This window comes from Eumetopias jubatus, unplaced genomic scaffold (genome assembly GCF_037043125.1).
Source record: "Eumetopias jubatus isolate StellerSeaLion01/CBP00866 unplaced genomic scaffold, mEumJub1_p1.0 scaffold_14, whole genome shotgun sequence".
In the NCBI taxonomy this organism is placed as follows: domain Eukaryota; kingdom Metazoa; phylum Chordata; class Mammalia; order Carnivora; family Otariidae; genus Eumetopias; species Eumetopias jubatus.
This window is the reverse complement of record NW_028274820.1, coordinates 1,665-62,612: the sequence shown is the minus strand read 5'-3', so window position 1 is coordinate 62,612 and position 60,948 is coordinate 1,665. Positions and strand designations below refer to the sequence as shown.

General features: G+C 51.5%; 2 protein-coding genes across 2 annotated transcripts; both read left to right on the top strand.

The window, feature by feature from the left end:
* Nucleotides 1–3,867: 3,867 nt before the first annotated feature.
* LOC148162480 (voltage-dependent N-type calcium channel subunit alpha-1B-like) lies at nt 3,868–37,822 on the top strand. The gene is made up of 13 exons (XM_088018668.1): nt 3,868–4,032; nt 4,697–4,898; nt 16,787–16,889; nt 18,059–18,251; nt 19,210–19,337; nt 26,961–27,083; nt 27,366–27,393; nt 28,380–28,488; nt 34,407–34,514; nt 35,018–35,130; nt 36,141–36,268; nt 36,453–36,554; nt 37,624–37,822. The coding sequence occupies exons 3-13, from the start codon at nt 16,816–16,818 to the stop codon at nt 37,820–37,822; spliced, it is 1,305 nt and encodes a 434-aa protein (XP_087874794.1). The 5' UTR covers nt 3,868–4,032; nt 4,697–4,898; nt 16,787–16,815.
* Nucleotides 37,823–37,932: 110 nt separating this feature from the next.
* Nucleotides 37,933–41,185, top strand: LOC114204245 (voltage-dependent N-type calcium channel subunit alpha-1B-like). The gene is made up of 4 exons (XM_088018489.1): nt 37,933–38,045; nt 39,431–39,638; nt 39,874–40,118; nt 40,522–41,185. Exons 1-4 carry the CDS (start codon nt 37,944–37,946, stop codon nt 40,930–40,932), a joined length of 966 nt encoding a protein of 321 aa, XP_087874615.1. The 5' UTR covers nt 37,933–37,943; the 3' UTR covers nt 40,933–41,185.
* The last annotated feature ends 19,763 nt before the right edge of the window (nt 41,186–60,948 follow it).

Below are 60,948 nucleotides of genomic sequence, written 5' to 3'. Positions count from 1 at the left end.
TTGAAAGAAGTTGCTGTGGCCGATGTTGAGGAGGTTACTGCCTCTGTTCTCCTCTAGGAGTCTGATGGACTCCTGTCTCACTTTGAGGTCTTTCATCCATTTTGAGTTTATCTTTGTGAATGATGTAAGAGAATGGTCGAGTTTCAATCTTCTGCATGTGGCTGTCCACTTTTCCCAGCACCATTTATTGGAGAGACTGTCTTTTTTCCATTGGACATTCATTCCTGATCTGTCAAAGATTGGTTGACCATAGAGTTGAGGGTCCATTTCTGGGGTCTCTATTCTGTTCCATTGATCTATGTGTTTTTGTGCCAATACCATCCTGTCACAGATTTGTAATATAGATTGAAGTCAGGCATTGTGATGCCCCAAGTTTGGTTTTCTTTTGCAACATTTTCCTGGCTATGTATCCTTGGCTGCATGTTCTCATTTAGTACCATGTACTTGTCTTTCCAGCCCTTTCTGGCTTGCCAGTTCCCTGGTGTTATTCTGACAGTATTCTGATGTTCCTCCCTCCGTACGTAAGAAATCTCTTCCCCCTGGCTGCTTTCTGTATTGCTTCCTTGGTTCTAAGATTTGCAAGTTTTCCATTTTTAATTCTAATAGTGTATTTATAGACTACTTTGGATTTTCTATGTACACCATCATCTTATCTGTGAATAGTCACAATTATCTCCTCAATGGGTATTCTTTTTGTTTCTCTTGGCTTATAACACTTGGGAGATTCTCCAAAGTAATGTTGACTAGAGTAGCATTGTTTGAAGATTTTAGTATACCTTTCGCAATATCCGATAGAAAAACAGACAAAACATTGGTAAGAAATGTGACCTATTTGACATATATGGAACATTACATAGTAAGTGCAGAATACATTATTTTCAAGTGGTCCTAGAATATTTACCCAAATAGCCGATACGTTGGGCCGTGAATCAAGTCTACACATTTTAAAAGCCTGAAATTAACTAGATTATATTCTTCGACCACAGGGGAATTGAGCCATAGTCATAATGAAAAGAAAACCAGGAAGTCCCTCAACGTTTAAAACTTAAATGTAACTTTGCTACATATCCTAAGGGTCAGAGAGGGAATCACAATGGAAATTCTCGATCTTTCCTACATCAGAGCTCACAGACAACGGCATTCTATCCATGAAGAGCACTATAAATAAGGTAGACAGGAGTTGAGGCTTAAGTCCGAGTTCTGCCTGCCTCAGCCACACCTGGCAGCCTTGGTATGTGGTCGCCCCCGGCTGCCCTTTCTGGCGGCCCTGAGCTAAGGGGGACAACATGGCCATGTGGAAATGGGAAGCTCCACACTCCTAGTGATGATGGTGTCTCCCACCCAAGCTGCCCTTTCTGGTGGCCCTGAGCTAAGGGGGACAACATGGCCATGTGGAAATGGGAAGCTCCACACTCCTAGTGACGATGGTGCTATTGTATTGTCCTCACCAGTCCAACAACATGATTTCTGAGTGAAAGATGACACAATAGCAGCTTCTTGACCTTCCTTAAGGTTTGAAAATCATCTTGTGAGTCATCTATTAGAAATAGGGTTTCAACACGTGTTCATTTATCTGGAAAAGAAATAGATCCAAATAGTAATTATGGCTTCCTGAGCACCTGCCGTTGAGCGCCATCACACTGGCTCTTGTGGAATTCTCCCTCTTGAACTTCTAAACTATGAGGTAGGTATTATTAGTCACATTTTCTAGATGGTAAGTCAGGGGCTCAGAAACGATACGAGTCACAGAGGATTTGAGTGTCAGAGACCTAAGTGGGATCTCCAAACTGACTCCAAATCCTTTGTTATTCCATACACGGTACTATTTTCCTCTTTTTTTTTTTTTTTAAGGTTTTATTTATTTATTTGAGAGAGAGAGAGAACGACAGAGCGCAAGAGCGGGAGGGTCAGAGGGAGAAGCAGACCCCCCGCCGAGCAGGGAGCCTGATGTGGGACTCGATCCTGGGACTCTAGGATCATGACCTGAGCCGAGGGCAGTCGCTTAACCAACTGAGCCACCCAGGCGCCCTGCTATTTCCCTCTTATCTCTGGTCTTCTCTATCTGGAAACATATCAAGGATCAGGAATTTTATGTTGTGTGGCCAACTGGAATGAATTCAGTTGGCCTTTTAACCTCTGCCCATCGTAATTGAAGGATCTTTGAGTGAGATACTCCACGATCTCTAGGAATAGAGACATTATAATATTTTTCTAATATTACAGTTACTGAAAGAACTATCTTTTTTTAGTTGATTCAGGCTCTGGTATGATCAGAGTGTGCTGTAAGAGAGGTCTGAAATAGTATTTAAAAACACTCAGCTCAGCCTCTTCTACAAAGTGAGACCGTGCTTATAAACACAGCTGAAATAGTCTCTTAGCTACGATTATTTCCTTCCCAACCATCGTAGCGTTTATATGGTATGACTAAGACTTACATTAGTCAAAATCAGCAAGGAAAGAACTGAGACAGTGTATCCAAGCTTTAGGAGCACTTCATGTTTCCATTAGTGCTGTGAAAATGAGCTACTCTGTTTTATTCTGTAGTCTAAGGGAATGGTGCCAGACATCTCTAAGATGTCTAGCAGTTCTAAAATTCTGACTTTAAGTTATCTGTGTGCTTCAGAGATTTGGGCAGGAGAAGGGGAGGAGCCCAGCGTCTCTGAACCCCTCTGTTACCCGTGTGGACCATGGAACAGGTAAACTTCTGTAGGCATCATTTTGATTTCTTGGTACTATCGTTAAAGGTCCTTTTGTCTCAAGTTCCTCCCTTGAGTAGTAATTCTAATGATAATGGAAATTTTAATCTTTTACCATCCATGGGCCCGGATCCTGGGCTCCCAGAGAAGCTATCCTTTAACATTTTACCAAGTTCCGAATGGGCAAAACCTCAGAGCGTGGGTCCTATTTCTGTCCCAAGCACATATTGTACATCTGGTTTGAGAAGAACCCAGAATATGCCAGAAGAAGATAACCCAAAAATGCCATTGCAAACATAAAGATAAGAAAAACGGAAGAACCTCTCTGGCTCCCATAAGATTAAAGTCATACCGACTTGCACAAACGGAAAGCATAGGAAGAAGTCTATAAGTTTCTGGAACGTTCTCCCTCATGACGATGTGTAACTCTGTATGTAAAACAACACAGAACAAATATATAAACCTGCCCCAGATGTTCCTTCCCCGGAGCACTCCCTTCTTTCTGGAGATTGTGTCTCCCAGGCAGCTGTCCTGCGGTGGGTTTGAATAAAACTCTCTTCCTTTCTCTCTCAGCTGTTTAAAAGAGTTTGCTCATTTAGTGTCGACAATAACAATACGTTTTCATTTTAAGTGAAAAATAAATGTTCCTGGTTCACGACTCCAACAGCACAGAAGGGCGGCTGTTCTTCATCCTGGAGCTTCCCTGCAGAACCAAGCATATGTATATATATATTCCAGCATAAACGGGCTCATCCTACAAGGATGCTTTGAAGGTCCAAGAAGCACTATCCACTCCATGGGTGAGACCAGACAGTGAAGCTCTTCCCGCCTAGAGAATTACTTTTTGGGTTTAAAACTGCCTTGGAAATGCGTGAAACCATTGCATTTCCTAAAGCCCAAAGCCTCGGAAGGTCCGAGTGTGGCTGACCTTGCGGGGGGCCAGGAACAGCTCTGCAGGCAGGGTTGGTGCAGGAAGGGAAGGGGCAGGGCTCTGGGGGTGGTCTGAAGCCCGAGGCGTCCGCGGAATGGGCCGGGTGTGTGCCTGGGGCGGACCCCGCCCATAACCCCCGCCCATGCCTGCGCCGCCCAGCCAGGTGCTGGCTTGAGGAGGGGCCTCCTGGACCACCTGCGGTCGCGGGGAGCCGCGGGCGTGAGGGCGGGTTGGCCGGTAGAGGCAGGCGCGGCATCCAATGGGCTCGGGGCACCACCCTCCCCGACCAGTCACCGCGTGGGGGTGGAGCTACCTCTGCGGGAGGACCCGGAGCTGCCCGGGGGTTGCAGAGGTCTGGCAGCTGGGCCCGCTCCCAGAGAGTTCACCTGTGGCGTTCCCGGCTGGGTGAGAGCGCGCTGTGGGCTGGGGTGGGGGTCCCGGGGGCAGGGTGCGCCCTGGATGGGAGTTGGGGGTTCTCGAAGGCGGCGGGGAGCGAGCTAATCCCGCGAACTCAGATGAGTTTTCTTTTTCCCTTGAAAGCCCTTCAACTGGCGGTATCCCCCAGCCCCGTGAACTCCAGGGCCCCGCTCACCCGAGTTTTTGTGGGATGGGTTGCGGACATTTCAGGGTTTGCCTCGTTCCCCTGGAAGAGTGCACGTAAGGACCGCACACAGTCCCCAACTTCAGTGGGGTGCCCCCTGTCCCCTGGCACAGTGCAGGTAATGGACCTTGAGCAGCACCCCGAGTTCAGCAGGGTGTCCCCTGTTCCCCCAGGCACAGGTGCGGTGGCAACAAGCCCCAGAGTCGTCCCCCAACTTCAGCATTGTGCCCCGTGTCCCCTGGGGATGGTGGTAATGGGCTGACTGGGTGGTGCAGGAGGATCCTCCAGGTGGCGGCCTGGAGGCTGGAGTAAACCAGACTCCACTCAAGTTGCATGAGGAACAGATGAGTTGAGGTGTTCATTTGGAAGAGTAATTTCGCTTTTCCAAAAATGTCAAAGTCATTGGTCTACACTAGAATGAAGATAATGACTACTTAAAAAACAAGCATGTGTTTCCCCTTCTCCCAGAAACCGGAGCAGGTTTGCAGGCCATAGGTCGGAGGTGCCTTCTCATCCCCACCCGACAGCACTTCTCTGCTCTGGCTCCAGGAGACCTGAAGTTCTGAACATCAGCATGTGAGTCAGTGATGCAGCTTGTCACAGGACGTCAGCGTTCAGAGAAAGCAGCAGGTCCATTTGGCACAGTGTCATCATCATGTCAGGACAGGAGGTAAAACCTCTCGTGAACCCCAAACCTCCTGGGCTTTCCTCTTTTCTCTAGTTGAGCCATGAAGTAAAACTTCAGTAGCTGTCAGCATTCTCCATTTGGTGCGGGAGTTAGTTAATTTCCCTGCAGGTAGAAGATTGCAGGTGCAGGGGATCCCATTTTCTCTATTCACTTACTGCTTACAAAATAGATTCTGATTATCTGTTTCCTAGAAGTAACCTTTATTAGAAAGGGAAGGTGAAATTTACTCTTTGTGTGTTTTTAACATATCATTTGTTCCTTCATCTAACAGCGTTTATTCATTTGGGCCTAGGATATGGTTGAGTGGCCAGCATCTAGAGTTAGTTGGCTTTTTGTCGTAGGATACAGACTCGGATGATGTCTTGTCATTTGTCAAAGGTGATGTTTCATAATTGATTAGTCTTTTCATCAGAAGAGTTACAATTAGGGTCGAGGGAAAAATCAAAATTATTCAAAGCAGCCTTTTACTGTTTAAAAGTTGAGCTTGAGGGGCGCCTGGGTGGCTCGGTCATTAAGCGTCTGCCTTCGGCTCAGGTCATGATCCCGGGGTCCTGGGATCGAGCCCCGCATCGGGCTCCCTGCTCCGTGGGAAGCCTGCTTCTCCCTCTCCCACTCCCCCCGCTTGTGTTCCCTCTCTCGCTGTGTCTCTCTCTGTCAAATAAATAAATAAAATCTTTAAAAAAAAAAAAGTTGAGCTTGACTTTCTAGTTTTTCTATATGTGTCATCTAGATATTTTGACATGCTGATTTTCTCTGTAGCTTCTTTGGTGGTGGAGTCAGAAGGAGAGTCTTTGAGAATTCTGGATGCTGGTGGCATCAAGGGGCTTGGCGTCAGGAGCACTGGGTTGAGTTCTGGAACTGTTTGCCTGACCCTAGGTGAGTCAGGTTATCCCACAGAGCTTCCATTGACTCCTTATGAAATTGCTGGCATCTAATATCTATGGAAAGGCTTTTTCCACAGAAACTGTTCTGCCTGATGAAGAGCAATTAAAAATGAGGTGATTTGGGCTGTGTTATTCTGTGAATAAAGGTTTTAACCCCCCCCGTCATAGGATACGGTGTTTTATTGTACAAGGAGTCCTCAGAAGGCTGCAATGAAAGAAGCAGGTCTCATAGCATGTCCATGTCCCATTGATACGTTCCTTACAGTTTGCCCAGGTAGGAAGGTAATTGGAGAGAAATACAACAGAAGGGGAAAGTAGTGAACCATTCATTGGGTAGCCTTCCACCTTTCTCATGAAAGCCTTGGGCCAGTGTCATTTTGGAAGAAGAGGGGAGTCCTGGAGCTGTGCAGCGGATGGGGGAGTTCCAGGTCTGGGTAAAGCTGACAGGGGTCTCAGAGGAGAGCTGAGTGCATCGAGCAGAAGGGTGTCGGCAGGGCGGGCTCCAGGGGTGGCTTTGGGTCTCCCAAGTGAGAGTGGTGACAGGTGGAGGGCCGTGAGGAGGTTCCTGGCCGAGGACAGGTGAGGCCCAGGTGGAGAGCTGGCCGAGCACCTTCTTCTGTGCCACCAGCCTCACCCAACATACACGACATCATCGTCTGTCCCTGTCACTCCAGTTCAGACGTCTCAGAGGTGCCAGGCCAAGACGTTTGTTTGAGCTTCTTTCTTTGAGTGTGTGTGTGAAGTTTCAAAATTTTGATTATGGAAATGACGGGTCATCGGAACATCTGTTACTCTTTTATTTCCTGCTCTTCTTTCCATCACCAAAGTGAATCATACCTGCTAGTGGAAGGGGCTATCTGTGTGTTTTTATATCTCGATTTAATTAAACAGTGGGAAAATAATCTTCCGAAATATTATGAGAATGCTTGGTGGGTGTTCATGTTTTCCTCTTCCATGAACCACATTCCGATACTAGAAATCATGTTTTAAAGTAAAACACAGCCTCAGAGCTGTAACAAGGTGCCCTGCCCTTTGTGAGAGGGGCACATGGAGAAGGAGTGTAGGTTTTTCAGGAGCTCGTGGAGTGGTGCATCGTGCTCCCAACGGAAATCGAGCCCCCTGTTAGCCTTCCCTGAGGGGGCTGCTTACCTGGTGGCCCATCCTGGGCTCTGGAAGCTTGACCCGGTGAGTCACTTGTGACTTGAGCTGGGGAATTTGTGAAGAAAATGGAAGGAATCCTGGAGGGTGCCTGCATCCTTTGTACTCGGACAACTCCACGTAGCAAAGGAACTCATCATACTGTGAGGCATGTCGGGATCCCTGAGGGAAAGGGCTTCACTTCGTGGGCTGAGGTAGTGTCTTCATCCTTATCTGGACCAAGCCATGTTGTTTGGCTATGGAGATCCAGACCCTTATGTGACCATGTCATTATTATTATTATTATTATTATTATTATTATTTTGAGAAAACAATATAGACATTGACTTTGAGATACAAATATCGTAAAGAAAAACACAAGGTCAAATATATATATATATATATATAATGATTGAACTCGTGGCCTCTCTCATTAGTATGGGTAATGTAGGGCTGCCCGTATGAGAAAGACCAAGGAATTATATTTCGATTAGAAGTGTGCTGTGCACACATAGTGTTTTATTCTGTCATTTGCCTTATTTTTTCTGGAGGGAAAATAGAGTGGTGACTGGAGCTTGGTTTCTGATTTTAAGGAATGGGAGACAAGTGAATTGCAAGACCAGTGTTGATGCCGACATGGTGCTCAATGCCCAGTGAGCGAAGGTTTGAAGCTTGGACTTGGAAGCCTTGGTGTTCAGCGAGGATGTTGTCCGAGTTTCCAGCACATCGAGTCACTTGGCTGGTGTGCCTAATCGAGCTAGTTCCTGCCTTTCTAAGGGCAGTTTGAAAGTGGCTTGAAACCCTAGGGTACTTGTGGAGTGGTCTGGATGGGACACCTGTGTGGGCCAGTGTAGACGCCACCCAGGGAATTCCAGAGCTAATGGTGAGCACATTTGTGAGGCTGGAGTTTGCTTCTCTGTGAGAAGCATTGAGTTGCAGTGGAAAGACGTCGCTGGGTCTTATGACTCACTGTGTGAGCAGGTCTGAGCCTGGCAGGGTAGTCGGATCAGATAGCTGGGAGGTTGTGATGCCGTGGTGGTGGACCGTCGCTCATGATGGACAGGCCAGCTTGCTACAGGGACAGGGACTGGGCTGTACTCCCTGGCCAGCCCTCCTGCTGCAGATGTGATGAGAGAGTTGCTTCCTGTTTAGTGCTTGAGCCCTCGGCTCAGCAGGGTGGTTGGTGGGAAGCAGCCCACAGGCAGCATTATCGATTCTTGCCCATTGTGCCCCTGCTTCCTCAGAGGAGGCACAGCAGATGTCCTCTGCCTGGTGTGTGTGAATTCAGTCAGCAGAAGCAGTTCTTCCAGAGCCCCACCCCTGAGAAATCCTCTCCACATTCCTGTGCTGTGTGCAAGAGGTCGCTTTTCATCTGGAACTGAAATCTCAGCTCCTGCCGTTAGGTTCCGAGGCCACACAGGACACCAGTATCCGTGCAGTTCTACTTCTGCATGGGGCCTGATGTGCGAGACTGAGGCCGAGCCTGGTCGGCCTGTTGATGCCGCTGCAGGCTCCTTCCTGGAAAATGTGCAGCACAGCCTGGTTTGTGATGATATTGCAGGAAAGAGGGACAGGTGCACCACTCTGCCTGACCGCCGGAGTATTCCGGACGTCAATCCCAGGTGGTTGGTGCAGGGAGGAGAGATGTCTGTTTCCCAGGACCTTGGCCAGAGGGAGAGTTGGATCCTGGGATGGGTCTCTGCTCAGCTTTCTCAGATGAGCACCTCAGGCAAGGAGAGGAAGTGTGAGTGCTCACCTGTAATTGAGGAAGGTGTCTGGCTTCAGGTCTCATGGGCAGGTGGATTCCTCGTGTGGCTCATTTTCCTGATAGTGTTCAGGGTGCAGTCGATGGACCCCTGGTCCTTGGCATCCTGGCTGTGCCAGAGCCCTGGGGCACCTTTTCCCCCGGGGCTTTGGACCAGGAAATCGGAGGGAGTCAGTGGTGAAAGCGTCAGTGTAGGCCTTCGTTTCTGCCCTGCCGAGATGGACTGGTGACTGTGATAACTGCTACGGAAATACGGAGCAGGAGACGGGGCTGGGGTGCTGCAGGGGAGGTAAGGGTGGTGCTTGCTATTCACATAGAGCCAGGTGGGACTTCACTGGGAAGGTGATCCTTGAGTCAAGATCTAAAGAAGGTGAGTGATATCACATCAAGAGCATTCTAAACGGAAGGAAAGCATGTGTATAAGTCCCGGGGCAGGAGCGTACCAGGTATGTCCAGAAGTAGCAAGAAGGCCCTGTGGCCACGGGAGACAGCTTAGGACATCACCTCAGGGAGGTGACAGAGGGAGACAGAAAGCCATTGCAGTGCTGTGACCCCATGGGACCCTGTTTCACTGGGCCATCCTGGCTACAGTGTTGAGAACAGATGACAGAGGATTGAGGATGGGCAGGGGAGGTCCATGATGAAGCTTTTCCAGGAACTCAGGCAAGAGATGGCCTCTAGTGTGGACCAGATAGGTGGCCTTGGAAGGAGTGGTCAGTCCTATTCTGGGTACGTTTAAGAAGGAGCTCACCGGATTTGCTGATGGGTTAGATACTGGGAATGGGAGAAAGAGGAATTGGGGTAACTCCCAGCTGTGGCTGGTTGTCCTGAGCGAGGAGAAGGAGGAGGTTTCTGGGGGTAGGAGGTCGTCCGTGTTCCGCATGCTCAGGAAGGTGCCTTTCACGGTGGATCTGCTGATGTGCGTGTCCAGGAGAACAGTTAACATCTACTCCCTCAGCGACTTTCAAGTACAATATCCCCCACTTTTTAAAAGTTCACGGTACACATGGCTTTTTTTTTTTTTTTTTTTAAAGGTCTGTTTCATTACCCAGCTTCAATAACAGGAGGAATCCTGAAGAGGATTTTGCTCTTATGAAAAAAGTCGAAAAGTGAGCATTGCGTTCATCATCTGTTTTGCGGGGAGCCGCTGCAGGGGCAGCGTGCACCTCAACCAGGTCTTTCCTGGGAACCGCTCTCCACGTCCAGCCCCCAGCACTTTGAATTGTGTCTGTGAGCATCTGCTGTGCTTCATCTCCATTTATTTTGGGCATCTGTTAGGAAGTCGTGTCCCGAGGCCTAGGAAAAGCCAAAGAGAAGTCATTTTTGGAGCCTGAGCACGCTATTTTTTTCTGTAGAAATGAATGGTAATTCCTCCTTTGGTCTACACCATTCTTGCTGTGAGAGGTTTCCTTCCTAGGAAGGAAGGAAACTACTTTCAAATAGCGGGGGAACCTGTACGCCATCCTGCAGGGTTAGCTTTAGTCTCCATGCTGCACAGAACGTTCCATGACTTATGCATTTTATCACTCAAACATTTTGCCTTTTTTTTTAAGATTTTATTTATTTATTAGAGAGAGAGAATGAGAGATAGTACGGGAGGGAAGAGGGTCAGAGGGAGAAGCAGACTCTCTGCTGAGCCGGGAGCCTGATGTGGGTCTCGATCCCGGGACTCCTGAGCCAACAAAGGCAGTCGCTTAACCAACTGAGCCACCCAGGCGCCCAAACATTGTGCCTTTGACCACCTTCCCCCATTCCTCCCCCATCCCTGGATCTGGCAACCAGCAATCTGTTCTCAGTATCTGTGCATTCAGTATTTTTTTTTCCATGTGGAACGTCCATGAACATCTGGTATTTGTCTTTCTGTGTCTGAGTTACTTAGCATAATGCTCCCAAGGTCTCTGTTTCCATGTCTGGCTACTGTGAAGAATGCTGCAGTGAACATGGGAGTGCATCTATCTTTTTGAGGTAGTGTTTTTGTGTTCTCCAAATAAATCCACCCAGAGCAATCACTGGGTCATGTGGTAGTTGTATTCATTTTTCCAGGAACCTCCATACTCTTTGTCACAGGTGCTGTACCAATGTACATTCCCACCAACAGTGCACAGGGTCCCCTTTTCTGCACACCCTTGACCACACCTGGTGTCTGTCTCTGGGACAAATGCCATCCCGACAGGTGTGGGGAGATAGCGGATTACGGGTTTGACTTAGGTTTCCCTGACGACGATTAGTGATGTTGAACAACTTTTTCTGTGTCTTTTGACCACCTGGGTGCCATCTTTGGAAAGTATTCACATATTCTCCCCATTTTTTATACAGGTTTTTTTGTCTGTTTTGATTTGTATGAGTGTTTTGTATATTTTGGATATTAGCCTCTTCTCATACATATGATTTGCAGATTTTTTTTTCTCATTGGGTAGGTTGCCTTTTAAGTTTTGATGGTTTCTTTTGCCATGTAGAAATTTCAGTTTGATGTCGTTCCCCTTGTTTATTTTTGCATTTGTTGCCTTTGCCTTTGGTGTCCGATCTAAAAGACTCTTTGCCAAAACCAGTGTCGAGAAACTCACTACCTGTGTTTTGTTCTCGGAGGTTTATGGATTCCGGTCTTATATTCAAGTCATTCATCCATTTAAAATTTTTGTGTGTGCTGTCAGAAAGCGATCCAGCTCCATTCTTCTGCATGTAGTGTGCGGTTTTCTGGGACCGTTCACTGAAGAGGCAGTCCTTTCCCCGTTGTATATTTTCTGCTCCTGTGTCGTAAGTTAAGGCCATACATGTGTGGGTTAGTTTCTCAGGTTTCTTCTTCTTCTTCTTCTCCTCCTCTTCCTCTTCCTTCTCCTCCTCCTTCATTTTTTTGTTTTACAGTTTATTTTTTGGGAAAGTATTTTTTCCTGTTGGAATATATGCAGTGTGGACTTTATTGATTACATGTTCATACTATTTGTTAGGACATTTCTCTCGTGTGTTTTTGTAAATGACTTGCCGGATTTATAGCTTTCAACAGGTTTAACATTTGGGCAGAACTACTCAAAATGTTATATTCTTCCATCAGATCAGAGATTGTGTCTGATTGTCTTTTGTGATGCTGTCAGTTGTGATGATTGATATCTCTGTTTCTTTTCCCTGATAGGTTTATTAAAGTGATTTTAATATTTCTTAAAAACGTGGATTCTAAATCACTCTTATTTAATAATATGTGTTTATATAAAACAAGTTTAAAGAAATGCATTTATTGGAATCAGCTGTTGAAACAGGAGATAAATATTAATTCTCGTTCAGAGTTAATAATAATTATATCAGAGCTAAGTCTAAATATACCTTTAATGTACTGACTCTAATGAGTACACTTTGCCCAAAGTGCTGTGATTATCATTTCCTGAGCTTTCTATTCGGTTCCATTGACCTGTGTGTCTGTTTCTATGTCAGCACCATACAGTTTTGATGAGCACAGCTTTGTAATCTAGCTTGAAATCCGGGCGTGTGGTGACTCCTGCTCTCTTCTTTCTCCAGGTTGCTCTGGGTATTTGGTGTCTTCTGTGATTCCATATGAATTTTAGGACTGTCTTCTATTTCTTTGAATAATGGCACTGGAATTCAGATCGGGATTTCATCACATCTGTAGATTGCTTTGGTTGCTGTGGACGTGTGAACATGATTAACTCTTCCGGTTAATGAGCAGGACGAATGCTTCCGTTTATTTGTGTCGTCCTGTTTCTTTGACCCATACACGCCCCCTCAACATGCATGTGTTTTTCCTTCCTTTTGCAACATGTGTTCAGTGTACCAGGTCTTTCTCATTCTTGGTTACTTTTCTCCTAGGTTTTTTTTTTTCTTGATGCAATTGTAAATGGCATTGCTTTCTTATTTTCTCTCTGTGAAGGTTTGTCATCAGTACACAGAAATGCAACAAGTTGGGACACCTGTGTGGCTCGGTCGGTTAAGCGTCTGTCTTTGGCTCAGGTCACCATCCCGGGGTGCTGTCATCGAGACCCTCAGTGGACTTCCTGCTCAGTGGGGAGTCGGCATCTCCCTCTCCCTCTGCTGCTCACCCTGCTTGTCCTGTCTCTCTCTGTCAAATAAAGTCTTTAAAAAAAGAAATGCAACAGGTCTCTGTATATTGCCTTTGTATCCTGCAGCTTTACTGATTTTGTTGATTCTAACAGTTTTGTTGGAATCTCTATGGAATTCTATATATAGTATGTCCTTTGCAAACAGTGACAGTTTTCCTATTTGGATTTCGTCTTTTCTTTCTTTCTTTCTTTTCTTTTTGTCTGAATGCTTTGGCTAGGTCTTTCAATACTGTGTTGAATGAAAGTGATGAGAGTGGGCATCTTTGTCTTGTTTTTTTGTCTTTTATATAATATGTTTTATATTTATTCATGAGAGTCAGAGAGAGAGAGGCAGAGGCAGAGAGAGAAGCAGGCTCCCCGTCTAGCAGGAAGCCCGATGCAGGACTCGATCCCAGGACCCTGGGATTGTGACCCAAGCCAAAGGCAGACGGTTAACCATCTGAGCCACACGGGCGCCCTCTTTGTCTTGTTTTTGATCTTAGTGGAAATGTTTTCAGCTTTTCACCCTTGGGTATGATGTCAGCTGTGAGTTTTTCATATATGGACTTTGTTATTTTGAGGTGTGTTCCCTCTATACCCAGATGGTTTAGAGTTTTTATCATAAATGCATATTGAACTGTCAAGTGTTCTTGTTGAGGTACAGCGGAATGTGGGGGTTCGCCGGGATAGGCGTGCAGATTTCTCCAGGACAGACACCTTTCCGTAGTTCCAAATGACGCAGGATCCTTCTCGGTGGCAGCCTGAGTTCTCTCCTATTATTGAGGTGTCCCCAGTGCCCGGAGCTTTGTAGCCGGGACTCTGGGGAAAAACCCATCAGAACCCAAGCCAGGGTTAGGGCTCGGGACTACGGGCATGACAGGCCCGATCTGCTAGCACTGTGGCAGGCTTTCCAGGGGATGGATTTGAGGGTGTGGATCAGGATGAATGTCATGCCAGGGATTTTGGCCAGGGGGCCGCTGAAAGTGGGGGTTTGCTAGGATGGGCCTCCGGAGTTCCCAATGGCGAGATTTCCTTCTGTGTGTCAGTCGGAGTCCTCTGGTATTGCTCAGTTGTCCCCAATCCCTGGAGTTTAGAGGAAGGCCTCTGGGGACAGACCCTTCACAAGCCAAAATAGGGTTAAGGTTAGGGCTTATGTGCGTGGCAGGCCCGATCTACCAACAGTGTGGTGAGCTTCTCAGGGAGCCGAATTGTGGGCATGGGTCAGGGTGAGTGCCATGCCCAGGATTTTAGGCCCGACCCCTGAATGTGGGAGATGGATGGGGTGGAATTGCAGGTTTCTCTTGCCCTGAATGCTTTCTGGAGTCCAAACGGTGAGGTTTCCTTCTGGGTGTAGGCTGAGTCTTCTGGTCCTTCTCAGGTGGTCCCAATTCCTGGGGCTTTGGAAACAGGCCTCTGAGAACCGACTCCTGAGAAGCAAACCTAGGTTATGGTAGGGCCTTAGGGGCTTGGCAGGCTGAATCTACGGGCACTATGGCTAGCTTCCCGGGGGTCTGAGTTGAGGCCGTGTGTCGGTGTGAGTGTGAAGCTCATGGTTTGCGGCAAGGGGGCCAATGAAAGTGCAGGTGTGCTTTAATGTGCGTGCAGTGCACTCCTGCTCTGAACGCTTCCCGCAGTCCAAATGGTGCGGTTTCCTTCTGGGTGACAGCCTGAGTCCCCTGGTATTGCTCAGGTGTCCCATTTCTTGGGACTTTGGAGCCAGGCCTCTGGGGACGGATCCCTCAGAAGCCAACCTAGGGTTAGGATAATGGCGTAGGGTTATTTCAGCCACATCTGCCAACACTGTGTCATGCTTCCCAGGGCTCTCAGTTGGGGGATGGGTCAGAGTGAGTGTCAGGCTCAGGGTATGCCGCCAGGGGACCCCTGCACGTGGGGTTTCGCTGGGATGGGCAAGTAGGGTTCTCCTGCTCTGAATGCTTTCCAGGTTTCCAAATGGCAGAGTTTCCTTCTGGGTGGCAGGCTGAGTTCTTTGGTATTTCCCATGTGTCATCAATCCCTGGGGCTTTATTGCCAGGCCTCTGGAGACAGAGCCCACAGAAGCAAACCCTGAGTAAGGGTTAGGGCCTATGGGTGTGGCAGGTCCAATCGGCTTGTGCCGTGGAATGCTTCCCAGGGGCATGAGTTGACCACGTGGGTCACAGTGAGATTAAGGTCAGGGTTTGCAGCCACTGAAAGTAGGGGTACGCTGGGATGGGCATGCAGAGTTTTCCTACTCTGAATGCTTTCTTGAGTTCCAAATAGTGTGTTATCCATCTGGGTGGCAGGTTGAGTCCTCTCGTATTGCACTGCTGTCCCGAATCCCTGAGGCTTTGGAGCCAGGTCTCTGGGGAAAGAAACCTCAGAAGCCTACCTAGGATTAGGGTTAGGCTGTAGGGGCATGGCAGTCGATGTGCCAGCACTGTGGCGAGCTGGGGTCTGAGTTGAAGGCATGAATCAGGGTGAGTGTCAAGCTCAGGGTTGGTGGCCGGGTGTCCTCTGAATGTTGAGGTTCGCTGGAATTGGCATGCAAACATCTCCTGCTGTGAATGCTTTCTGGGGTTCCAATTGGCGTGGTTTCCTCCAGGGTGGCCGGCTGTGTCCTCTTGTATTGCTCAGATGTCCCCATCTATAGTGCTTAGGAGCCAGGTCTCTGGAGACACAACCCTAGGAAACCAACCTGTGTTTATAAGGCCTAGGGTCAGGGCGAACTGTACGTGTCCACACTGGGGAGAGCTTCCCAGAGGTCTGTGTTGATGGCATTGTTCAGGGTGAGTGGCAGGGTCAGGGTGTGCTGCCAGGGGGCCAATAGATGTGGGTTATGACTGGGTTGAGCATGCTGAGGTCTCCTGCTCTGAATCCTTTCCATAGTTCCAAATGGCGCATTTTTCTTCTGGGTGGCAGCCTGACTCCATTGAAATGGCTCAGGTGTTCTGAATCCTTGGGGCTTTGGATACAGGCTCTGGGGACAGAGCACTCAGAAGCCAACCTAGGGTTAGGCTTAGGGGCATGACAGGCCTGATGTGCTGGCGCTGTGATGACCTTCCCGGGGTCTGAGTTGAGGCCGTGGGTTAGGTTGAGTGTCAGGCTCAGGGTCGGCTGCCAGAGGGCGCCAGATTTGTGAATTGGCTGGGATGGGCATTCAGAGTTGTATTCTGAACGCTCTCCGGAGTTGCAAGTAGTGTTTTTGAATTCTTTTTGGGAAGCTGAGTCCTCTGGTGTTGCTCAGTTATTGCCATCCCTGGGGCTTTGGAGCCAGGCTTCTGGGGACAGAAGCTGAGAAGCCAACCTAGGGATAGGCTAACGGTCTAGGGTCGTTTCAGCCCTCATCTGCCCCCGCTGGGGCAAGCTTTGGGGGACGGGGGATCTGAGTGGGGGGCATGGGTCAGGGTGAGAGTGAGGCTCAGGGTTTGCGGGCAGGGGGCCATTGAAAGTGGCATTTCGCCGGGATGGGCACGCAGAGTGCTCCTACTCGGAAAGCTTTGCCCTGAGTTCCCAGCGGTGCGGCTTCCTCCTGTGGGACAGGCTGCATCCTCTGGTATTGCTCAGGTGCCCCCAACCCCTGTGGCTTTAGAGCCAGGCCTCTGGGGCCAGAGCCCTCAGAAGCCAGCGAGGGATAGGGTTAGGGCCTAGGGGCACGGCAGGCCCGACGTACCAGCACTGTGGCCTGCTTCCCCGGGGTTTGTCTGGAGGGCCTGGGTGAGGTTGATTGTGAGGCTCAGGGTTTGCCGCTAGAGGGCGCAAAATTTGTGCATTCCTTGGGATGGGCATTCAGAGTCCTCCTGCTCTGATTGCTTTCAGGAGAGCAAATGGTGCGTTTACTTTCTGGGTGGCAGCCTGAGTCCCCGATACTGCTCGGGTGTCCCGAATCTTTGGGGCTTTGTAGCCAGGTTCTGGGGACTGACCCCTCAGAAGCCAACCTCGACTGAGTGTTAGGACATAGGGACACGGGAGGCCTGATGTGCCAGCGCTGCGTCGAGGTTCCCGGCGGTGGGGGTTAAGGGCGTGGGTCAGCGTGAGTGTCTTGCTCTTCTTTTTGGCCAGGGAACCGCTGAAAGTGTGAGTTCGCTGGGATGGGCATGCCGCGTTCTCCTGCTGTGAATCCTTTCCGGAGTTCCAAACGGCGGGCTTTCTTTCTGGGTGGAAGGTGAGTCCTCTGGTATTGCTCTGGAGCGAGCCCGAGGGAACAAAGCACTCAGGAGCTAACCTAGGGTTGGGGTTAGGGCCTAGGGGTTAGAGTGTAGGGATTAGGGCATAGGGGTTAGGGCCTACGGGTTAGCGCGTAGCAGTTAGGGCATAGGGGTTAGGGTGTAGGGCCTAGGGTTAAGGTTAGGGTTAGGGCCTAGGGTAGGGCCAGGGTTAGTGTTAGGGCCTAGGGTTAGGGTGTAGGGTTTGGGTTTAGGGGTTAGGGGTAAGGGTATGGGTTAGGGTATGGGTTAGGGTACGGGTTAAGGTATGGGTTAGGGTTCGGGTACGGGTGCTCTGGGTTCTGCTGACACTGTTCACAGTGTCCACAGGAGAAGGGTGGCCCATGTGAGTGCTCACTGGCTCATTGTAGCAGATCATGCTATAGCAGAGGGGCAGCTTGGGCAGGGAGTCCCAAACTCTGCCTCTGTTTGTGTTCTAGTCTTCCAGCAAATACACCATAGTCTCTTGCACCTACCAGGTAAGACATGGCTCTGCCTTCTGGCGGGCAACCTGGAAAGAGGATGAGATTAAGACAAAGTACACAGCATAGTGATCTCCTGAAAATCGTTTTTGAGTGGCTGAAGGCCAGAGGGAGGATGGGTCTATTTGGTGTCTCCCTGTGCTACCCTTCTGGCCTCAGTTAAGGGTAGACAGAGGGATGTATGTATTCAGTGCCACACTGGATGACTGGGGACTTCCTTTGGGGCTGGGAGGACCACCGCTCAGAAGGTAGGCTCAATGCTGTGCCAGGAGCCCAGGGCTTTCTAAAGGCAGGTGAAGCTGGGTATGAACTGGTGAGCTGGGCCTGAGCAGGTGTGAGCCAGGAGGAAGCAGGCAGGGCAGAACTCCTGGGCCTCCACCTGTCCTGGGGTTAGGACCTCCGGTCCCTGGAGACCTCCCGTTGATGGCCCTCCAACAGCCCTGAGAACAAGCCCTATAGGGAGGGTAGTCTACCTCAGGAGACTGCGGTCCTGGGGAGCGGCCTGGGGCCCGCAGTGTTGAGCATCCCCTTCCTCTTGCCATCTCTGGGCTCAGATATGCAAGCCTCACCTGTGATACAGGTCTTGACTTTCCCATGGCCCTTTCCTCAGGGGTCCCCCTGACACTTGGTGTTTGCCCTTGGTGCAGGGTCCTGAAACACTCTGTGGCCGCCACCTATGAGGAGCAGGGCCCAGGCCCTGGGTACCGCATGGAGCTGTCCATCTTCTATGTGGTCTACTTCATGGTCTTCCCCTTCTTCTTTGTCAACATCTTTGTGGCCTTGATCATCATCACCTTCGAGGAGCAGGTGATGTCTGAATGCAGCCTGGAGAAGAACGAGGTGAGTGGCTCCCTCTACTGCCTGAGTGGCTCAGTCGTCAAGCGTCTGCCTTCGGCTCAGGTCACGATCCCAGGTCCTGGGATCGCGTCCCACATCGGGCTCCCTGCTCCGTGGGAAGCCTGCAACTCCCTCTCCCACTCCCCCTGCTTGTGTTCCCTCTCTCGCTGTGTCTCTCTCTGTCAAATAAATAAATAAAATCTTAAAAAAAAAAAATTTGGGGGGCGCCTGGGTGGCTCAGTCGGTTAAGCGGCTGCCTTCGGCTCAGGTCATGATCCTGGGGTCCTGGGATCAAGCCCCGTGTCAGGCTCCCTGCTCGGCGGAGAGCCTGCTTCTCCCTCTCTGCCTGCCTCTCTGCTTACTTGTGCTCTCTATCTCTCTGTCAAATAAAATAAAATCTTTAAAAAAAAATAAAAAAAAATAAAAAAAAAAAGAATTTTTGAAACTAGAGAGGTGGTTGCATAATATTGTGAATACACTAAAGCCACCGAGTTGTACTCTTCAAAATGATTAAATGTATGTTATGTGAATTTCAACTCAATTAAACAAAAAGGAAGGTGAGCTTTTGGCCTCTGGAGTCCAAACTACTAACTCCAAAGTCACTGTTTTCCTTGAAGGCTGGCTAGGTGGGGAAGAGGGTGGTGATGGGAGGTGGGGCGGGAGGGGTGCCAACATGAATTAGGGTAGGGCAGCAGAAGCAGGGAGTGGGAGGGACCTGGGTTAGTTTGCGGGACCAGAACCCCGGGGTAGGAGGCTGGCTGCTGCGGGGGCTGGTGGTGGTGGTGGTGGTGCAGGGGAGGCCCAGAGGCTGGGGGGAGCAGGGCTGGACGGGCTCTGGCTGAGTCAGAGTGGCCTCCGCTGCCATGATGGTTTCGCACAGACTTTGGCTGGAGGGTAAGGGCTAGGGTAGAGGGCGGGCTGAGGTCTCTCTACGTCACCCCTTCTCCTTCCTGTCCTGCAGATGTTGAGCCCCTTTGTGGCCGTGATCATGGACAATTTTGAGTACCTTACACGGGACTCTTCCATCCTAGGGCCTCACCCCCTGGACGAGTTCATCCGGGTCTGGGCTGAGTACGACCCGGCCGCGTGGTGAGTGGCCCCCGTGTTCCGTGGTCCTCAGGGTGGTCCGTGCCACGGATCTCGGGACAGGGCTGGGTGGCTTCAGACCTGTGTCATGTGGCACAGGTTTTGTCAAACCCCTTCAGGTTTTGGCGGGGTCCGCAGAGGGTGGTGCCAGGTCCCCTTCTAGGTGGCACGCTCCTTCTCATGCCCACAGTGCTCTTACACAGCTCCCTGGGCGGAGAAATGCTCTGTGAGACCCTTAGTCCAGGCTTAGGAGGTTCCAAGGGGTCTGTGAGGCTCGGGTCTCTTGCCAAATGGGAGTGTACTGTCTCACAGGTCTGTCACATGAGGGGCGTGGAGGGCTCAAGGGAGAGGGTGTGGACACAGCAGGAGGGCCTTCCCTTGGGGCCTCACCATCCTCATGAAACTTGGAGGCCTTCATGGCAGAAATGACATTCTTCCCGCCCATGGGCTCAGGCCTCTCCCTCTCTGCCATCTCTTGGGAACAGGAGCCAACATGCACCTGTGTCCCCAGCCCAGGCTGCAAATAGCGGGCGCTTGGTGAACTGTCACTGAAATTAAAGGAGCTACCAGGAAGGGTCTAGTATGTTGAAGACCCTTTGGTCATGGTGGGAAAGGGTTACTGTGTTGCATTAAGTGAGGGGTAGTTTGTTTCCAGACAGAGCAAGTATGTCATGAGGGGACTGGCTTGCATTAGAAGGGTGTTCCGTGATCCATGGGAGAGTCCTGCACACCCAGGACACATACTCTTATCCTCGGGACTAGCAAAGCAGCATGGACTCACCATCTGCCCATTTGTTCCTTCATCACTCGCTTCTTCATTTGCTTATTCATTCATTCATTCTCTCAAGCGGATACTTGAGTAGTTATTCAGGGCATGCTCTCTGCAAGGCCAACACAGGACATGGAAGGGCCAAGACACCTGGCTGCTGGGGAAGGCACAGGCCGGCTCATCGCCTCGCTCATGGTGAGCGCTCAGCAGACATGAATGTGAATGAACCAAGTGCATCAGTAAATGGATGGGCATCCGTCCCTTCCCACGCTCGAAGGGAATGAGAAGACTGTGAAGATGGGGTGTAGCCACTTCCCACCTCCTCTCTCCGAGGCTCCCAGCCTGCCCGTGTCCCCCTCGCACAGCTCTGTGTTTGGTCACCCCTTGCGTGGTAGAGGCCTGGAGGAGATGGTCAGTGTCGTCGTGGTGAGGACCCTACTGCCCACAGTTTTTCCCTAAATTGGAGCTCAGCAAGGGGATTGCTCCAGAGCTCTCTGACCCTCAAGCCCCTGGGAGCTTGGCTGGGCTCCCCCACCCTCCTCTCATCCAGCCTTCCCGGAGCCCCTACCCCATCATGTGAGGATCCAGAAGATGCTGTATGAGACCCTTCCCAGGCTGGGCAAGTCCTGAAACCACTGGTAGCACCAGCAACCCTAGGGCATTTCCATTCCTGTAGTGTCTCCGGGTGTTTTCCATTGTAGTGAAAACTGAATAATTTTCACGCAGTGCAGAACAAGCATGGATTTATTTATGTTTCATGGTGTAGGTGACCGTTTTTGTGGCCTCGGAGAGTCCTGTCATTTTGCTGATGCGTCAGCACATCGGCCCTGCAGTGCCCAGTGTCGTTCTGGCTCAGGGGTAGGTGTGGGTTCTCTGGTCAGGAGGGCCCAGTCAGGTCAGAGAGCAGGAGAGACTCCAAGTGAGGCAGGCTTGAGGCTCATTCTAGGAGGGTCATCTGCACTGTGGTCTCAAGAGATGCTGCTGTTTCTGGGCACATTGTTTCCAGTATATGTGCTGCCAAAGGGAGGACCGGGCACGTTGTTTCTAAAGGGTGTGTTGCAGGGAAGCAGAGATGCTGTATGGGCAGTATGTTCATAAGTGCACGACAAAGGCAAGTCAGTGCAGGCCTGTGAGAGGGGAGGACTTCCCCCCAATCTTTATGAACTGTAGACCCAGGGCTTCCCCTAGTCCAGCCACAGGTGGAGCAGAATTTGGACATACAGGGAATGGACTTGGGCCAGACTGTGGTTTTGTGATGGTGCACAGGGGGCTCAGACTGTTTCCCAAATCCAGAGTTCTGAAAATGGGGCCTCTGGAAGTCAGGGGCCATTGGGAGTGGGGTAAAGAAAGTGCTGTGGAAGAGTAGACAGCAAATATAAGCGTCACCCCAGAGGTGGCATCTGTGAAATAGCACCCAAGACCATGGTCCAAAAGTAGCATAAATGTGACCCGCAACTAACACTCAGACTTGCTGCTCCCAAGTGGCCTGGGCTGAAAACATAGCCTGCCTCCAGATGGCAGGGGATAGGGGAAGGCCCAGCAGAGGCAGCTGAGGAGACTGAGTCCTGGGCACAGGACCGAGGGTGCTTTGAGCCCTTCCTAGCCTCCGTGGCAGATGTAGGGATGTGGTCCGCTTTATATCCCAGGTGGCCACTCTGCTGTCTCCTCGTTCTTGGAGAGACTTAAAGAACAACAAAACTTTGTGAAATTTCCCAAGCTTTCATATGTGTGTATGGCTCTGTGGGTGCGTGTTGCATATGTGCACGGGTGTGTTTGTGTGCACATGTGGCATGCGTACATGCATGTGTGCAGCAGACATACATGTGTGCATGTGCGCACACGCACATGGTTTGTGTGTACACGTACGAGTGTGCACACGTGATTGTGCAAATGTGTGAGTGCGGTGCATGTGTGCACGCGTGTGTGCATGGGTGTACGTGCACATGGTTTGTGTGTACGCGTATGAGCGTGCACGCGTGTGTGCAAATGTGAGTGCGGTGCATATGTGCACGTGTGTGTGCTTGTGTGCACGTGTGTGAATATGCAGCAGACATACATGTGTACATGTGCGCACACGCACATGGTTTGTATATATGCGTACGCGCGTGCACACGTGATTGTGTGCAGGTGTGTGCAGTGCATGTGTGCACGTGTGTGAATGCGCGTGTGCACGGGTATACACGGGCGTGCATGCTTGTGTGTGCACATGTGTGTGAGCGCAGGTGTGCATGGGTATGTATGTGCACATGTGCGTGCACACATGCCTGCTGTGGGGAGATGAAGAAGGCGTGGGGTTGTTGCTTTATGGTGCCGCCTTCTCCCATCTTCCCCGTTGCTTCACTTGGTGAAGGGTAGAGAGTCGAGAGGAGAATCACAATCACACCTGTAAGCGATCTGTCTACTCATCTTTGTGTTCATCCATCTGCCCAGTCAACATTCCTGAGCATCCGCCGTGTGCTGGGGACCAGGGGTGTGTAGGTGAAGCAAGCACGTGCTCTCGGGATGCTGAGTCCAACGGGACTGTGGGAGAACAGAGGAGCCATAGTGTGAGCCTGGGGTGTTTGAGGAGGGAGAAACCCCATCTGGCCGGTGAGTCAGAGGAGGTGGCATTTGAGCCAAACCGAAGAGGGCAGGATGGATTGAGCTCTAGAGAAGAGGTTGGGGCCGGGGCTGAAGGGAAGGGGCTGTGATTGTGTCTGATGCAGAAGAGAACGCATTGCAAAGGGGCTGGAAGGGCGGCTGGGACAGGTTGAGAAGGTCTTGAAATTTGGGATAAACAAGGAGCTTTGACTTTGCTTTACAGACAGCGAGGACAGTTTTTTGCATTGCAGTGACAGTATGGTGCCCCCACTTTCCATCTGGTGCCGTGTGAGGGATTCGATGGTGGAAGAGAGAAGATGAGCCAGAGAACAGGCTGTGAATTGGGTTGGGTGATTATTGGGGCTGGGGGCTTCACCATGCTTCCAGACCCTTCGTCATGATCCTTTAGGTCCAGTGAGGTAGCAAGCACCTTGGGTGAGGCCAAAGTGGGGCTTCCTCTTTCTTCCCTCTTTTGCAGAAATGACTTGGAGCTGACTGGACAGGAAAGAGAAACGTCGGTGTGGGCCAGGGTGCCCACCCTGGGATTAGGGGGTCCTTAGCCGGGCCAGCAGACTCCAGGAGATGCAGGAGGTAGAGACGGTCAGGAGAGCCAGGCGTGGGGTCTCCAGAACTCAGGGAGCGAGAGCAGGGGCTGCCAGAGAGGGTGGGCGAACAAGACCCGGGGGGAAGCGGACCAGTGGTTGCAGTGCGTGCACAGTGGGGGCTTGCGACAGGGGCCAGCACTGGTTCTGTATGGTGTGCCTCCTGCCCGCGTCAGGCTCTGGAAATGGTCTTGGGATTGCCCTGCCTCCCGGGGCTTTCTGAGCCCCAGGATTCCCTGCAGGGAGCTGCCTGTCCAGCCGCCCGGCTCCTCTTCCTGTCGCAGGCTGGGTGGGCGGGCGGGACGGGCTCATCGTGCCCTGGTTGCCATAACCTGTGACATTTCCTTTCCACTTGCCCGGTTCATTGTGAGGATACGTACAGTTTGTTGCGTTGTATTGCGCCACCCGTCGGCTTAGGGAAGAACTGCCCTCATAGGTTGGCCTATAAGGTTTGCAACTCAGAGCCTCCATGGGACATACCCTTCCCTGCCCGAAATGCAAACACAGCGCACACTCCCTGCCTGGTTTGGGAATGAGGACACCTCACCTCTCTTTCCTCCTGCCCTGCCCCGCGCCGCACTCCAACCTCCTGGACGCTCTGGTGCCCCATCTGATCTCCCGACCCCTCCCGCTGGCTGGGGAGAGGCAGCCTTCTGAGGCGGTGCACACGAAGCTTGCTGGCTGGGCCTGGAGGGCAGGGGTCGGCTGCTGGGTGGGAGCTGGGGGCCAGGCCCTGCCTGTGCCCGAGGAAGCAGCTGTCTTTCCCGGCTTTGCCTCCAGGCTCTGCAGGGTGGGCTAATGGTCAGACAGGCTGGAGGCCAAGGGCCCCAGAGGAGGAGCGCATGGGCACAAGCAGGCCAGGAGGAGCGGCCCCTCCCAGTCTGAAGAGCCTGACAACCGAGGGGCTTCTGGTCCCCGAGGGAGGCGAGGACAGAGGCAGTGGAGGCCCAAAGACGGGCCCTCCTGCTTCACCTCTGGATCGATCCACTCAGCCAAGGCTGGGAACCCTGGGAGGAGGGCCAGGCCCTGGGGCAGCTGTGCCTGCCAGGAAAAAGCTGTTGCCTTTCTCTCCTGGGTGGCCTGAACCCGACCTCGTCTCTGGGACCCCAAGCAGGTCCCATAGGCAGGTGTCCCCAGGGGTGGAGGTGAGGCTGCAGGCCTGGTGGCCTGTCTACCTCGGAAGACACAGTCATCGGCCCCCAGACACCTCCCTGGATCCGCAGCCTTGTCCCGTATGTTGGGGCCAGCCCTGCCCCTGGTGTGGACAGGAGGGTGCAAGAGTGGCTCCAAGCCACACCCCACCCCAGCTGCCCACCACGCCCCTGCCCCCTCCACCCCCCCCCCCATCTCCCATTTCCTGCCTAGCCCTGACTCCCAGCAGCAGCCCCGCCCTGGGCGGCCTAGGGTGTCTCTGGGCTTGGAGCAGGACTCACCGGTCAAGTTTGTCTCTAGAGCCTCGGGGCTCCCCCAGCTCTAGTTTTCTGGCTTGTTGTAGAGTTTTCTCCACTTCTTTAGCCTCTAGGCTAACTTGGAAGCAAATTGAGCGTGACGGAAAGCTATGTTTCTGCCGTGGTTCTCAGGCCGGCCTCATCAGTCACGTAATTCTGTCTGCCGGCTCTCCCGGCATGGTGAAGCAGCTCTTCTGATTTGGCATTATCTGTGGTTTCTAAAAGTGTAAAATCAGAAGTTGACAACCCAAAGCCGCCCCGATGCAGCCCTTCCTCATCCCTCCATGTTCATTAGCTCAGATGTCACCCCTGCCCGCTGCCCTGCGTGGGGCTGGAGTGTGGAGGTGAGGCTGGGAGGGGCAAGGAGGGGATCGTGTCAAGCAGAGAAGTCCCTCATTTTACGTATTTTGACTTTTGGCGTGTAATCGGACGCTGGTTAACTGGATCTGTTTTCTTGTCTGCTTCCTCCCCCCGGCCCCCTCCCGCCGCACCCCTTCCTGTGGACCCCACCCTGCCTCTGCCTCCCTGGGCCGGGTGTCCAGTGGGCGCATCAGGTACAATGACATGTTTGAGATGCTGAAACACATGTCCCCACCCCTGGGGCCGGGGGAGAAATGCCATGCTCGAGTTGCATACAAGGTAGACCCCGACCCTGCACCCCGAGGCTGGCTGTGCTGGGGCTGGTCTCCCGTCTCCTCTCGGGGCTTGTCCATCTGTCTGTCTGCCGCTCTGCTGTCTCACTGTTTCTTCCTTTTCTCTGCTCCAGCCATGTCCTCTACCTTCCCAGACAGAGGGACACAGATACCATGATGGTGTCTGCACCTGCCCCTTGTGCTCGCAGGTGTGCCCCCTTGAGAGCCCCTGAGAGGCTCAGGAAGACGGAGCCGGAGCCCTCCACCTGCCTTTTTTCCTTTCCTTCTCTTTCCCAGAAATGAGGGGACAGACCACCTTTCAGACAGAAGCTGTTTTTGTTCCGGGCTCAGGACCGCACTCAGCTTCTCTGTCCCATAAGCACCTGATGAGGGTGGAGGTATCCAGCCCTTTGGGTCTGAGCCTGGGGTAATAGGGGCCTGCAGGGCCTCTGGCACTTCTGAGGAACCCCCACTCAGCTCCGCACATGCAGAACTTCCCCAGGTCTGGGCTCCTGTCAGCCTGGGGAGGCAGCATCCCCAGGGCTTTGTAAGTTCCACAGCGGGAAGGAGGCGCTGTGGCATTAAGAAGGAAAGGATGCCAGGGAGAGGCGTTCTGCTGTCATTCCTGGGGCTTCAGAGACTGCTGCAGGGTAAGGACAGGTAGTCCCACGCCCCCTCCCTCCATCGCTGAGGAGCCCAGGAGGCTGAGCGGCAAGGAGGTGGTAAACTGAAGGACATCTCCAGGCCTCCCTCCTTGGGGGGTGGGCAGGTCACATGGCCCAGCCCCAAGCCTGCTCCCACCTGCCCCATGTGCCCTGTGGTGTGTAGGCACCTCCCATCCCTCCAGCCCCACCCCCCACCCGTCGCGCCACACCGAGAGCCCTGCTACAGCTCCCATTGCTCCCAGAAAACAGAGCCAGCCCGAGTCGTGCGGCTCCACCAGCATGTGTCTGGAGCCTCTCTGCCACTGCCCTCTCTCTGAGCGAGCTTCCCAGCAGAGCTTTCCTCTCTCTGGTTCTGTCCGTGCTGTCTGTCTCTGTGCTCTCAATCTGGGCCTCCCTCTGTCACCTGGCTCAGCACAGCCTTTGGAAGCTAAGTGGCTCCTTCAGGCCATCGGCAGATGCCTCTGCTGTCCTCCTCAGCCCTCCCCTGCCTGGCATGCATGTTGCGCCTGCCTGAGGCCTGCATGCAAGACTGTAGCTTTGTTCCCAAGGAGGAGAGTTCTGTCCACACTGATACCTGGGGCCAGGCTGGGCATGCAGGGCTCTGATGGGCTAGCCTTTAGGGCCCCTCCCCAGCTGTGCTGGCCAGTTCCAAGGTTCTGGTCATGAATAGACCGGGGGAGGCCTCAGGGTGGGTAGGAATGGATGGGCTTGGGGAGCTGGGGAGGGTCCAGGAGATGCTCAGGGTGCTATGACCAGGAGGTCCTAGGCCCAGGGCAGAGATGCCTGTCTGTTTACCCTGGCCTTGTCCTTCTGCTGCTTCCTGAGATCCCTGCCCTTCTAGGGCCTGGACAGGCAGAGGAGAGCCTCTGGTGAAGGTGCCCTGGACAGAGCTCTCTTCTTTTGGAAATCACCTGCTTGCTCCCCCTTCAGGCTGGGACCCGACTCCCTGACTTCCCTAGAGAGGAATCCCTCTGCCTCTCCTCCTGCCATCGGTGCTGGTCTACAGGGACCCTGTGCTCTGGAAAGCAGATTTTCCTGGTGTGCATCACAAAGGTGATGTGTGAGGTCCTGGGACCACGATTGGATGTGCCAGGTGGGGCTTCACCAGCATTCAGGGGGGCAGAGTCTGGGCTCGTGTCTCTAGCCACCCGGTCTCTACTAGGCCGAGGATTGGATCTAGGGCCCAGACACTGGGGGCAGGGCTGGGGGCCGGGCTGGGGGCCCCCCCTAGAGGGGAAGAGAGGCTGCTCTGTCATGGGATGTGGGCTTGGCAGAGGACAGGCACAACCCGGGGAGGGGCCCTGTGCCCCCTTCTCTAGCTCTGTCTTATGGTAGACGACAAGAGAACGGTGAGAGAAGACAGGTAGGTCACGGTGCCCCTAGGGCTCTACCTGGTCAGCTAGGTGACCTCCCAGGCTGAGACCATGCCAGACACACCAAGGGTACTTTTCTTCCTGGACACCACCTAAGTTCTCAGAGCCTCAGGCTCTGGGCAGCTGCTGGCTCTACCCGGAGGTCTGTGGTACAGACACACATCTGTCTCCCGCTCTTCTGTCCTTGAAAAATGAGGAGAGAAAAGGGGCTGTTCACCTGATGCGGAAACAGGGAGCAAAGCAGCAGGGCACTGCTCCCAGTCTGGTCCGAAGTACTTTTACTCCTGTGCAATGGCCCTGAGCCTCTCCCTACCAGCCTCCACGCTGGCCCTGTGCAGTACCATCTGTTCTGGGTCCTTCTGACTGGAAGGTGCTGGCTGCCTCTTCCAGGCCCCCTGGCTGGGTGGTGAGAGGCAGAAGCCTTCCTGGGGTGAAGGGATGCCTCACTGGGAGTGGGAGCTCAGAGCTGTGCTCTTGGCTAACCCGCCCCTTGTCCAGTGCTCCAGGCTGCCGGTGGAGGAGATGACGTTGGGCAGAGCTGTAAGGACAGGGGTCTTCCCTCCTGTCTGTGGGCCATCCCAGGGTGCCTCGCCTCTGTTCTGCAGCCCAGATCCCTCCCTCTTCAGCCCAGGCCCCGCGCCCCTTATTCCAGCCTTGGGCAGGGGTCCTTCTGGCTAAGCATGTGCCTGTTCTTTCAGAGGGATCCAGGCTTCTGGCTTGGTGCTATGCTACAGTCTTTACCTGGACTTCTATTTTTCCGTAGCTAGGAGAAGGAGGGACTGCTCCAATGGGGGGGGTGTGGTCCAAGGGTGAGTGTGAATGCTGGCAAAACTCCTAGCCACCCAACTTTGCCTGGGCGCCTGCAGAAGCACCCCTAGGAGGCGAAGCCCAGCCTCTAGGGGCCTCCAGCCCCTTGTAGTCCTGTGGTGGAGGGACCCTGGTAGGCCTGGCCCTGACCTGCTCCCCTTGTCTCTAGCTCCTGGTTCGCATGAACATGCCCATCTCCAATGAGGACATGACCGTCCACTTCACGTCCACGCTGATGGCCCTCATTCGGACTGCACTGGAGATCGAGCTGGCTCCAGGTGAGCAAGGCAGCATCTGGGGAGGGCACCAAGCCAGGACCGGGCGGTCCTCAGTCCAGAGCCACCCCCAGGTGGGTGTGCAGGGAAGGGGGGTGAGGAGGCTTGTCTGGAGACGACCAAGGACAGCTGCTCATGGCGCCTCTGTTGGGCACTGACCTCATCCCCTGATAACCGCCCTGCCTTTGAGCCTTGTAATGATCCCATTTTCATGTGCGGGAGCTGAGGTGCAGGTTAAATGACCTGTCCAGGTTACCCAGAGCATGTGACGGCAGAGCATAGGTTCACGTGAGGTAGCACCCTTCCAGGGTGCAGCGTCTGTGTGCCTTCTGTCCGCTCCCCGTAGTGGCCCCGGGCCCTGTCAGGTCCTCTCCTGAGCTGACTGATAGGACTGCATAGCCTGTGCCAAATCTAGGAGAGAATAAACCTCCAGTGTATCCTGTCCACCTTCACCCTCCTGTGAAAATTAGAAAAATTAGAGCCACCAGAGGGGATCTGCACTGTCTCTGCCCCCACACCACCCTCCTGGCCGCACTCGAGCCCTTGAGCTCAGCCATTTCGTTTGTAGCGGATGAGTCGAGGCCAGTCCCGTACCCTGCCCCCCTTGCCCTCTAGGTCCCCTTCTCATCATCTACCCACAGATGTCATGCCAGAAATTCTGCACCCTGCTTCTTGCCTGTCAGTTTTTCCTCCCTATTGGATTCTTTGTATCAACATATAAACAAGCTATGATCTCTCCCATCTTTAAAAGGTTTTCTGCTCCCTCCATTGGCTTCCCTATGTTTATTCTTCCCCTCCTCGCGACCAACTCCTCGAGAGACTGGTCTGTATTGTCTGTCTGGTCTCTCTTGTCGGGTCTGCAGGTGGGTTTCCACTGCAATGCTGCTGGAGCCACTCTTGCTGAGCTGTTCGGCGACCTCCGTGTGCTCGGTCCTCATTTTACCTAATCCACAGCTCAGCCTTTCCTCCGTGGTCGCGTCCGCCGGCGGCTCGGCCCTTCCTCCGTGGCCGCGCCCGCCCGCGGCTTGGCCCTTCCTCCGTGGCCGCGCCCGCCCGCGGCTCGGCCCTTCCTCCGTGGTCGTGTAGTTCTTCTTGAATCCCTTTGATGTTTCCTGTTCTGTTTTCTCATGTCTCCCATCCTCTGAATGTCACGGTGCCCCTCAGACTGTTCCCTTTGCCACGTTCGTCATTCCACCTATTTTCATGGTTCTAAATACTGGGAATTCCAACTTTGTGTTTTTAGTGCAGGCCTCCTCCTGAACTCCAGACCTGCATTCTGCATTCTCATGTGAATTTTTACTGTCTCCACTGGGAGGCCCAGGAAGCATTCCAGAGTTCACTTGCCCAAACTTGATCGCCACGTGTTCCCCATGATCTTTCCCGTCTCCATCAGGGGAAACTCTGTTCTTCCAGTTAGTCACTCAAGGCAAAAACCTCTGGAGTCATTCTTACCTCCTCTTTCTTTCTTTCTTTTTTTTAAAATCCTTTTCCCAGTTTTGATCCATATATGATCTCCTGTCATATCTCTTGACTCCACCTTCATAATATACCAGAATATGATCACTTCTATGTCCTCTCCCACTGCTAGCTCCTGGTCCAAGCCCCTCTCTCGGGTCTTGACTCGATTCTTAGAGTAGCTTCAGACTGGTCTGCCTCTGTTCTTATCTGCCTGCAACAGAACAGCTAGAATGATCATGTTAAAAACCAAAGCAATAAAATTAATAAACCTCTGGCTAGACCAATCAAGAAAAAGAGATAGAAATAACCAATATAAGGAATGAAAGAGAGAACACCACTACAGGTCCTGCTGCCATTAAATGGATAACAAGGAAATTTTATGAACAACTTTCTGTCAATAACTTCAACAACTTAAATGAAATGGAAAAATTCCTTGACACCAAATATCAAGCTCATTCAAGAATGGATAACCTGAGTGGGTTAAAAAAGGAAGAGAGAATCTGAGTAGCACTATAGTTATTAAAGAAATTAAATTATAGTTAAAAGCCTTCCAACAAAGAAAATCCCCGGCCCAGTTAGCTCCATAGGTGAGGTCCACCAAACATTTAAGGGGGAGATAATACCAGCTCTGTATAAACTCTTCCAGAAAATAGAGAAAAAGAGGACATTTCTCAACTTACCATATTGTGCTGACATTGCTCCTACACCAAGATGAGACAAAGACATTATAGGAAAAGAAAGTGACAGATCAGTATCCCTCATGACTGTAGACACAAAAATATTCCACCCAGTTTTCTCAAACTGAGTCTGGCTGTATATATATCTATTTGCTTGATGACAAAAGTAGGGTTTATCCCAGGAATGCAAGTTGAGTTCAAGTATAAAAAATCAATCAATATAATTTAATATATCAAAGAAGTAGAACTATATGATCATCTCAATAGATGCAGAAAAAGCATTTCACAAGAATTCAGTATCCATGATTTTAAAAATTCTGCATAGAGTAGAAACTGAAGGAAGCCCCCTCAATCTGATCAAGGATATCTATGAAAAACCTTCAGCGAATGACACACTTAACAAAGAAAGACTAACCCCTTTTTCCCTAAGATCAAGAACAAAGGAAGGATGTCTGCTGTCACCATTCTTGTTCAATACCATACGTTAGGTCCTAGCCATTGTAATGAGTTAAGAAAAAGAAATAGGCATACCAATTGGAAAGGAAGAAATAAAACTGCCTGTATTCACAACTGACATGATTATCTATGGAGAAAATCTGAAAGACTCTAAGAAAAAGTGAATAAAATGGAGGCATCTACGGGCCAAGGAATGCCAAGGATGGCTGGGAGCCACCAACATCTAGAAACGGGCAAGGAAGAATTCTTCACTAGAACATTTGGAGGAGGCACGGTCATGCTGGACACCTTGATTTTGAGCTTCTGGCCTCCAGAACTGAGATAATAAATTTCTGTTGTTTTAAGCCATTAAAAAAAGTAACTAAAACCATCCCCAAGTATAGAGCAAGGTCACAGGATACAAGGTCAGTGTGCAAGAAGCAAATGTATTTCTGTATATTAGCAATTAACAATTGAAATGGGAAAAAGTTCCATTAAAATCACACCAAAAACATGAAGTACTTCTTTGTTGTTGGATAACTCTAAAAAGTATATATGTGAGATCTCTATGTTGCAAATTTCAAAACATTGAAAGAAGCAAAGAAGATCTAAAAATTAAGCACTGCATCATCTTCATGCATTGGAAGATTCCATATTGTCATGATGTCAATTCTTCCCACATTCATCAATAGAATAAATGTTCACCCAATCAAAATCCCAACAGGTTTTTAGGTAGAAATGTACAAACAAATTCTAAAATGTATCTAGAAAAGCAAAAGAACTTGAATAACAAACAATTTTGAAAAGAGAACAAAGAAAACTTACTCTACCTGAATCAAAGACTTTCTATAAAGCACGTCAATTGAGGCGTATCGTGTTGGTGACAGGACAGAGACATGGGTCAGTGGAACACAATAGAGACTCGTACTTACATTGCCAATGGATTTTTGATGAAGTTGTAAAGGCAATTAATGAAGAAAAGATAATTTTTTCAACAAATGGTACTTGAAAAATTTAGACAACTACCCAGAAAAGGGAAAAATCTTGACATTTAGTGTCTTAGTCGGCTAGGGCTGCCAATAACAAAGAACCACAACTGAGTGGCTTAAACACAGAAATTTATTTCTCACAGTCTGGAGGCTGAAAGTCCAAATCAAGGTGCCAGGAAGGTAAGTTTCGTTCCTGGGCCTGTTCTCTTGGTTTGTAGGGTGGTCACCTTCTCACTGTGTGCTCACATGGTCTTTCCCTGAGTGCATACAGAGAGTGAATGAATTTTCTGGTGTCTCTTCTCATAAGGACACTAACTCTCTGGGTCAGGGTCCCACCCTTCTGACCTCATTTCACCTCATTGCCTCCTTCTCGGCCTTATACAGTCACAATGAGGGTTCCGGCTTCAGCATGTGAACGGGGGCAGCACACAATTCAGTCCATAGCACATACCTTTTACCTCCTACAAAAATTAACTTGAAATTGATCATAGACATAAATGTAAAATGTAAAATTATAAAACCTCTAGAAGGAAACACAGGAGAGAGATTTTGGCAATTTTGAGTTTGGCAAAGATTTTTGAAGACACCAAAAGCATGAGCCATAAAAGAAAAATTGAACTTTATCAACATTAAAAACTTTTGCTCTTCAGAAAGACATTTAAGAAAATGAGAAGACAAAGCTAAAGCATTGGTGAAGATATTTTTGAACCATGTATCTGATATAGGATCAGTTTCCAGAATAGATAAAGGTCCATCACAACTCAGTAATAAGAAAATAAACAACCTAATAAAAATGGGTAAAGGATTCGAATAGACATGTCACCAAAAAATATATATGGAAGGCAAATAAACACCTATAAAGATGCTCAATATCATTAATCATTAGAGAAATCCAAAATGAAGTCTACGGCCATACCACCCTGAACGCGCCCGATCTCGTCTGATCTCGGAAGCTAAGCAGGGTCGGGCCTGGTTCATACTTGGATGGGAGAAATCCAAAATGAAGCCATAGTAAGATAACACTACATGGTTATTAATACAACTAAAGTACTTTTCTAAATGACAATATTAAGTCCTGGTGAGAATGCATAATATGGAATTCTTGTGATCCTAGTTTGGCAGTTCCTTACCGTACGGCCCAGCCAGCCCACTCCCAAGTGGGAAGAAAAGAAAACATACATCTGCACAAAAACCTATATGCAAATGTTCACAGCTTTATTTCATAATCTCCTCAAAATGTAAGCAACTCAAATGCTCACAACTGGTGAATGGATAAACAAATTGGGGTCTATCCATACCACAAGGTAGTACTCCGCAATCAAAAGAGACAGGCTACTTATACACTCAACAACGTGGACTGAATCTCAAAGGCACCACGCTGAGTGGAGAAGTCCTACTCAAAAGCCAATACACCCGATGACGTTGTTTGTGTGGCATTCTGGAGAAGGCAAAACAGACCGAGACAGAAAACACACTAGGGATGGGACGGGGTGAGAGGAGGCCAAGGGGTCAGCTACAAAGGGAGCACAGAGGGACTTTGGCAGTGGGGCCATATACCATGACTCGATTGTGGGGGTGGATGTGTGGCTTTATGGATTTACCAAAGTTCATAGAATGGGATAACTGAAAAGGGCGGATTTCGTTGTATGTACATTATACCATAGTAAACCTGATGCTAAAAAAAGGTCAGAGTATTTTATCCCTCTGCTTATCACGCTCTGCTGCTTCCTATCTCAACATCTGCTCCCTGCAGCCCGTCACCCCCACCCCCCGCTCAGTGAGCCTTGCCTTCCTGGCTGGTTGTGTGACACACCGAGGCCTTTGCACCCCCTGGTCCTTTTCTGCCTTCGGGGTCTTACACACACACCACCTTCTCATGAGACCTTTCCTGACTACCCTGTCCAAAATTTCAGCCCTCCTAATGTTTCTCATCCTTCCCTACTTAAGCTTTTTCTGCACCCAACACACTAGGTTTTGAACTTACTGCCACTTTATTGTTGGGTCAAGCCACATGGTGCCACAAAGGCGGCTCCTTTGCTTTTGTTCCATCACCTAGAATAGTCCCTGGCACGGGAGGGTGCTCTCTTGATAGTTTTGAATGGCTGGACGAACAGCTGGACCGCCACCATATCCCTTCTCCACTCCCAGGGCCCACGCACACAGGCCTCTGTCTCTGCACGTGCCCATCAGGGATGCTCCGACAGCCGCCGTGGCCATGCTTCTCCCTGCTCTGCCCTTTCTCCTGGCACTGTCCTTGCCCCATTTCCCCTCACACCATACCTCTCCCTGCCGGCTCCCCCAGGGGGCCTGTGAGACAGCTCCTAACATTTCTCTTCCCCTCCACACCCTTGTCCTGCCCCAGCCGGCACCAAGCAGCATCAGTGTGATGCAGAGTTGAGGAAGGAGATTTCCTCTGTGTGGGCCAATCTGCCCCAGAAGACCCTGGATTTACTGGTGCCACCCCATAAACGTAAGTGAGGGCAAGAAATTCTCCTTGTTCACCCCCCTTTTGTGTCCCACCCAGAGGCAGAGCCAGGAGGCCTGGGCCAGGGTGACCTCGTCAATAGTCTAGACTTAGTTTCCACCTGCAGGGAGAACGGTCTTACCAGTGGGTGCATAGGGACTGTGGGAAGGGATTCCCTCGGCTTTATTCTGTTGACCACAGTCACCCACGTTCCTGGTAGGGGTGTATACTTAAAAAAATCCAGAGAACATCAGGGAGACTCCTACAGTTAGAGATGAGGTGCTTAAAGATTAAACCCCACATCCACTTCACTGGGAGGAGATGGAGGGCCCTGTGGAGAGTCAGTACAGCTCCAGAGGACACGTGCTCAGTGCCCAAAGATGCCACTTCGGCCAAGCGCTGTGCCCTTCCCTGAGCATGTCCAGGAGTCCCTGTGGTGGAGGCTGTTCCCTTGTCCCCCACCTCCCCTTCCTCCTCCACACCCCACCCTCTGTTTTCTCTCCCTCCAGCCGATGAGATGACCGTAGGAAAGGTGTACGCAGCTCTGATGATATTTGACTTCTACAAACAGAAAAAGACCCCCAGAGACCAGATTCACCAGGCCACGGGAGGCCTGTCCCAGGTACCGAGTTCCAGGATTTCCAAGAAGTAAACCTCAGACTCTGGCACCCGTCAGTTGTTTTGATGGCAGAGGAAACCCACATCCTTCCTGGGGATTGCATGGCGGGAAAAGGAAGATGAGAGGTTCCTACTGTAGCCTCACTCTCCGGCCCCAAAGTCAGAAACCCCATACAGCCTGCGTGCTTTCCAACGGCTGGTCTCTTGCTGGTACTGGGGGCCCCCTGACATGGAGACCTAGTGTTCAGGAGCAGTAGACAAGGGGCTGAGGACATGTTCCCTGGAGATCCCACTGTTTTAAGTGGTAGAAGAAAGAAGTTTGAAGAATATTTGAGGAGGTTGTTTGGGGAGGTTCGAGGAGAACCTGATTACCGTGCACATTGGCAGGGACCGGAGAGATTCAAACTGATGGGTCCAGGGTCATGATTTCTTCCACTCATGACTCTGACTGGGCTGGTTTGGGGCCCCATCTTCCTGACGTCATCCTTCAAAGATAACAACTTTCCCACGCAGCCAAACCATCAGTGACCATACGTAGACTCTGTCTAGAAAGTTGCCTGGTGTTCGGAGCTTACAGGGACATTCACCCATCATGGGATGGGAAGTATCTGATGCCCACACCACATCCCCCGTTCCCCTGTCTGTTGCAGACACCCATCAGTGACCCCCCCGCCGCCCCCCAAGCCCTGAAATGTCCTTAGAATTCTGCTCAGTCCAGGGCTCATGCAGCCTCTACCCATCAATCCAAGTTGATGATGAGATGAAACCTTTTACCATTTTTAATTGGATGAGGTCCCCAGATTTTGTAGGTAGGGATACTGAAGCTCCAAGAAGTGAAATGACTTTCCTGATGTCACTCACAGGCCAGGTTGGGAGTAAGCCCCCGCCTACCTCCTGTGTAGGGCTGGGGCAGGGCAGAAGGAGCACCAACCCATGCTGTGGGGTCAGGCCAGCTTTCTGGCACACCTGTCTGTGCCCTTAGAGCTCTTCGTCTTCCCTGCGTCCCTTCTACAGATGGGCCCTGTGTCCCTGTTCCACCCTCTGAAGGCCACGCTGGAGCAGACACAGCCGGCTGTGCTCCGAGGAGCCCGGGTTTTCCTTCGGCAGAAGAGCTCTGCGTCCCTCAGCAACGGCGGGGCCGTGTGAGTACCTGGCCAGGGTGCGAGGTGCACGGAGGAGGCAGGACTCCTGGTTTCTCCCCCTCCCAGAGGGGCTCCCTGTAGGCTGTGCTGCAGGACATGGAGCCCTCAGGTCCCATCACCACTTTGGGAGACTGGCCTCTCTGTTCCACCCCGTGCCCACCTCCCCCCAAATGGTTCCCCGCAGATGCTGCCTGAAAGCTAGTCCAGGCGGGCTGCTGGAGCGGTCCATGGTGGACTCCAAAGCTAATTCCCAAAACGTTACATGGGTGCCTCTGATGGCACTGAGGTCAGTGGATTTAGACAGTCGGTGGTTCCCACTGTCACCTCCCATTGTGCGTGCCCATTTCCCTTTCCAGTGAGGGGCCTCTGCCTCTGCTTCCTCACTGCCTGTTGAAAATGATTTGTTTTGACCCCATTCTGTTGACGGCCTGTGTGTGTCTAGTCTTCCTAACTCCTCTAAGACATTTTTCCTCAGATCTCCACTCCAGTAGTGATTTCTGAAGCAATTGTATTTTGTAGACAAATTGGTAACGTCCTTGTTACCTAACCCCTAACTCTTGCCACAATAATTCTTGGTAATGAACCACCCAAAACCAAGTGTTGCGAACTAACAGTCACCTACCTGTCTTGCACCGTGTGTCGCTGGGGGGTGGTAGCAGGCAGGCTCCTCTCAGCCACCCCCTCAGGGCCAGCAGGGTCCCAGGTCTGCTAACACCCTTATTGGCTAAAGGAAATCATTGGCTGAGCCCAAAGAGGGGGGCCTGTGCTCTGCCTCATCCAGCAAGGGCTAAGGTGTGGGGCCTGGTACCAGGCTGGGCACAGCATGCATGTTTAGGGCTCCTGATTTCCTCCTCATCTGTACATGTTTGGACGTTCTTTTCTGCAGCCTAGTTGTGGGTCTTGGACTGTTAATCAGGTAGGTTTTCCTGAGTACTACACTGCCCCTAACGTAGTGGTCAGGGCCTGCTGTGCACCAGCGTAGACAGGATGTCCGCCCTCTGCGTCATGCATGCTGTGCACATGTGGCCTCCCACTACTCCTGGGAGGCCCTGTCTAGGGCCAAGGAACCTGCCGGGTGTCCCTAGACCAGCAAGCGGTGGGCCCAGACCTCCCTCGGACTCATGTCCGGGGGCCCTCTCTGCCCATCTGCTCTGAGCCCTGGTACTGGGTCCACATCCCTTGCTCTGTGGCCACTTGAGAGCCTGTACTTGAAGGGCCTCACGCGTCTGGGCTGCTTCTAACCCAGAGTAGAAGGGGCCAGTATAGGTTCCTGGCAGGTTGGAGCCAGGTCCTTGGTGGGCCTTCCAAGGCCCACAGACCTCTGAGCCAACAGCACAATCCTCTCTTCTCTACAGACAACCCCAGGAGAGTGGCATCAAGGAGTCTGTTTCCTGGGGCACTCAGAGGACCCAGGAGGTACCCTATGAGGCAAGGACACCCCTGGAGCGTGGCCACTCTACAGAGATCCCAGTGGTGCAGCCAGGAAACCCGGAGAGGGCTCCCAGGGCTGGGGAGCCAGGCTGGGGATGGGGGATGAGACAAGGATTGGGGTGAGACAGGGATGGTGGGGGATGGCAGGAGTGTGGCGGGGAGCCCAGGATGGGGGGGAAGGTGAGAGTGGGGTGGGGGCCGGTGTGACTGCGGGCTGCTGTGTGCCCAGGCTGTGGACGTCCAGATGCAGAGCATGGCCCTGAGAGGTCCTGACGGGGAGCCCCAACCCGGACTGGAGAGCCAGGGACGCGCGGCCTCCATGCCTCGCCCGGCTGCAGAGACTCAGGTGGGTGGTCTGGGAGGGCCAGGGTCATGGGAGGGTGGGGGCGTGGGGGATGAGGAGCCCTGGCTTGGGGAGGGCTTGTGTCCGCGTGAGGGCTCCCTACCTGCACGGCGGCCTGGACACTGTCAGCCCCGTTGGGAGCTCCCAGGATGATGGTCTCAAGAGGTGCAGCCAGAGTCCTCGGAGGCCTGCCAGGAATCCCCACCACCCACCGGTGCTCAGCCTCCTGCGGTGGCCCTGGGGCTTCCATCTCCCAGCCCAGTGTCCCTGACCCAGACTCTCCCTCTCTCTAGGACACCCCTCTCCCACGCCAGCCTGCATTGCCCCCCCCGGCCCCCCCGCCATGCACACGGTGCCTCACAGCTTGGTCCTCCCTTTCCCCATGGATGCTCTGGGGAGGACCTGCCCTGTTCTTTTTTTCTTTTAAAGATTTTATTTATTTTATTTGAGAGAGAGAGCACATGAGAGGGGGGAGGGTCAGAGGGAGAAGCAGACTCCCTGCTGAGCCCAATGCGGGACTCGATCCTGGAACTCCAGGGTCATGACCTGAGCCGAAGGCAGTCGCTTAACCAACTGAGCCACCCAGGCGCCCGACCTGCCCTGTTCTTTCTCTGGACTCTGGAGGCGGCACCACCTCCATCCCCTGCTCCTTCGGGGATGCTTTGAGTACCGAGCAGGAAGCTCCAGGGCAAGGGGGCTGTGGGCCCATTCACAAGGACTCAGAGAGGGGCCTGCAGACCTGAGGCTGTTGTCAGGGGGCCCTGCTTTCACTTCCTGGGATGGTGAGGGGCTTTAGAGGGGCATGTCCTCCAGCCGGGGACCTTCAGTGTTTGCCTGGGGCTGGCCCTGTCCCTGCCTCCTTTTGTGGTTCCTGGTTCTGCACATTCCAAATGACTTCATTCTCTAAACTTGTCTCTGCCTCCCATTGGTGGTGGCTCCCGCCCTCTTCCCCTTCCCGACCCTGGCCCGCTGGGCGGCCAGCTTGAGGACGTCGAGTGGAGGCTGTGGGTCAGCTCCTCTTGGAGAGCCCCTTTCCGCAGGTCCCGATTTCAGTCCAGGGCAGGAGCCCCATGGCCCTGGCCCAGCAGAGCCATCACACGCAGCCAGCCCTCAGGGTTCTCCCAGCCAGGCCCGCAGGCTCCCTCTTCCTGGCATCGTCCCTGTCCCCCAGGGACACTGAGGCCAACAGCTCTCTGGGCCCCGCTGGCAGAGACGGACAGCACCTTGTGCAGCGTGCTCTGGGAGAAAGGGTGGGCCTGGGTGGGGAAGAGCTTTCTGGGGAGAGGGAGGGGCCTGGTGGTTCCTGAACCCCAGGCCTGCAGTGCCACCCTGGAGCCTGCCCCAGGCCCCTCTCTCAGACTGTGTGCCAACCCACATCCCACCCACAGCCGGCCCCCAACGCCAGCCCCATGAAGTGCTCCATCTCCACACTGGCGCCCCAGCGTCCCCACGTGGCTCATCTCTGCAGCGCTGCCCTGGACCGTGCCCCAGACAGCCAGGCTGCGCCCCATCACCACCACCGCTGCCATCGCCGCAGGGACAGGAAGCAGAAGTCCTTGGAGAAGGGGCCCAGCCTGTCCGCAGACACAGATGGCGGTGCGTGCGGGGGTCCCTCCTATGGCCAGGGCCTGAGGCATTCCTTTCTGTGCCTCCACCATCCAAACGGCCCTGAGTAGGGGGCTGTGAGGCCCAGGTCTGGGGACCAGGCAGGATCACGCACGCACCTCAGCTCTCCCCCTGGGTCCCCCTGCTGGCCCTGGGGACTGGGTCTGGGCTGGGGGTCTGTCTCCCCACCTGGCTCGCTGTGCTGACTTCCCCTCTTCCTGGCCAGCACCCAGCAGTGCTGCAGGGCCAGGCCCACCCCCGCGAGAGGGGCCCACAGGCTGCCGGACGGAGCGCAGACAGGAGCGGGGCCGGTCCCAAGAGCGGAGGCAGCCCTCTTCCTCTTCCTCGGAGAAGCAGCGTTTCTACTCCTGTGACCGCTTTGGGGGCCGGGAGCCCTCGCAGCCCAAACCCTCCCTCAGCAGCCACCCCACGTCACCAACAGCTGGGCAGGAGCCAGGACCCCCGAGACCGGTAAGACAGGACCCCCCTCACTGCCCCTCCTCACGAGCCCCCCCCCACCGTGCTCCGAATCCTCCTTCATGTCCTGGTTCCCAGGCCCGAGTCTGTGCTCCCCCCCTCCTTGCTCCATTCCTCCCGCACCAGCCCGATCCTCCCCTCCCAACTGCCCTGGACTGGCCTCTGGTCTTCCTTCTCCCTGAGCTGTGCCTGTCCCTTTGTTCCCCACTGGTCCCCAACCACCTCCCCAGGCCTACCGGCACCAGCGGCTTTCCCCCCTCCACCACACACCCTATGGGTCCCCTCCCAGGGTGCCTGCCTCTCTCCATGCCTCACCCCCCACCTCCATGGTTCTCACCTGCATTGGCCTCTGGTCTGGGACTTTGATTTTTTTTTTCTCTGTTCTATTTTCTTGTAGGGTGGTGGTTCAGTGAATGGGAGCCCCTTGTTGCCAACATCCGGTGCTAGCACCCCTGGCCGTGGTGGGCGGAGGCAGCTCCCCCAGACTTCGCTGACCCCCCTTCCCAGTGTCACCTACAAGATGGCCAATCTTCGCTTGTCCACTTTGCTGGGGCACAGACCAGCCTCCCCACCTTTTCCCCGGGCCGGCTTAGCCGTGGCCTTTCCGAACACAACGCTCTGCTCCAGAGAGACCCCCTCAGCCAGCCCCTGGCCGCCGGCTCTAGGATCGGCTCTGACCCTTACTTGGGGCAGCGTCTGGACAGTGAGGACACTGCCCACACCCAGCCTGAGGACACGCTTACCTTCAAGGAGGCTGTGGCCACCAACTCAGGCCGCTCCTCCCGGACTTCCTATGTGTCCTCCCTGACCTCCCAGTCGCACCCCCTCCGCTGCGTGCCCAACGGCTACCACTGCACTCTGGGGCTCAGCTCGGGCGGCCGGGTTCAGCATAGCTACCACCACCCCGATCAAGACCACTGGTGCTAGCCGCACCTCCGCTTCACGCCTGCTCAGTGGGCGCGTTCCAGCCGATGAGTTTTATCATCCACGCTGGGCTCCCAGGGACGCGCAGGGGCACCGAGGCAGGGGCAGCAGCCCCTGGTTGGAGCGACCCCGCCTTTGGGGCCAGCTGAGGGGAGGCCCCGTGGCTCCCCCCCACCCCCCCGCCCCCACCTTCTCTTTTACGCTGGACCAATTCCTAAAGCCCTTTCGGAGAGGGACGTGGCTCTCTCTGTCCCCTTGTATGCTGCCTGCCTGGGTCTCGTGCCACAGACCCTACACGGGAAGTCACTGCATGTGCTGAGTGGGACCCTGTCAGTCTAAATCCTGTGTGATGGCTCCCAGCGTCTGGGGGGTGTGCCCGGGCCACTTTTAGGAGGTCTGGATCTGGTAGAGACCATCCTTTATCCACGTGTGTGGTACGGAGCCCGGCATGTTTACATGCCTGGCCAGATAAGACAGAGTGGTTGGTCAACAGCAGTAACCTCAGGAGCCCGGCCTGTGGCTCCGTGCATTCTTGTCAGTGCCCACAAACACAAACACATCCAGCGTGGCTCTTTGTACTGAAACAGCAGGTGGACACCAGAAATACACTCACACACACTCTGTCCTCTCCCAGATGCTGTCAACCTTGACAGGGACCAAATCTGGAAAACATTCTTGCTGTTGGTTTTGGTTTTTAATCGAAACACCCTTCCCTCTTTTGTCAATTCCATATACTTGATCTAGAAAGAAGAGAAAAACAGAAAAATGGGGAAGGAAATAGTAACAGAACTTAAAAAAAATCCAACCTGTAGGAAGCTCTCAGCTCTTTGGGGGGGGGGTGCCTCTCTCTCTCTCTCTCTCTCTCTCTCTCTCTCTCTCTCTCTCTCTCTCTCTCTCTCTCTCTCTCTCTCTCTCTCTCTCTCTCTCTCTCGTGCAAGGAGATGCTCTTGCGTCCAGCCTGGGTGGCCCCCCAGCTCCCCTGGCTTCTGCTGCTCTCGACCAAGTGCCTGACTTCCGAGCCCTCTCGTGCCAGGCTCCTGGGGGCGGTGATGTGAAGCCTGTGTGAAGCGTGGGTGAATCCTTGGAACTGTTTCCAGTTCCAAATATCAACCAAGTAGAAAGCTGGTGTCCATGGAGAACACTCATATAACATCCAGTGGGACGGTTGTAGTTGGAAACGAAGCGACCATTTCCCTGTTTTCCTCCCACAAGTGGAAGGGTTTCCTGGGAAGCCACAGAGCAGTGTAGAGCGTGTCCTTGTATGGGGTGTTTTCAGTCTGTTCTACGTCTGAATCTCAGGGACGGGATGCCTGCCAAAGAGGGCGTGGTATCTGTTGTGAAAGTTTCTTTTCAGATAAGGCCAGAGAGAGGGAGAGGTCGTGGGAAGAGGGAGAGGTGGGGGAGTGGAGATGGACCCGGCGGGCAGGAGGGAGGGCCTGTGTCTGTGCAGGTGCGGGCACTTGGGACGGCCCGACTGAAATGAGGCCAAAACTCGGAGGAAGCGATGGGGCAAGGAGAAGCTTGGCGACTGAGGCTCAGGTAGGAGCCATCTGAAGCCCAGCACTGTGGCACAAGACACGGGAAAGCAGGAAGCGAAAGGGAAATCCAACCTCATGGCCACTGTCAAAAGGGAAACACCGTAGGTAGGAGGCTGTGCATAAAATGCCGGGAGACCCTTTGTTTTGTGAACAAAAGGAATATTTAGATGATTAGATTTTGGTGCATCCTCCGTGTTTGGAAATGTCAGATGATCTCTTCGCTGGATCATTTGAGTGTTCCCATTGGCTGTTGCCCCATGACTCACCTTAAACCTGGCCTGTGACGTGTGTGTGCGTTTCTCTGTGTGGAGGTGTGTCCCAGTGAGTGGATGTCGTTAACCCACAGGGCTATGCAACAAAGGACACACATTCAATAGAAATAAATCACGTAAGACCACCACCTGTTCTAGGGTTTCAGCATGATTGTGACCAAACCATTTTATAGAACCTCCTTACTGGAAGGCACAATACTCTGAAACTTTAAGATTACAGAGTATTTTACATGCAATAGGAAATAATAACTGGAATGGTATCTCAGACTCTGCATGAGATAGCTCTGTTCCTGTTGCAAAGCAGAAGGATGTGTATTTTGATGCTGATGTTTCATCTCTGGCCCACGTTATTGTGAATGTATCCATTCTGTGCAGAACCGCAGCTGCTTCCCAGGCCATGTTGGGTGGAGAATCACTGTTCTAGCCCCACACGGCCTCACCAGTCTGTCTGGATTCTTCTAGACACTGGAATTGGTGAAAACTACAGGGAGTGGGGGAAGAGATACTGTGTCTTGTTTTCCTGACTTTGGGTTTTGTTTCTGTATCGTCTCTTCTCAGCTATCATATGTTTCCACTGAGATCTCATAGTGAGTTGCCAAATTTGAAATGCATTAACCAGTTGTCTGCATCTGGACCAGTCAAGCAGTGGCTGTAGTTTGATGAAGTTATGTGTGCATGTAAAATATATACATATATACATATATACAAGTATGTGCATGAAATGTATATCTTCGTACTTTTTGATACAATGTACTCATTTGTTAATTTTTAATTATATTTGACATAAGTCAAAGGTTTGTTGCAAAGCTTTATATTTAAGAACAGTGTTAAAAAAAAAAACCCAAAAAGAAGTCCCAACCATGCAACACAACTGGGACCTGCTTTAAAACAATTCTGTGATTGACGAGTTTGCTGCCTGAGTAATACTGATCACCCAGACTTTGGATTCTGCTATTGTTTCTACAATGACATTTGGTATGAATCAAAGTCCTTGGATTAAAATAAAACTTAGCAAAAAATCAAAACAAACCCCACCATGCTGCTGGGTGATGTATGCAAGAGGTGTGGGAGTCAGCAACCTGTGCGTCCTCAGGAGGCAGGGCCACCTCCATGGGCGTGTGGGCAGGAGTGCAGAGCTGAGCAGCTCTCTGGAGAAAATAACCCCCTAAAACTGATTTGGGCCTGTTCGTGATGCAAGTGTGGATCAGCCTGAGAATCTGGGTGGGGTTGGGGTGAGGGTCATGGGTTGGGGTCAGGGCCAGGGTCTGGATCGGGGTTAGGTTTAAGCATAATTGGCTTTCTTCCCCCTCCTCCAACTCCCTGGGCCTCCAGGGTAGACAGGACTCACCCAGGGTCACACACGAGTCAGAGGTGAGCTGGAGCATTGGTTTTCAGCCCTTCACTCCTGGGCTCAGACAGAAGAAAAGGGAAATGTCCACCTGATTCCTGACAGTTTGAGATCCAACTCATCCCCAGTCAGGGGTTATAGGGGGACTCAGAGGTTATAAAGGGTTCTTCTGCCTTCCCACCTGGGAAGGGTGCTGCTGGCCCCACTCTGCCTGGGCAGCCGCAAGTTCCAGCATGGCCCCACCCCACGAGGGCACTCTGTAGACATGAATGGATTCATATAGGACTGACTGCCATGGCCTGCCCGCCCCCATGTACAGCCTTCTTCGGGCTGTTGGGGACCCCCCCCCCTGGCGCTGGCTAGATCCTTCATCCCATCTGAGTGATCGGCAGGAAACAGGCAGTAGACAGGACAGCCCTTGGCCTCTGACCATCCAGGGAGCCATCTGTGGCCCTCCAGCTCAGGCCAGAAAGGGTCCTGACAACCCCCACAGCCATTACTGAGCTGACTGTGCTCCTGGCAGTGTAACAGGCCCATGGGCAGTGTAGACAGCCCCACAGGATGTTTCCATTCCCAACGTCTGTGTGGTTGAGACAAGGGCTTCCTCCTTCACAGTCTCTTAACCCTCCAAGTGTTGGATGTGGCCCTGTCCACAGCAGCCATACAGCCATACAGCAGACTGACCCTGCAGTCCTTTGGCCTCCCGATTGTGATGTAAACCTTTGACATACGTATTTGTTAAGAATTAAGGTTATGGGAGTAACTGTGCCTCCCAGCAGGCAGTTTCTCAGTGAGGCTGCCTGGTTTCAGAGAGTCACATGCATGATTCAGGGACTGTGGCCTCCAGAAAGTCTGCCATGTGTGGATTTGTGGTGTGGAATAATCCTTGAGCCTCCCACTGTTTCAATGAGCGATACTTTCCTTATCATCCTTACATTTGCTCTCTGTTCTTCATAAAGGAGAGAGAAGAGACTGGAGAATGAGCCAGTTTGTTCTTTGGGGAGGAGCGATTAATGTGGGGGGCAGGTGTGACTCCGGGGCTCCTTCCTCCCAGGGAGAAGAGTGAGGTCTGTGGGCCTTCCAGTCTCTGAGATGTGAGGACCCAATATCCAAGGCAGGAGCCTTGAGTTTCCTACCAACAGCAAAGTTGCTTTTTCAGCAAGTAGGAGAGCGCCTTGCCGTCATGGGAAAATAGCAAGAGCACTGGATGGGCGGCTGCAGCCCGTGACCCTAACGAAGTGACCCCTTCCTTCCTTGGGCTTCAGATTCCAAAGCCGTGCAGTCAGTCACCAGTGATGCGGAGTCTGCTGCTTTCCCAGCCTGGCATCTCTTCTCACGTCCAAGTCCAGCATCTCAGCTTGCCTTTGGGAACCCCATGTCACCTGCCTACCATCCAGACAGTTCCAGAGGGCAGACCCCACTTTCCACCCACTTCAGAGATGCGTGTATGATCCAAGTCTACCCAACCCCTTGCTCTATTTTCTGGGTGCTCTGATGGCTTCAAGGATGAGAGTGTGACCCAAGCCGGGCCAAAGACAGTTAAAGCCATGACTTTTCATGGAACCCAAGGGAAAGAGAAACCCTTCCCAGTAGAATGGATGGTGAGTGGGTGTCAGCCTGGAGTTGTGGGAGGCCCCAGATGCAGTGAGAGAGACTGTGCCTATGAATGGGGCCACCCCAGAGCGCTTAGCAGGATGGAGTGTTGGAGTGTGTCTAGGTCACACTGTGAGAGTGTGAGCCTTTGGGCCTGCCAGGTCCAAACCCACTCTTGTCTCTTGCAAGTATTAAGGTATTTCTACCATTAAAAAATATTAACTTCTTTTACTTTAGTAAGTGTGTCCAGTCCCTTGCCATCCAAAAAAGAACTGGGTGACACATCAGGATCCACAATCCCTGAGACTCCCCGTGCATAGTGTCCTCGCTGAGCAGGGTATGGCTGGGGGAGAGGAAGACAGTGAGTGGGGTCGGGTCTAAGGGCAGCTCCAGAACACTTCTGTCCCTGTTCCTTTTCTGTCCTAGGAGAGGAAAACCCCAGAACAGTGAGAGGAGAACCAGCAGTAAGATGAGGCCCTGGATGGCTCATTGGTCTGCCTGTTTTTTCCTTATTTTAGCGTCCATTTTATTATTGTGCATTTTAATTAGGAAATCACCCATTTCCTCTAGACTTCCAGTCCGATGCAATAGGTTTCCCTTATTTGACCTTTAATGTCTGTTTTTTTTTATAAAGATCTTATTTATTTATTTGACTGCGAGCGAGCGAGAGAGAGAGCACAAGCAGGGTGAGCAGCAAGGGAGAGGGAGAAGCAGGCTCCCGCGGAGCAGGGGGCCCGACGTGGGGCTCGATCCCAGGACCCCGGGATCATGACCTGAGCCGAAGGCGGACGCTTAACTGACTGAGCCACCCAGGTGCCCCTAATTTCTCCTCTTTTTCTAGTTTTCTACAAAATTGTCACAATTAGTGAACAAATATTGATATGTTGTTTTTAGCGGGAGTCCGTATTTTATTCAGGTTCCCTCTGTTCTACCTTTTCTCGCTCCAGGATCCCATGCAGGGCACCACGTGACATGTGCTCACCATGTGTCTTTAGGCTCTCCTTGGCTGTGACACTTTCTCAGTCTTGCTTTGTTTCAGTGACCTTGGCAGTGTTGAGGAGGACCGGTCAGGCATTTTGTAGAAAGTCCCCCATTGGGATTTACTTGTTTTCCTCCTGATTAGACTGGGGTTATGGGTTTTGAGGAAGCAGATCAGGGAGGTAAAGTGCTTTGTCGTTACTTTACAACAAGGGAACACTTGTCACTGTCCATGTTAACGCTGGTCACCTGGCTGAGGCAGCATGGGTCAGGCTTCCCCACCAGGAAGTTACTCTTTCCCACGTGCAGGAAGACAACTGCCCTGAGTCCCCACTTTAGGAGAGGAGAGTTAGCTCCATTTACTTGATGAATGGTTATCTACATCTATTAGTTGGAATTCTTATAGGAGAGGTCTATGCAATCCCGCTTATAAAAAGCTATGTAATTTGTTAATAAAAAGGCAACAAAGTAATTTAAAAGATCCCCCAGTCCCATTGGCTTTATTGAACAATTCATGAAACAGGCAGCATCCCATTTAGCAAAAAGAAAGGGGCTCCTTTGAGCTGCAGGGAGGGGAAGGATTTTAAAGGCAGAGAGGGCATTGAAAAAAAGAAATTACTAGAAAAGGATGCACTATTTTAGGCAATGTCCCCCTCCTAAGGGGAACAGAAGGGGCCATTCAGTTCATTTTCCAGGTTGACCGGTTAAAGTTTACGTGGAGGTGAGGGTGTGTGGAACTGCAGTTAGGTCAGGTAGTAAGTCTTGGTTTGCTGGCTTGGGTCTCCTGACGTAAGTGACTCCATTTTGGCCCTGTGGTTTCTTTTTAAAAATCGTCTATTTGGGGGCACCTGGGTGTCTCAGTCAGTTAAGTGTCTACCTTCAGCTCAGGTCATGATCTCAGAGTCCTGGGATCGAGCCCCACGTCGGGCTCCCCGCTCAGTGGGGGGTCTTCTTCTCCCTCTCCCTCTGTCTCTCCCCTCTGCTTATGCACTCTCTCTCCCTCTCAAATAAATAAGTAAAATCTTAAAAAGAATCATTTATTTTTACCAGCACGGACACCAGGGTAGGTTATGTTCCAGCACCTCAGTGTTTGGTCGCTTGCTCATTCCTCCTTTGGTGACGGAGAGCACTTTCCATTGGCTCCTGCTTTCCACTGACATCATTCCATCTCTGTGGCTCTTTTCTTGGTACTTCCTTACTTTCTGATACGTCAAGATTATCCTGGCTCCTATACTTACTGTCCAAGTTCTAGCATCAGCAAGTTCTTTAAGGAGCTCTGGGTAGTAGAGAACGGTATTAAAGTCTTACACGGGGGAGCTAAATGTCCATGCTCAGCGGACAATGCAAGGCAACATATGCCTGTATTCCCACCTATGTCGACACACCTAATGATAAAGATTTCTGTGTGGATCCGTCTGCGTCCATATTAAGCTAAGGATGAGTTTATACTGATGTCTCCAACCTGGTCCGCCACCACATGGAGATTGTGATCTACTCCCTTTGCTGATCTGTAACTTCCTACTCCAACAGTGGCAAACCTGGCTCTCACCACCGGCCCTTTATTTAATTCATTGCTCCATTCCAGATTACAGACGTGGTGTTTTCAGAACTGTTAGCTACCACTCTGATGGCAGAGAACTTTATCAAATAGAGTCCGCTGTGTACGTACAGTACATTTTTTCTTTATTCTACAGATTCCATTCATTTCCAAAGTTACTTAGGTCAGCACCTTTTGTCATACAACCTACAGTGAGGGTGTTTTCCCCCCATATGTTTCTAATACAGTTAGATTATGTGTCACGTTCTGTATTCCATTGAAGGGGAGGAAGAAATTTTCCTTGGTCCAAGGTTCTTACTGCGGGATGAAGAAAGAAATTGACATGAAACAGATAAATGGGAGAAAAAAACCTAAAGTGCAATAATGTGCACATGGAGACCCAATAATGATCCTGAGGTCTAAAGGAATGACCAAGGAAGCCAGGTTTTATACTTTTTGGACAAAGAGTAACTACACCTGTGAAGAAATCACAGGACAAAGAAAACTTAACCTTGGGAGCTTCGATTAGTAAGGAATTCTAAACAAAATTTGGGCTGGGGTTGTAAATTAGTAAAAAGTAACAAGGGTTGTTTATACAGCCTTATGGGCTCCAAATCTCCCATCTCTGGTGATGTCAAAATCTCTTTACCTCCTGGTATAGGGACACCTTCACATGGGAGATTGATTTCCTTTCCAGGGGGACAGAGGAGGGTCTAAGTGTCCTCATTGCATAGGCTGTCTCTTAAGTAACTTTTATTTAAAATGATCTGTATGTCAAAGTGGCAGATTTGGGGCAGCCTGCCCTTGGCCCCCACACCATCCTGTGACACTCCCACATCCTAAACAACTTACTTTCTGTAGATTATTATTTACTCTTTGGGATGTAGAAATGTTTGTATTTTTTAAAGATTTTATTTTTAAGTAATCTCCACACCCAACATGGGGCCCGAATTCACAACCCCAAGATCAAGAGTTGCACGCTCCACCAAATGAGCCAGCCAGATGCCCCAAAAGGTTTGGGTTTTGTCAAATGCTTAATGGCAGGTATAAATCATGAAAATATCATGGAATTCACTCCCAGATCCTTATATCATCTCTAGTTTTGCCTTTTCCAGAATCTCCTACAAATCGGGTCACTCAGTGTGCAGCCTTTTCAGACTGGATTCTTTCACTTAGAAAAATACATGTAAAGTTCATCCATGTGATTGTATGGGGTTATGGTTCATTTCTTTTTATTGCTGAATAGATTACCAGGAGAAAACCAAGTCAAAGTTTAATATCATGCATATGTCCTGTATTCATGGGAGATACCCAGGAAAATGGTGTAATTCCTTGAAGTGGCCCAGCCCTCACCCTAAATGCTATCTTCAGCTAAAGACCAAAAGATTTTGGGTGGTGGGAAGGCCAGTTAAGGGATGTTCTCAGGTGAGCACAGTAAACGAGGGTATGGTTGTTACACAGCTTTAAGTCTGTGCCTTCTCTTTTGGTAAGAGTTTCTTGAGATTTAGTAATTCTGTTCCTGATACAGAGGGAGACAGGCTTACAAATGGGGTGTTCCTTTATAAGTGTACATTTCACTCACCAAATGGCAACTTTTACCCAGTTTTCAGAGATTCTCCCATGTCTGGCGTTTCTTAAAATTAATCAGCGCAAATATCCCTTGTGCAAAAGAGGTATATTTTGCATGGCATATTCTGCTTCCTTCACATGGATGCACTTAGTTTGCTTATGGATTCACTAATGGAAGGACATCCTGGTTTCTTTAAGTTTGTAACCATTATGAATGGAGCTACCGTGCATAACTGCATGTGAGTTTTTGTTCGGAAATAGTTTTTCAAAGCAGTTGCTAAATACTAGAAGTGCAATTGTTGGATCTTAACATGAGACTAACTTAGGTTTGGAAAAAATGGCCAAAATGTCTTCTGAAGGGACAGTTGCTGCCATTCCTCACCTTCCAGCAATTGGTGTTCTTGTTTTTGGAGTTTAGTATTTGTGATAGGTGTGCAGTGCTGGCTGTCTCACTGTTGTTTAAATTTGTACTTTCCTAATGATGATGTGAAACATAATTTTGTATGCTTATTTTGTATCTGAATATCTTCTTTGTCCAGGCATCTGTTCAGATCCTTACCCATTATCAATTAGGATGTTTGTTTCCTTATCATTGAGTTCTGATAGTCTTTTGTATTTTTTGAATACAAATCTTTTACCAGATTTGCGCTTTGCAAATATTTCCTCCCAGTTCGTGGCTTGTCTTTTAGTTTTCTGAGCAAGGTCTTTCACAGAGCAAAAGTTTTTTTTTTTTTAAGATTTTATTTATTTATTTGACAGAGAGAGACACAGCGAGAGAGGGAACACAAGCAGGGGGAGTGGGAGAGGGAACACAAGCAGGGGGAGTGGGAGAGGGAGAAGCGGGCTCCCCGCTGAGCAGGGAGCCCCATGTAGGGCTCGATCCCAGGACCCTGAGATCATGACCTGAGCCGGAGGCAGACGCTTAACGACTGAACCACCCAGGCGCCCCGCAAAAGTTTTAATTTTAGGAAGTTCATGTTATCAATTTTTTTCATTTGTGGATTGGCTTTTGGTGTTGTGTGTTAAAGCTCATCACTGAACCCAAGACCATGTGGATTTTCTTTTTTTTACTTTTTGTTTTTTGAAAGATTTTATTTATTTATTTGACAGAGAGAGAGAGAGAGAGCAAGCACAAGCAGGGGGAACAGCAGGCAGGGGAGAAGCAGGCTCCCTGCTGAGCAAGGAGCCCGACGCGGGGCTCGATCCCAGGACCCTGGGATCACGACCTGAGCCGCAGGCAGCCGCTTCACCGACTGAGCCACCCAGGCGCCCCCTTTATTTTGATAGTTTTACATTTTAAATTTATCTACAATTTTAAATGAATTTTGGTGTAAGTTGTAAAGCCTGTGTCTGCATTTCACTTAATTCCGTACGGTTTCTAATTAATAGTTTCTATTTCTGGAGAAGTCAGGGGATAATTGGACTCCATTTCAGTTCGAATTTCCCTAATGTAATGGATTCATCTGGACCCCAGAAGGGACAGGTGCCTCCACGGAACTGAGTGCACCGCATCCTGCACTGCACCCACCTCCCGCAGGGGGCGCCCGAGTCCCGCCCCGCGACCCGTGCGGGGCATGCGCGCTCAGCCCTCCCCCTCCGGGCGAGGACAGGTGTTCCAAGGCCTCAGGACCGACCCGGCAGCCACATTCTACTGTGTGTCTCGGGACACTTCCTGTAAGTGGGACCACAGGGCGTCTGTCCTTCTGTGACTGGCTGATGTCGCTCAGCGTGATGACTTCCCGCTTCATGCGTGGTGTCGCCTGTGTCGGAGCCCCCTTCGTTTTTAAGGCTGAATCGTGCTCCGTGGTGTGTACACCACGTTTCGTTTATCCATTCGGCTGTCAGTGGACACTTGGGTTGCTTCCCCCTTTTGGCTGCGGTGAAAAATGCTGCGCTGAATAAGGGTACTTCTCCTTTCGATTTTGGGGTATGTATCTGGGAGTATAATTGTTGAACCATACGGTCATTCTCCTTTGATCTATTTGCCTAAATGCCAAAATATTTTATACGTAGACTGCACCATTTGTCACAAGCAAGGTGTAAGGGTTTCCGTTTCTCAACATCCTTTCCAAAATTTGTTATTTTACTTTTCTTGATTATAGAGATTCTCTTGTGTGTAAAAGGACATCTAACTGGTTTAAACCTTCATTTCCATAAACACTAAGGATGTTTAACATCTACTCATGTGCTCTTCACCATTTGTATGATTTCTTTGGAGAAAGGTCTATCCAAGTCTTTTGTCTATTTTAAGAAATGGGTCGTCTTTTTGCTGAGGAGTTGTAAACGCTCTTTACATGTTCTGGGCAACAGACTCTTATTAGATACATAATGTACAAATATTTTCTTCCATTCGGCGGGCTATCTGTTCACTTTCCAGATAGTATCTTACGATGTACAAAGATTTTTAATTTTTTTTTTTTTACATTTCTTTTTTAAGAGTGAGTGAGTGTGCGAGTGGTCAGGGGCAGAGGGAGAAGGAGAGAGAACCTTAAGCAGGCCCCACCCTCAGTGTGGAGCCTGACGTGGGCTCTATCTCATGACCCCGAGATCATGATCTGAGCCAAAATTAAGAGTCGGACGCTTAACCAACTGAGCCACCCAGGCACCCAGAAGAGATTTTTAATTTTGAGGATATTATTTTATCTATTTTTTTCTTTGCTTTCTTACGCTTTGGTGTCAGATCTGATAACATTGCTAGATCCAAGGTTATGAAGATTTATCCCCACTTATTTCTTCTAGAGTTTATAGTTTTACCTCTTACATTTAAGCCTTTAACGTATTTTGAGTTAATGTTTATATGTGGTGTGAGGTAAGGGTCCAGTTTCATTCCTCTGTACACGGATAGCCAATTGTCTAGCACCCTTTGTTGAAAAGACCCTTCTCTCCCCCAGTGTAATGTTGTCCACCCTTGTCAAAATTCAGTGGACCATAGATGAAGGGGTTTATTTCTGGGCTCTCACTTAAATTCCACTGATCTGTATGCATATCTTTTTTAAAAAAATTATTTATTTTTAAAAATGTTTTAAATTTAAATTCAATTAACATATAATGTATTATTTTTTCAGGGTGAATGCATACCTTTATGACAGTATCAAAATGTTTTATTTACTGTTGCTTTGTATTAATATTTGAACTTTGGAAGAATGACCTTTCACCTTTGATTTTCTTTTTCAAGATTGTTTTGGCTATTTTGTGGTCCCTTGAAATTCCATATGACTGTTAGGATTAGCTTGTGCAGTTCTTTCCAAAGGCCTTTGTGAATTTTCTTGGGAACACATTGAATTTCCACATTGCATTGTGTACTATTGCCATCTTATCAATAGTATGTCTTTTCATCACCGTGGGGTCCTCAGATTTATTTAGGTTTCCCTTTCTTTCAGCAATGTTTTGTAATTTTCAGCGTACAAGACTTGCACCTTGATTACATCTATTCCTAAGTATTTTGTCAACGATAATGTTCCCTAAAATGGAATTGTTTTCTTAAATTATTTTTTGGATGATTCATGGCTAATGTATACAAATAAGAGAGATTCTTGTGTATTGATATTAACTGGCTGTAATCATTTGTTGATTGTTTAGGAAGCTCTATCTATAAGATGATGTCATCTCTGGTCTCTGAATAGACCTAGTTCTACTGTTTTCTTCCACATGTGGATTTCTTGCCTTATCATTCTGGGTAGAACTTTCAGTACGATACTGAGCAATGAGTGAAAGCCAGCATGATGGACTTGTTTTTGATTTCAGAGTAGAGCTGTCAGTCCTCAAAATTGAGCATGATGTTTGATTAGAGTTAGGGTTGGGGTTAGGGTTAGGGGCTAGGGTTAAGGGTTAGGGTTAGGGTAGGTGACCCTGTGACCCATGAAGCCCGACAGTCAGCATGCTAGAGCCAGGAACACTCCCCCTGTGCTGAGCTCCCCGGCAAACCCTGCACGTCCCCTCCCCTGGCTGACCCCCTGCAGGTTCTCTCCCCACCTGCCATGAGTTGAGCACCTTTGGGCACAGCCCTTGTTTCTATGGCCTACAGACTGGGTAGAATCAGCTGCATGGGTTTCTAGCCTCTAAGCCTCAGGCTCCCCTTTGTAAGATGGGGTCCTGATGGCTCCCATCTCTGGGAGCCAAAGGTAGGGAGGCCCCACCAGCAGACGCGCTCAGGCCAGGCCAGGAGGGTGGCTGTTGCTTAAAGCAGCCCAGGGCCTGCCCTCCTTGAAGAAAGTGCACACGTTCACGGCCCAAGTTTTGGGGTCCTGCTGCCAGCCTCTGGCAGTGACCCTCCTCCAGCCCTGTCCCCTGTCCCTGTGGATACATGGTCTTCCTGGAGATGTTCCTGCAGAGAGTTGAGAAGCAGTTCATGGTGGGACACAGGGTCACCTACTACGTCTTCACCAATCAGTTGCCCGCCGGGCCCCATGTGCCCCTCCGGGAAGGCCGGAGGGTGGTGGTGCTCGAGGTTCCCGGCACCCTGCGCTGGGAGGACGCGTCCATGCAGAGCACGTGATGATCCGCCGCTTCTGTAAGCAGCTTTTCCCATCATCGTGCGCTGAAATAAAGTTCTCAGACACCAATCTGAGCGGCCATGCAGGGCTGCCTCTGTAAGTAGGGCAGCAGCAGCTGGGTTCTGCACATCGCTTTTACGTCATTTTTTATCAGAAAAGCAAAGGCAGACGCCTCAAAGCGTGGGAAAGGAGGACAAAGGGATGGCAAGTACGCTGAAGCTGTGAAGCAGGCCTGCACCCTCCTCTACGCACAGGCACGCAGGGAGGCCGTCATGGGATCGGGGAAGAGTGGGACGTTTGTGCTAGCAAACGCCAGGTGCAGGAAGGGGGGCACGGAGGGTTACATTCTTTCCTGGCTCCTAACCTTTGCCCTGCCCCTGGGGATCATGGGATCCTGCTCCTACCGGGCCATTGTGGTCAGTAGCCTGAGAACAGGAACGCTGCTGACGTTTCAGCTGCTTCCACAATCACTCCTTAGGGCTGACAATATATTTTCTAAGATTAACTCCACAATTCCTCTGTGAGGTGGACTACCTGGTGTGCACAGAGGTGGACATGAAGTTCCGTGACCACGTGAGTATGGAGACCCTCTTTGGCACCCTGCACCCCGGTTTCTACCAGGCGGCCCACAAGGATTTCAGCTACGAGCATTGGCCACAGTCCCAGGTGCACATTTCCCAGGGGCAAGGGCTACTTTGACTACAAGGGGGCCTTTTCTGGGGGGTCGGTGGTAGAGGTTCACCAACTGACCTTGGCCTGTCACCAGACAATGGGGGTCAACCTGGCCAATGGGATCGAGGCTGTGTGGCACGATGAGAGCCACCTGAACAGGTACCTGCTGGGCCATAAGCCCATTAAGGTGTTGTCCCCAGAGGACCTGTAGGACCCACAGCTGCTGGCCTGCCCCCAGAGGACCTGTGGGACCCACAGCTGCTGGGCTGCCCCCCATCATGAAGAAGCTGAGATTCATGGCTGTGCCCAAGAATCACCAGGACGGCAGCAGTGGTTAGTACTTGAGGAGTCGTTTTGGTGCCCACCGGGTCTTTCACTCGAGTTAACAGATGAGTCAGAAGGAAGGACGTCCTCAGTTAGGAAGTATAGACGAAGGTCAGAGTGGAGGTGGGCAAAGGCCTCTTTCAGAGAGCAGGGAAGCTCTGAGCTGCTTCTATACACCTTGCCCTGCTCATCGCTTCTGGCTGCCTGGCCCTGAGTTCTGTCCTTTCAATGAATTGGTCATCTAGTAAGTAACAGGTTTCTCTGAGTTCCATGAGCCACTGGAGCAGATTATTCAAACCTGAAGAGGTTGTGGGGACCTCCAATCTGTAGCCCATAGCTCGGAAACAGGGGTGACTTCTCTGCCCAGCCACTGGCTGACCACTAAGTTAACAGCACAGGGATTCAGTAGCCATACACACAGCAAAGAATACAGACTTGACAAAGTAAGTTCAGAAAAGTCACTAAACCAACAGTAGCAACTACAACGAGCAGCAATCATGAAGCCTGGCGTGGGGAAGGTCTGATGTTCGGGATGCTTCCATTATAATAATCATAATCACACCCTGGACTTGTCACTGGGACCAAGTCCCCTGGCTGGGGGCCAATAGCTCCTACATGTTCCATGTGCCTCTCTCCCTGGCTCCTCCAGCCATGCACTGTCCTGTGCTGCTTCCCAGTAGAGGTCCGTTTTCACCAAAGCCAGGAAGATGGGATGGGTTTTTCTGACTCCGCACCCCCCGCCCCACAGTGTTGCAAGAGAGGAAAAAGTTTTCCTCAACCCTTTGAAGGTCCCTGGCTGAGTCTGGAAATTGACAAAGACAGATGGACAGGAGAAAAGCAAGCAAAATGTATTGATTGTTTTGGTGGGAACCTCACAAGACCATGACGACCAGCAGAGGTGACTGGAGCAGACAGCTCTTCTACCTTTTAGACAAAGAAGCAGTAAGTGTGTAAAGAATTGACAGACACAGGGGTTTGGACTAGGGCTCGTAAACGGTAAAGAAGTTAACTAGGAAGATAAGGGTTCGTTTAACCAGGTGTGTTCGTATAGACCCCGTGGTCCTAAATTCCTTGACTCTGGTGATAAGCACATCATCCCTGTGGTCCGGGGAGAGAAAGTTCCACATGGGAGTATTCTGACCTGCTTAAGGGAAGAAGGGCTGATGGCTGGGGGTCAGAGAGACCTTCTTGCTTCTGCTCTATGCAAAAGTTCTTTTAGCTTCTATATTTAATTTGCCAAGGTGCCATATTTGGGTTAGTGTGTCCTGAGCCTCACTGGCCTGGTGCTGTACTCTGTCTCCTAGTATCCAGGATATTGGGTGTGCTGCTGTGGAGACCTCCCAGCCCTGGGGTAGCCCCTTGTCCAGGGAGGCGCCTGCCTCAAGGGGCGGGTTGCTAAGGGTGGCCGCCCCTCCTCAGGGAGATTGGGTGGGAGAGTGCAGATCTTACTTCGAGAAACTGACTTACATTTCCTAAAAAGGTCTACCTGACAGTGGGATCATACAGGAGTTCTATTTTTAGTATTTTGGGGAAAATCCATCCTTTTCCCAGCATGGCTGTGCCAACCAAAGTCAATTCCGGATGATTTTTACCTATAAACCAGAGATTTTTTAAGAACTCCAGCAGAGAACATGAGGAGAACATTTTCATGACCTTCGACAGGCAGAGATTTCCCAGGATGCAAAGTATACTGACCGTAGGCACAAACCGGTGACTTAGAAACTATGAAATGAAGAACTTGTTCTCCTTCTTCCATTTCTGGCTAGTGTGCTGGTCTGTGGCTCGATCCCACCTCAGGCAGCTGGAAGGTTGACCTCCCAGGTCAGCTACCACTGAGATGGCTACTGTTTCTAGAAATTCTTTGGGTGTGGCCAGGTTTCCCCACCTGTGCACTGATCAAGTCGGCGACCTCTAACAGTGGAGCCATGGGTCCTCCAGGCATGGTCCCCCCCAATCCCCCAGTAAAGCCATCCCACTGAGGGTTTAGGGGGACGGGAGCTGCCCCTAGGCAAAACTGGAGATTCTCACTGTCCCTACCTGGCCTTCAGATGCTGCCTCTGGTGTCTTCTTGGAACCCTGACCTGTCAGTTTTCGGCAGCTGGTCCAGTCGTACCCTCACTTTCTGGGAGGGGGATTTGGTGGAATCTGCAGTGTGTCCTGCAGCCCCACCAGGATCGCTTTTTGAAGGCACATCGTCTGGGCCATCTGAGGACCCAAGACTGTGGGTCTGTGGCCTGGAGGGATTCTGAGCAGTGCTGGTGGGATGGGAGGGCTGTAAGGCCCAGAGGCAGGTTTCCAAAAGCTGTCTGGGGTCCCCGGCATCCTACCGTTTTCGAATCAAAGCCCTGAGATCTTTAAAATGCCAGCCACGGTACAGCATGGGCCACAAAAACAAATGTCCCTGTGCACCCACCCCACCTAAACTATTGGCCATTTCTTGTCACTTGAGCTGAGTATAAAGGATTGGGAGTTGGGGCTTGAGGGGGGATCCTGGGCCAGACTTTGAATTTGGGGGACAAAGGCCATCAGACAATCTTGTGCTGAGCCTGAGGATGGGGTCTGTGTGGAGACCCCAGCTGCAGGCACTGCTGTCCACTGATGCCCCCTCAGGCTGTCCAAGTGCCCCTGCTGCTGGGGGAGCACCTGCCCCGTCCTCTCTGCAGAGGGCTCACTCCTGCACCAGGTGCGCCTCCTCCTGCGAGTCACTGTCAGCCTGCAGCCTGGGAGGGTGGCTACCCAGAGTTCCTCCAGCTGCTGGGGGAACACCTGCCCCCTCCTCTTTGTCTGAGAGCTCTGTCCTGTACCAGGGGCCTTCTCTCCTGCCAGTCCCTGCCAGCCTGCAGCCTGGGAGGGTGGATACCCTGACAACCTCCAGCCCTGGGGACAGAGCCAGTGCGATGTGGTCTCCCAGCAGGTCTGAGCACCAGGCCCGTACATTGCTCACTCTCCTCCTGTGGGATCACTGTGCCACATCCTCCCTCAGGCTCCCTGGGCCCAAGTCCTCCTCTGCTCAGGGACCACTCCCTGCCCAGGCTCCACATGGTGAGACTGGGAGCAGGTCATCTGGACCTTCTGGACTCTCGCTTCCGTGCCCGTGACATGGGCACAGTGCAGCCTCACAGACTGCTCAGAGGAGACCCAGCGCAGGAAGACGCAGGCCGCTGCAAGGGAGATGCCAAGTGACCCCAGTGGGAGCGCACGGGACTTGCACAGGCCCACCAAGGTGCTGTCCCCGGAGGACCTGTGGGACCCACGGCTGCTGGGCTGGCCCCCATCATTCCCCGGGTCATGAAGAAGCTGAGATCCATGCTGTGCCCAAGCATCACCAGGACCCCCAGAACTCATGAGGCGCTGTCCCCAGAGGAGCTATGGGACCCACGGTATTGGGCTGTCCCCTGAAGGACCTGTGGGACCCGCAGCTGCTGGGCTGGCCCCTGTCATGAAGAAGCTGAGATTCGGGCCATGCCCAAGAATCACCAGGACACACAGAACTCATGAGGGGCTGCCCCCAGAGGCCATGCAGGACCCGCGGCTGCTGGGCTGTCCCCTGGAGGATCTGCGGGACCCGAGGCTGCTGGGCTGGCCCCCCATCATTCCCTGGGTCATGAAGAAGCTGAGATCCATGGCTGTGCCCAAGAATCACCAGGACATCTGGAAGTCACGAGGGGCTGCCCCCGTCTCCATCAGGGGGTGCTGCCTTGAGCGGAGCTGTCAGAGCAGATTCCTACTTCTGTCCCCTTGAGGGAAACTGTGGAGCCCAGCACTGCTTGCACGGGCACGCCAACGCCCCAGGCACCCCTGTGCACAGGAGGCCTGCCTGGGGGCACACGTTCCTCTCTTTGTGGTCACTACATTTTGATCATTTCGGGGTCATTTGCAGCTGTGAACGGCTCCAGTTTTATGTCAGAGGTTTTTCTGTGTCAATGCTGAGCAACCATCTTTAAAAAGAACGATTGAGGGAAAAGGTTTTCTCTCTGGTTCTAAACAGACATTGCCTGTTGGGGCTGGGAGCAGCCCTGTAGCAGCCATGGAGCCAGAACAGGCGCTGGCCGGGTCTTCCCTCCCAGTCCTTACACCTCACCGCAGGCATGGGGCTTCAGGGTCAGGGTGCGCCGAGTCACCTCTCAGACCCCCCAGTGCCCTCACCACCAGAGGCCTTGGCCGTGGCCACTAGCTCGGCCTCCAGGAGCGTGGAGCCCTCTGGGCTATATAAGGTTCCTGCCTTGGTTTTAAATGGCTATTTCTGGGCGCCTGGGTGGCTCAGTTGGTTAAGCGGCGGCCTTCGGCTCAGGTCATGATCCTGGAGTCCCAGGATCGAGTCCCACATCGGGCTCCCTGCTCAGCAGGGAGTCTGCTTCTACCTCTGACCCTCTTCCCTCTCGTGCTCTCTGTCTCTCATTCCCTCTCTCTCAAATAAATAAATAAAATCTTTAAAAAAAATAAATGGCTATTTCTATGCTGGTGTTTGTGAAATGTGGGCACTCGCTCCGTCTGGATGCGCGTCCCCTTGGGATTCCTCCGTGCCCACCAGTGGGTTTGCACTTGTGCACTTTCTCTGGACCAGCTGCCTGCACTGTGTCTTAGCAAGCACTTACTGAGCTCAGTCACCCAACAAGGGGCAGAGCGTGAGAGCGAGAACTAAGATACAGGCTCCCTGCTCCTGGGCCCTCCAGGGATTTGCGACGGCCCCGACGTCCTGACTCATTTCTTTTGTATTGTGGTATAATGGACATACAGTTGATACCATGAAGCGCGTTTCAGTGGCAATAAGTATATTCCCTGTTCTGCACCGGCTACTTCCGGTCCATTGCCACAATGTTTTCATCATCCCCAACTGAACCTCTACCCACGAGACCCTAACCCCCCATTCCCTTTCCCCAGCCCCGGCACCCAGCAGCTCCTTCCACCTCTGTGATGGGAGTGCTCTCCATCCCTCACAAGTGGGGTCCTCCAGTGTCGGTCCTTTAGGGACTGGCTTGTTTCACATGGCATAATGGCCTCAAGGTCTGTCCCTGTGAGCCTGAACCTGACCCCGCTTTTCCCCCAAAAGTGTGGCTCAGCCCTCTCCTGTCTGAGCCGAACCTCCTCAGTCCCCTCTGCTCCCCTCACCTTCCTCCTCAGCCTGAAGATGATCCCAGCCAGTCTGCAGCTCTGAAGACCTGTCCAGTCCGGATGCCAGGCACATACCCCGGGGGCCTCGGGCCTCACCTGTGCCCCATCTGTCCACGTCAGGTGCCTGCCCCCCTCCCCCAGCTGACCACCTGCACCTCCCACAGGTGTCCTCATCTCAGGAGAGGGAAACACCAAGTCCAGACCCTTGGAGTCCTCTGGGACTTCTTGCTTGCTACCAACTCTCCCAGCAGTGAAGTGGCTACTGGAGGACATTCAATGTCCAAAACATTTAAAGGCATACGTGAGTCTCTGCTGCCTAAGGCAATGGATAACAGTTGGGGCAAATAGAAACCAGGCAGAATCACCGGAAGAAAGGCTGAGGAATGAGGAGCTTTAGGGAAGAAGGGTCTGGAAGCTCTGACTGCCCCTACCTGACCTTCAGATGCTCCTCAGTTACTCCTGTG

Excerpts from the sequence above, each read along its gene's own strand:
- LOC148162480 (XM_088018668.1), top strand. The coding sequence starts at position 16,816 with ATGGGCATGCCGCGTTCTCCTGCTGTGAATCCTTTCCGGAGTTCCAAA. Across the intron at positions 16,890-18,058 it reads GCTTTCTTTCTGGGTGGAAG|GGTCCTGAAACACTCTGTGG; the intron begins GTGAGTCCTCTG and ends CCCTTGGTGCAG. Across the intron at positions 27,394-28,379 it reads AGAACGGTGAGAGAAGACAG|CTCCTGGTTCGCATGAACAT; the intron begins GTAGGTCACGGT and ends CCTTGTCTCTAG.
- LOC114204245 (XM_088018489.1), top strand. The coding sequence starts at position 37,944 with ATGCAGAGCATGGCCCTGAGAGGTCCTGACGGGGAGCCCCAACCCGGA. Across the intron at positions 38,046-39,430 it reads GCCCGGCTGCAGAGACTCAG|CCGGCCCCCAACGCCAGCCC; the intron begins GTGGGTGGTCTG and ends TCCCACCCACAG. Across the intron at positions 40,119-40,521 it reads AGCCAGGACCCCCGAGACCG|GGTGGTGGTTCAGTGAATGG; the intron begins GTAAGACAGGAC and ends ATTTTCTTGTAG.